Genomic DNA, 72089 nt, shown 5'->3' with positions numbered 1-72089 from the left:
TGCTAGCTATCACATTTGCACTAGCATTTTTGATTTACTACCTATGCTATTGAGTAAAGTTGTGATTTCTATAAGCATGTCTCTGAAAAAAGTTTTGCTTCTGCTCTGTATGAATTAAAAAAACTTTCCTTTTTTCCTAACACACAATAACAATTTAAAACACTTCATCGTAACTGATTGAGTACGACATTGATTTCACATAGTGTCTACCAATGACAAGCATATGAAGATAAAACGATGGGTGAGAAGACGAGATGCCACTTACTTTGAGTTCCAGCCTTCTTTCCTTTGCCTTGTCAGACACCTCATCATGGTTTTCGCTGTACATAATGCCAGCCCTAGTGAACAATCCAGGTAGAGATTCTCTTGCTGTAGAAAAGAGGCTGTGCAGGTAGTGGGCAGTCGGGTTGTTTTCATGCTGGTCCACATCTGCAAGAGTTTTTTTGTAAATACATACTTCAACAGGGAATTAAGTGAAACTCAGTAGACACCACTATAATGTATACTTCCTATAACATAAATTCCACATGACGAAAAAAATTTATCTTAAGTTATTACTTCACACAACGTAAAGAACTCCAGTTAACGTAATGCGACAAGTCGATGCATTAAATTAAAATTTAAATTTTAGATTTAAATTAAATCTAAAATTAAATTTGAATATCTAAATCTTGTTGTTGGTCTTAAAAATATCACTTTCTTTCTTGCTGCACCTGAGAGAAAACAATGTATATCTGTATTACATGCATATATATATATATATATATATACATATATATACATGTATATGTACCCTGGCAGTCTAGTCCATCGTGAGAGATCGTCAGCTGTGTTATAAAGTATCAGTAGCCGGGATATTATTCAGAAATAATTAAAAGATGATCAATTGATGCAGGTAGTTAGGTGTTGGTCTGCCAATCTCAATGTTACAAGTTGGAGTACTAAAAGTTTTATCCTAATCTTGAACCCTGGAGACAAATACATGGAAGGAAAGATCGACACATCGCTCCTAATATAGCAAAAATTTATTTTTGTTTTGTTTTATTGTAGACGTTTAAAATCTTTGAATTATTTTTCTTTGCAGAATAGACCTTGCTGTCGAGAAAAACATGAACTAATCATTGTAAATTGACGTTGGAAGTGTGCGTCCGCTTAATTTATTGTACAATTACTGCAATCATGGACCATAAACCAAGTGAAAGTAATAAGAGAAAAGAGAAAAGTTGTTGAGACATGCCCAATAATACAACCGTTACAGAACGGCCAATAAATTAAAAGCTGAGTCTAAGTTTTTTTATCTTTTCAAGGGCCAAAGTGGTGAGTTTGGAAAGATCTTGGAACGGATTAGGCATTTACATGTATTTTACTGTTCGTATAATAAAAACTCCCTATAAAGTAAACATTCCTGGAATGGATTATTTACATTGTAGAAGCGTTTACTGGGTGTCGGGGTGGCCTAGTGGTAGCATCTTTGACTATTTTCTATATTTCATGTCTATTTAAAATGCCCAATATTTAAGATGCAATAAGCTGGTTTTTCATGATTGCCAAGGTTTCATTAAAGAACAACTAACTGATTCAAAACAATTTTTTCTTGTAGATACAATAAAAACTAATATGGTATAATATAACATTATAATATAATTTGATATCATCTAGTGTTATATAATACAGCGTATTTTGATATAGAATAATAAAATATAACATAACAAAATATAATATATTATTATGTAGCATAAAATTATAAATTATAACATAACATTATGCAATCGTTGAACTCCTGTCATAATAACCAATTATCAAGACTACTGGGTGTCAGGGTGGCCTAGTAGTAGCATTGTCTATCAACCATGAAGCTGGTGGTTTGAGTCCAGCTTAATGCTGATCTGACAAAAAGCTCTCAGCAAGATTTCAACCCTAAATTGTTGGGTCTTTCGGATCTAGACCATAACTTGGAGGCCCTGTGTACCATACTGACATCACGGGCAAGTTAAAGAACCACCTCTGTCCTTCACACATTGTGCAAGTGAAATGGTTACCTAGCTCTGTCAGACTGGACGTGTTGCGAAATGCATCCCTTAAGGTTAATCTGACAGTTCCAGAAGTGGTAGATACTGATAACTCTACTCGACCATATTGCTTGGCCAAAGCATGCATCGCTAAGATGCAAACCATTGTCGATTTCGAAGGACAGCCAGAAAAAAAGGAGCGTCTACTGTACATGTAAAACTGGCTCCAATGGCAATGCGTTATGAGCTTGAAAGAAACCAAGTACAACCATAATTACGCAAACCATTATGTACTAATGAATACACTATGTTTAACGAACATTTTCTAGAACCTTCTTAGGATGCTTTGTTAATTTTGTAAATGCAAATCGAGCGTACAGCTAGTGAAAAAGAAGTGCTAGGTTGTTTAGATTTTAAAGATTCTCGCTGTTTATATTCTAAAATTGTTTTGTTGACGACTGCATAACATTTCCTATTTGTACGATCACTGCTTAATTGTATTAAAAAATGAGCTAAGGCATATTAGCCTAGGTTTTCTCAATTGGCCCACAAGCGACTTGCATTAATAGCAACTGTTATATAATGGGCATAGTCAAGGTTCATAGCAAATATAACTACTGTATTTATTCATGTATAATGTGCATCCTTAATTTTTGAATGAAAATTGTTATAACAACACCCTGTTAACTTTTTCTCATTTTGTCTACATTCGGATTGTATATTAAAATGTGAAACGGTATTTCGGTTAACATTAAAACATCTATAACAATATAATAATAACTTAATTATTATGAATAACAGACAATTGTGCACGTTTCCAAACTTTTATAAATACTGTCAGAACAAAAAAAATTTATGAACGAAAAATACATTTTCTAATAGAGTAATCCACAAACTTTTTACTAATCAGGAAAACATTTATTAACCCCCAGCCTTTAGTGAACATTTTAGAATGCTATTGTGTCGTTAGAAAAATTTATGTTTTGTTCCCAACTGAAGAAGTTGCATAGCAGTCATTTATGAAACAGTGCTTTTGAGAAATCTGTTTTATCACAACGACTTCGACTACGTAATTTCTCAAAGTCTGTACAAAATCATCAGATAATGCGTAAGCGAGCCATCGTCAGTAAGTCGGGCATCAGAGCACTATACAGTAACCGTATTAGATCACATAATGCGTGACTACCCGTATTAGATCACATAATGCGTGACTACCCGTATTAGATCACATAATGCGTGACTACCCGCTTTAGATCACAGAATGCGTGACTACCCGCATTAGATCACATAATGCGCTCCCAATCTTTGATTAAAAACGTAGACAAAATTTCACGAGATATACTTAAATAGATATTATACGTTGCAATCTATCCTGATAATGAAGTTGCAATGACTTGATATAATTAGAAATAGTAGCTAACCTCGTCTAGATCTCCTTGGTATATTTGGCATGTTCGGTATATTCCCCATATTTGGCATGTTTTGCTTATTCAGCTGTTGCCTGTTACTCTGGTCACCAATCTCTAGAAACAAAAATAACTACATGGAACCTCACTTGACTATATCTCAGAATATTCAAGAGTGACAGTACCTGATGGATAGAAAACTACCAATGCGATTAACAAAAGTTACGATAATAATAATCTATATATAAATATAAAAATCAGTGTTGGTCTTTATTCTATCTGTCTGTCCTCATGTCGGGTTTGTGCAATGAAGTTTTAGGAATGAAAAAATCCAATGCGCACTGGATTTGAACTCAAAACCTTCATTTCTGCAAACAGGCATTTATTCAATACACTACGCTGTCCAAGTTATTGCTGATCTCTAGATATAAATCTCAGTCTATCGTTCAATCTTAATTATAGCTATTAAAATCTAGGAATGAAAGACCTGCATCGCGCAGGATTTGACCTCGGAACCTCCCGTTCACCAGGCAATAAAATAACCCATTAAGCTACGCAAGGTGCAATTGATTCATTGAGCGATATGAGTCATTATTTAGGTTAAAATGCACATAGCACTCTGTGTTACGGCGCAATGTCACTAAAGCTTGCTCACATGGCTCTTATTAGTAGGTTTAGCAAAACGGATATTATGTGTAGCATACGCAATTTAGTCATTGGCAATGTGCCAGGCTAACGGCAAGTAGTGGGCAACTACATTACCTGCCACTGTTTATAGGCTGTTGGTTCATACCTGTGCAACGCCAAGCATTCCCGGCTAGTATATACATATTAGCTGAATGCCCGCAGCGGGCATTTTGCTAGTATGTATATACTAGCAACAACTGAACTTTATGTCAAATAACCTTAACGAAGGTCATTTTTTATCAGAAGTAATAAAAGCACTGATAATTAGAAGGCAAAAGTAATTGAAACAAAACAAATAGCACGTGTTTAACATTAACTAGTTTAATAAATAAACCTTTTTGTCTTGAATGAGCGTACTGAAACTACTCGCTTGGAAAACAAAACAGAGAACAGGATTTACTGGAGTAATTATTAACATTCTGGCAATGTAAACTTTGATTAGTTGCTAAGCTGCTCTTACGCACTCAGAATAAATGGTGGTTTCCACTATATCACCGTTGTCCTTTCATCGCCGTTCATCGTCGCCTATGTGCACCATAAACTGGTGGCATTGACAAAACAATGTGGATACATCGGGAATGTTTGCAGCTGTCAAAATTTCCTAACAATTCGCCAAGCATTAACGAAAGCCTGTATAATGTGCACTATTTCGGCGACTATGGTTTGCTGTCACAGATGACCATCTATATATAGTGAAACTCGAATAACTCACCCACGGATAGCTCGAACACATTGTTAATTCGAGTGGATTTGTTCGGTTCGTTCTCAAACAGGGATAATTTGTTTTAGATAACTCAAACTTAGCATCATTAACTCGAACAGTTTTTGCCCAACGGCTACCGAGACAGTTATTAGCACTTTAGAATATCATTTCATTTCTAGTCATAGAGATAAACATCCACTTTTAGTAGTTTTTAGGTGTCATTATTACCATCATCGGTAAAATGTTTTCATTAATGACTTTTTTAAAGGTTTACAAGCGGTCAAATTTTACCAAACAGTCGCTTTGCGATGGCCCATCAAAAGCAAAAAAAGCGAAGAAACCTCCGGATAAACATCAAGTAAAATCGGCAAAATTGATCTTGATTAAAATGCTCAAAAGAAAAAGATGTCTTTTTTTCTGAGCGTTTTAACCGCGATCAAGTTTTGCCAACTTTAATCTGAAAACATCTTGGCAGTCACATCACCTAAAACAACAAACAAGTCTCAAGTGATAGAAAAATATCTGTATTTTCTGATAAAAAATTTTAAAACTACATGAGAGGCCCTTCAACTTGCAACAAGCAATCAATGCTTTTGATTTATATATAGTTTGTATATGTAAATGTATCTATTGATAAATACATGCACTTGTGACAGTGCTCTTATAACTTGAACGTTCTCATAACTCGAACACTTTCCCTCGGTCCAGTGAAGTCTGAGTTATCCATGTTTACCTCTATTTCCATTTGTGATAGTCGCTGAGAGACTAGTATTTGATACGAGCACGCGGCAAAAGAGAGGTTCCTTCAAAAAATTTAAAAAAAAGAAAACGGAAGCAAACAACGGCATGTGTTTATAAGAGTGTGAACATTGTTATCGTCAACAATCACCGATGTATTGTGGCATCAACGCCAAGTCACGTCGATATAGGTTGAAGCAGCCTTTAGATACCACTACATTTCCTGCTTTTATGTGAGATTACTACTCATGTCGTTAATACAGAAAGTCTTGCTTCTTACAGAGACGGGCACCAAAATCATGAGAGACATGAATATTTGTTTTTCTACATGCAAGTGTAAACACAGTTTGGTATTATAATTCAGTATTTATCACCGCAGTACCTTTGACATCATACTTTTGGGCTAAATAATAAACAGACAGCTTTTTTCAAACTGAATGTACATATATATTTACAATACGTTGCAAGTATGCTAATTTGTATTATTGCCTTTGGTAAATGGCAGTACGCTATCATGAAAATTCATATACAGTCAAACATGGATAACTCGTCCACGGATAGCTCGAACACATGGTTAATTCGAACATTTCCTTTGGTCCGTTCCCACGTAATGATAAATTGCTATAGATAACTCGAACTCAACACTGTTAATTCGAACTGTTTTTTTGCCCAACAGCCACCGAAACGGTTGTTTTCGCTTTAGAAAATCACTTTATTCAAAGCCATAAAGGTAAACTTCATCTTTTCGTAATTCATAAGCGTCGTTATTACCACCATCGGCCAAATATTTTTGTCAACGACTTTTCTAAAAGTTTGGTGAAATTTGATTTATACTGCTATACGATGAATAGCACGGGCTAGCCGGGTCACACGCGCAAGGACTTTCGCCACGCACATACAAAACAAAAATCGCATGTTGTTTTGTATGTGCGTGGCGAAAATCCTTGAGTGCGTGACTCGGCTAGCCCGTGATGAATAGTTTTCCGACGTTGATTCCGTGTTGAATCAACGTCGGAATGTTGAATGTTTAAAACGTCTTAAAAAATGTTGTAATTAAAAGTATACGTTGTCTGAGCTACAAAAAACTATTCATCGTTTGACCTAAACACAGAATACGTGTGTACATTCAATAAGTATATATTAAAAAAGCGTGAGTGATATAGAATGTACCGTAAAACCTCGTAAGACTTCTAATTGAACTGCCTCGGAGTGTTGCTCTTAACGAATCCCAGGTAAAGTAAGGTAATCTGCATAAACTTCAAGAAAAAACGGCAAAATTGATCGTGGGTAAAACCCCAAAAGAAAAAAATGTCTTTTCTTTTGAGCATTTCAACAACGATCAAATTTTGCCAATGTCAATCTGAAAAACGTCCTGGCAATAACATCACCTCAAACAACAAACCAATCTCAAGTGATAGAAAAATCTCTATACTTTTTCATGAAAACGTTTTAAACTTTACATTAGAAGCATTTAATTTGAAACAAGCCATTTGTGCTTTTGATTTATATTATAGTTTGTATATGTACATGTATCTACTAATAAATAAGTAAATATATGGACTTGTGACAGTGCTCTGATAACTTGAATGCTCTGATAATTCGAACACTTTTGCTCGGTCCCTTGAAGTTCGAGTTATCCATGTTTGACTGTATCATGTTCACTAGAACGAATAACATTTTCATAAATGTTATATATTATGCTATTATTGAATTTATAATCAATAATATAAATTGCTGACCAACTAAAATCTCAAAATAACCCGTTTAGAAAGTAATTACTGATGAATGTTACACAGCATGCAATTATCTAGCAGAATATTATTACCAGGGGCTTCAACATCTCTAGGGTGATCATCCGGTTTCGCATCTCCCGGTCTATCATTGGCTTCATGATGGTTCATTTCTCGATCATCTAGAAAAATAATATTGTGCAAAATTATAATTTCATGTTACAGACCTTTTCATATTCACTAGAACGAATAACATTTTCATAAATGGCATATATTATGCTATTATTGAATTTATAATCAATAATATAAATTATTGATCAACTAAAATCTCAAAATAACTCCTTTAAAAAGTAATCCCTGATAAATGTTACACAGCGTGCAATTATCTAGCAGAATATTACCAGGGACTTCAACATCTCTAGGGTGATCATCCGGTTTAGCATCTCCTGGTCTATCGCTGGCTTTGTCATGGTTCATTTCTTGGTCATCTAGAAAATTAATTTTGTGCAAAATTATAATTTTATGTTTCAGACTTTCTTTTATCAAAGCAACCAAGCTTGTCAGAGTCAAACTTAGATTCGCTGACTGCATATGAAATCATATTGCAATGGTTGGCTCTTGCACAACAAACAATACAACACAGAGGAGTCACAAGCGATAGGTAAATGGGGTGGGATGTAAAAGTGGTATTCGATTATTCTCGACTAAACTATTTTCTGTCAGTAACATATATATACAGTAGACGCTCATATAACATAAATAATTCGTTACAGGAACATTTATGCTCTAGGGAATTTATGTTATAAGAACAGCAAAATATATGTAAATTGCCTAATCCATTCCAAGACCCTTTCAAACTCACCACTTTGGCCATGCGAAAAGGAAAAGCTTTACTCGACTCTTTTAATTTGTCGGCTGTACCGTACCTTCAGAATTATTGGTTTGCATCGACAACTTTTCTTCTTTGTATGATCAATCTCACTTGTTTTATAGACCATGATTGTGGTAAATTTACAACAGGTTGATAGGGACTGCACTTTTTCGACATTCATTTACACCGATTTGTTTATTTCTCTAAACAGCAAAGTCTATTCTGCAAAGTAAAGCTAATAATAAATCTTTGGTACGTCTACAATAAGGCAAAACAACGACATATTTGTATTATAAAAAGCAGTTCTACCTGTTCGTCATCTCCCACTATCCAGGGGTCAAGGTTAGGATAAAGATAACTTTTGACGATACTCCAACTCGTGACATTAAGACTGGCAGACCGACGCTGTAACACCTGCACCAATCAATCCCCGCCGTATTTATGAACAATTGCACAGCTATGCTATTCGTCTTTTAGTCGACACATTTAACGATTTATTACAACAAACTATAATGCCGCAAACGTTATATATAATAAATATAACGCTAAACGCATGGCATTTGTTCTTCCGCAAGTGCTACCAAATAAACTAACATTCAAATTGATTTTGAAAATTCACTCGACTTGACAATTTACATTATATGGAATTTTTTACGTAGTAGGAAGCAAAGACTTCACATAATTTTTTTACGTTATCTGGAATTTACGTTATGAGAGCGTCTACTGTATATATATATATATGTAAACATATATATATATATGTAAGGGCATCTATAAAAGTGTTTGGTTAGCAGTAAACAATTGTAAAAAGGTGCGCATTTAAACTAGAAAATAATACATCTTGGTAACCAAAGTCAGGAAACAAGGAATAGATCAGTATTTGGTGCCAGTTCTTTGGCACCAACTTTTCGACGCCATCTATTTGGCTTCAAATGATTTCAGCTCTAAATTGCTCAGCTCTCCCATGATTTGGCACCACTTATTATAAGTATTATTATTAAAACTAGTCGAATATACTCATTGCCAAAATGACTTTCAGAATTCTTTAGTTTGAACTATAAGCTTACTGATTTTTTTCAGTCATCGGTAAATATGGAAGAAACGATATTGATCAATTACACAGTATTTTATTCTAGAGTATGTGTGAGCTGAAAAAAGATTTTAAACCTCCTCAAAATACAGGTTTCAATACTTTTTAGTTCAACTAAATCCATACATTGCAATAATTTATAATAATATTTATATTAAATATAATATCTATTTTTCATTCTACACCAAAATGAGTTTTTCATTTCGGCATGATGCTAAGCCGTATGAAGACAAAAGCTTAGCGTTGCAAAAAATAAAACCCAAACATCGGCACCAAAAAGTAGAAGACCACGCAAAACACATCTGCAGATTAACAGCCGAGAAAAAGCTAACTGAACAATTCTACTTTATGTTTACATCTTTGACTTACGGTGCATCATTGCGTCACCCATTCCAAGTTTCTGCAACAGCCAGCGAACATTGTCATCTTTAAGCAAACTCTCAAGGTCTCCCGTCACCACCGAAAGGAAGAGCTGTTTAGGAAATGGCTTGAAACAACTGGTCGGAACTACAAGTAAAATATTTCCATTTGGTTCAAGGTGATTAAAACATCTGGGCTGCCCATGAAATTGAATTCTCTGGCAGCGTTAGGTCAAATAGTATGACACACTGCTTTGTTTGATACGCTTTTGTTATCTACATCTTTGTCAGTGTTTGTTAGTTTATCATTGCTTGTGCTAGTTTTTGATCTTTTTGTCAATTATGATCAGATTTATTTTTTATTAATGAGCCAGTTACCACTCTATTTATTTAATCTAATGGAAATTCCCTATAAATATAGAAGCGCAAGTTGGGTGTTGACCGTGTTGAATGAAAATGTGTAGAGCCAAGTACCTGTATTTTCAAACCGCATTTGGATAAAACTATTAAATAAGGACAAACAACAGGAAAGACTTTTTTCCCAAAATTCGATATCCCCACCAGAATGTATGACCTCCAAGTAGTTAACAATAGTGCATGAGTAGCTACGTATGTGAAACCCAACGCTACGTTATTTCAAGCAGAATGATTTAGCAAGGTAAAGTATTTATGAAATAGACACAAAACTTAGTTGAAAATAATTGTCATAAATGGTTGTATTGTCTTAAAGCTTCATGGTTAAAATACACGTACACTGAGCAAATGTAATAACATATAGAATTGCTAAAAAAGAAACCCTTGCTCGATGGTATTGCCAACCATCTATTTTATCAAACTGGTAGGAGATGATAAGTTGCAGCATTAGGCATGAGACATTAATTTGGAGGAGTCACCAGCCTGCAGCATAATTATTGTTAGTACACTGTACATGGAGTATTCAAAAGTGCGTCAAGCACCAGATCTCACCGTATAATGGTTTCTGTGTTCTCCTAGGTGATCAGTTTGATACACACAGCACAAACATGAACTCAATCAAATCAATTCAAATTTACGTTGTTTCGAATCGAGTCTGACAGGGAAATTTGTGTCAAGCATTGCCTAAGTTATACAAAAAATGCATTTATTTTTTAGTAACATGACTAAATCTGTTCTACGGTATTTTATGACTAATTCCAGTTTTTGATACTATTATGTACAAAAAAATTTGTATGCTTGTCTTCCAAATCTATTAAGATTTTCAGCACTACAATGTACATGTCTAGTAAAACTAGTAAAACATCATAAAGAAATATGGAAACAGCAGAAGTGAATCTTCATAGATTGCAGAGCAAACCCTTTAATAAATGTTGATACAGTACAATTGATCAAACTGAAAAAACAGAAAGTTATGCTCTCTTGACTACCATTCCAAAACTATAATTACATGTTGGGATAGAAGCACCGACATTAAACTTCAGAACAGGCAAATTTGTGTTTAAACTGTAAAAGTTCAAAAAAGTTCTCAATAAAACTGTCAACTGATATTTACTGGCAACGCCTATATAAGAGATGCATAAAGGCTTATGCAAATTACATATACAGTCGACCCTCCCCATACAATTTTAATTTATCCCAGTGTTAGCATCATAAAGGGGATGTAGAAGCCCATTGTAGTTATCTAATGCGAAAATCCCCTAGTAAAAAGCATTGAAATTTTATATACGTACTGTACATACTAAAAATTAGTAACAAAATAATGTGTTAACCTTAGAAACTATAGTTACCTGCAGTAACCTTAGTGCATTTAGTGTACTTAGTGATTATGGTCACCTTTGAGACAGATGTGACCTTTTTAACATAAATGTTGAACTTAACTTACATGAATTTAGTTAACTAAACACACACATTAAGCTTAGGTTTTAGTATGTATTTCACTAAACTCTAACTTTGTCATCGTCTAAAGTGTTATCAATTATTTGTTTCCGATTTCACTTTCATTATTTAAACTTATAATGAGTAACGCTGAAATGAGAGAGAGCAAGCATTGTATCTCTTTCCGGGGTTGTGAGAAGGATTTCGGCAAATAGCATATCGGCATCTTCATTATTTCGACATAATCTGTACACCGACTGCCAAATTTTAATTTTGAAAGAAATATTCATTAATACAGTGTACCCTCGAGATACGATTACCCTGATATACGATTTTTTTCACCTTACGAAGTCAAACATTGTGAGATCTTCACCTCGCTATACGAATTTTATTTCACCATACGATTGTGAGAAAAGTTTCGCCCAAGTTAAAATTGGGCGGTCGGTGTGGTCATATCGCACGTCGAAATAAAAAAAGACACCAAAACATAGTGTGCCGAAAACATTTTCAGAACGTTTAGAAGAGACACGATGATCAACTTCTCTCATGTCAGAATTCCGTGTGGAAAATTTTGTGTAAAATACTCAAGGCAGAGGAAATATTCATTTGTAGCGTTATAATATCTTTTACTATAAACTTTTAGTCAGCATACGTATATAACTACGAGTATCTACATTTAATTCATTAGCTATGGAATCTGAGACCAATACAAAACGAAGGAAAAATGATTTCTATGTCAACAAAGTTGGATGTCATAAATAAGAAGAAGGCACCCGTATTATTAACATTGCCAAGGAATATGATTACAACCAATCAGCATTTGCAATTATTATTAAAACAAGAACTCCATTAAAGCAAGCACAAGAAGAAGCTTACGACCGAAGATTTGAAGGAGTTAGAAAGCCATGCACGCGATCAGCATTCAAAAGGAGCAACCAATTAGTAAGGGCAAGGAGGTAGAAGATCTATACAGAAAACCCCAACATTGGCAGAAATGTTTCAAGTGTTTAATTTACTGATGTGGAATGGTACATTGAAACAATACATTTATAATATATATTATTTATCTTTTGTGTGGCACGTTTTTCATATTTTATTCATTTTATTTGTTTTCTTTTGATTTTGTTTCATTTTCTTGTTTAACCATGTCTTTGCAGATGAGCTTGTTATCTCCTATGTGAATACAATTCATCGTATGTATGTAACTCATATAACTAGCTACTCAAGATAGTTGATGCATTCACATTACTTTCTGAAACTTGTTAAAGCCTTGTCCTCTAGTGTATAAATACGTACAAACTTTGTACGTATGGTTACATTGATTCTTGTGCATGTTTCATACAAGAAAAACTACTGTAGCACCTTCTCTGGATCCTTCTACAAGCGTTAGCTAGCTAGCAGTTTTCTGCATTGCACCAGCATTTTTTCTTTTAAATCAGAAGAAAAATTGGACAGGACTAGACAACTTTCTTTCGCCTGCTAAAAATTCCATTTTATTACGTAATAAATTAACCTTCAAGTGTACAGCAACATAATTAACATTGATACGTTTTTACTTCCTCTCTGCTTTATTCGCTACATGTACCAGCTAAAGTCACGTAACTCCAAAGGTATGTACGTCCTGTATAATAGTAAATAAAATTTCATTTTATTCTTTGGTAGCCATTAAATGGTCAGGTGTGTGAGAGGCCGCTTTCGATAATTGCATCGCTCGGCCTTTCTTATGGAATTCTGGTTGAAAAAAGTTTCAACCAGACACGCTAAATTTTATAATGAAAGTGAAGACAGAAACTTATGAAGGATAAAATTTCGTGATAATAAGTTGAAATTCAGTAAACTAATTCAAAATACATGCTAAAACATAAATTAACATACTATTTTATTACTAATTTTCAATATGTACCGCATTTTTATAAAATTTTGGACGATTTTTACCTTGCATTTTTCCATTGTATAATTACAATGGTTTCTTTACCCCGACATACGATCTTATCACCATACGATGCCAGCCTTGGAATGGATTAACATCGTATCTCGAGGGTACACTGTATCGTATAACGAAAAAAATGTCATAAGACGACAAAGGAAAAAAGGCATGTTGCACATTGTCAGGCAAAGAAATCAGATAACAGGGACATCATAACCCAGAGCACACTGCATATCATCATAACCCAGAGCACACTGTATATAAAAATAAAGCTCATTTGAAACAGAATTAAAAATCCAAAAAACTCTAGAAGCTCATAAGTTTTTTGGAATTCGGGAAATTCATGAGCTTTTCATTAATAGTAATAACTAGCTGTGCTTCCCGGCGTTGCCCGGGTATTAAAAACCAGCTTATAAACAAAGAGAAGTAATGAAAGCTGCCTGCCACTTGCTATTAGCCGGGCACATTGCCAATGGAAAATTTCAGTAGGCTTACTAATAAGAACTATGGCTTTTAATGACCGTATGGTATGCCATGACTTCGCGTCATCGTATTTGCTCACATATACCGACATATATGGCCTAGTGGGTCTATCAATCTCTGTGGCCGAATCGGTAAGGCAGCTGCACTGGTGTACGGAAGGGTCCGAGATCAAATCTTCCTCAATACGGATTCTTTATTCCAAGATTCTAATAGCTATAGCTGGACATATACAATGACGGATGACCAACATTGAGAAATTTATATATAGATAGAAGATAGATAATAGTAATTGGAAGCTATATTACTAATATCTATTATTACTATTACAATAAACTTTCAGAAGGAGCCTATGACTTGCAGCAATACCTAGTTGGTGAATTGACCAGCCAAACCATGACCGTCATAAGTAAAGAATCACTTCAGCAATGTATGGCTATCAGTAATTGGAACCCAAATCTTAACTGGATGAATAAGAAATTAATAAATACTTACAACGGTTGGCAAGTCGGCCATATAGAACTTCAAGTCCTTCAGGAAAGCATGGAGTGGTGAGCATGAGAAACTGATCAATCGTACAGGCCTCTTGAGAAGATGTGGGCTTTCCAAAATTTTGGGACATAACTATAAGAACAACATGTGTGAATTACTGCACAAATTAACTGTTATTAACCTACGTAAAACATAACTGATGTATGACTAATGCTGAGACAACATCTGGCGCTTTTGGACCCTTAACACTTTCAAGGCCAACCTTGTATACACAAGCAAGCTGTATTAATTAATTAACTAAACTGTATTAGTTAATTTCAATCTACTGTAAAAGTACTTAAAATGACACAATTCCTTTTGAACTGAGCCTCATATTGAAGTTCCGAACCTGTAGAACTAAAAACAGAAATTAAATATAGCAAATAGTTCTTTATAATCTTACAAAGATGTGATGATTCAGAGGCAACTGAGATAACGCGGTTGAAGTAAACCGAGCCTGATAGAGTGTATATTTTATTAATAGAAAAAGAAATAGTTTTAATGTCAAGATGGTGTAGCTGAAGAGAAGAAGCTTTTTAGTTTGCTATTAGTTAGTTTGTCTGTTTGTTATCTTCACAACTTCATTACTAAGAATCTCAACTGGTATATCCTGAGAAACTAATGCTCTGACGGCAGCAATTTATCTTTTCTCCTTGGTTAGAAGTGCCCGAGGTATTTTGACAATTACTCCAGAACATTATATACCCCTTAGAGCAATCAAAGTTTGGTGATGCTACATGAACTGGAAGTACAGCAAACTAATGTTCTGTCGGCAGTGATTTTTCTTTTTTTGGTCTGTTAAAAGTGTTCTCTTTATTTTGACAACATCTCAAGAAATAATACTTTAGTCCAACCAATTTGAAACATGTGAATCACACTGAAACCATATACAGTGTAACCTTGATTCTCGAACACTTTGATTCTCGACTAATTCGGTTTTTGACTAAAAAAATTGAGATTTGCTCGTCTCGGATCACGAACATAAATTCAGTTTTTGACCAAACTGGAGCATGCGCATTAGAATTAAACGTTTGCAACAGCTCCAGAAACAGCATGGAAACATTCCTTAACACAGGGAGAAGCAAGTTACGCTTCATAAATTCTTTACAAAAGGAAGAAACTGTCTGGAATGACGTGCCTATACCGAAGTGATTTGCTAAGGAAACAACTCTTCCAGTCTAGTCACCCTAAATTGTTTTGGAGTAGCCTATTCTCCTTCAAAGATGTAGAGTAAATGTGCCATTGCTGTTTGTATTTTCTTTTTCCCACAACTTCTCATGTAACTGATCTGTTGCATTTTTGCTGTTTCATTATCAATTTCTGCAATTTTTGGTATTGTATCTTAACCTAGAAGGTTTTCGTTGTTTTAAAGAGCAAAACATACGAAATTTTTACTTTTTGTTTTTTTTTCATCATCATAGATAATCTTTTATTAAAATTAAACACGATCTATATCTACATCTTCTAAGATAAGATAAGATCTTCTTGTATGTATCTTCTATCTATATATCTACACCTACCCAATTTTATTTATAGTATGCAGTATACAGTACAGTTTATAGTATAAAATGTTAAAAAATACTTTACCAAAGTGGTTTTCTCGGCTTGGAACGGATTAAAATTTACATACATTAATTTTAATGGGAATAATTGTTTCGGATCTTGACCAACTCAGTTTTCAAACAATATTCTGGAATGGATTATGTTCGAAAACCGATGTTCAACTACACTGCGCAGAGCCATTAAAATTTCATAACTTTACATAAGCCAGGAGTCTCGAATCGCAAACAAAACTTGTAATTTATTGCTCAAACTTAAGTGTTGTCACTATTTTTGCTATATCTAAAAAACTAATAATCTAATCGACTTGAAACATTGGGATTAGAAGAGAGAGCAATACCACACAAAGCTCTCAAAGCTCTGCTCTCAAACTCTCTCACAAACCCAAAGTACGTAAAAACAAAACGAAACTACAAATTCAAGTTTACTAGTCCGTAGGATCAGGTGAAAAAACTTATGTCCGAGCTATGGCGGCCCCGGCTTCAAAGGGTTAACGCTTAGGTAGGTACGAGCATGAAATAAACCCCATTTATATTCTATTGAACCCAGGGGCAGCCTACCAACTACTGTATATCTCGGCATATAAGACTCTCGCACATAAGCCAACCTTAGAAAAACTCACCTGAAATCAGGTAATTCATAAAAACTCGCGCCGGGGATGCCGGCTGGTCATTGGTACCAACATGACCTAATGTTAACAAAAAATTTTTGTCGTGGCTTAGGTTTCATTATAAATCTAATTTACTTTCATTTTCGATGTTTTGAATTTCATTTTAAAACATATTGACAGACAATCGGCAGGCCAATCAGACAAATTCTCTAAAGTTCAGTAAGTGTCAGCGACACCATCAGTGCCTGTGAACAAACTCAGTGTTTTTCCAGCAAGCTTCAAGCTTTACTTCATGGACAAAACTATTACAGTATAATTGCATTAACTATTTCAAATATCGTAACATAACTAAACATAGAGTAATAAGTGTTATCTTTAATTGAATAATATATTTTATTTTGATCAGAACCGAAATTCTCATGAAGACAAGTCCCATGGTTGGCACCATTTCTAGCACTCTGCATATCCCCTTCTAATGCTCCTCGCCATACCATTTGCATAAACATCGAAATCACCGTTGCTGTTTTTGCAGCAACTTCTGTGGCTTTGCATCAGTTAGATTGGCATTGTAGTTAGAAATTTAATGAGAAGCTCAAGTTGGTAAAAACTTGTAAGTTTTTGTAAAAATGTTTTGGTTTAGATAATTGATGCAAGAGTGCTCAAAGCAGTTGCTGGTTGTGGTACAGGAAGCTGCTTTCTTGTAGTCATCGTCTGCCGCAAAGCTTTCGACATGCTGGTTTCCATGAAACATTCTTTCTTTATGACGTCGATGTATTCTTGTATTTTAGTTAACTTTAACAGCTTCATAGCTAACATATGCAATTTTCGTATGCAATGCTTGCTTTGACATGTGTGAGAGGAACTGCACATGATAAGGTCATAACATAGGTTATCATGTGGCGTGACTAACTCAGATCTGGTAGGCATACTGCATGTCTCATCCGTAGGTTAGGAAAGTTTAGTGACAAGCTAAAATCCGATTATACAAGAACTTTCAGCGAGATTTTTTGAATTCAGCATTTGTTTTTGTAAGCAACTCACTGAGAAAGTTGTCTGCTCGTAAGAAAACTTATCCATATCAACCGCGCGGGAATAATATTAATGAGTTGATAACTCCTTGATGCTCAAATTCCACCATTATTGTATGCATCAATAATATGCTTGAAATATGCAATAAGATATGCAATAAGCTGCTAAAGAATGCAAGAAAATAGTAAATTTAAATAATAACAGCAGTCATCGTTGAACTAAATCAGGACTACGAACAACTGTAACATTGTATGCTAAGTCTCAGTGTGCTAGATACGAAATTAAGTATTATTTGTATTGAATTGTATATGAAACGCGACAAACTTACGTCTGCCATTGACTCCTATCTCCACTTGCGCAAATACTAACAAGAGTACAGTCAAGAGAGGCGATATGCTTAATTCTGTGTAGCTCTTGGCTTCCCTCATGCTTGTGCAGAGTTAATACAGAACTCTTCGTTGCGTGATGTATGTATTATTTAGTGTTCTATCTTACACGTTTGTTTTTTATTAGCAAATAAAAAAATGCCGAAATGAGTGGTGAAGAACGGAGAAGGTGAACAAAAGCCTTCTTCGTTACTGCACTCAGTAACAATGCATGCCCAACGTTAGGGAACACGTTACGTCAAATTACTACAGAAAGAAAATGTGACCTAAGCCCGCTTACGCTATCAATGTAAAAGTATGGTGTACATTGTTTTTGTTTCAGTCGGTATGGCTATAGATTAACAGGTGGCCAAAAAATGATGTGGAAGATTTAGATGTCGCGACGATTGCCATTTCATTGATTTGTTAGTTGACAAATGAATCTTGTCATTCTGACTAAGCTGACAAAATAATCATGGGACTGGGACTGTGAATGGGACTAGAAATGGGACTGTATTCATAGGCTGCAGTGAAAAGCACTACTATTACTGAGGGATCAATAATTCAATATTTCTGTAGTGATAGCGTTTAATTGTGGAGTGGATGTCTAACTGATACCAAAAAGTGAGTGCTATGCTATAACATAAAATTTGACTATATTTGATCGGCCATTATACTAAATGAAATTTCAGCTGGCTTACAGAGAACACATTACGATGTTTAATCAATGGGGTAGGTCAAAAATCAACTAAAAATGAAAATGAAATGGTATAGGATTATGTGATTTTTACCTAAAAGGCTACCTAATAGTGGAAATCATGGTATCAACATCTGAGTGTCGAAAGTTAAAAAACAATGAGGAACAACAGGGGATTGCAAATGAGACAGATAACATATTTGCTAACTACTGAAAACGTTCTTGTGTTCCTCAGATTGTCCATTTCAAGCGGTAACATAGTTGCTGTGAGAGGTAGACAGCAGAGAAGGAAAGAGAACTACAGCAAAGTTGAAGCTGACAAGTGCAAGTATAGCGTACAAGTACATTGTGCAAATAACTCACACAAGTACATCGTTCAAGTACATCATACAAGTATATCTTACAAGTATATCATACAAGTACATGTATATCTTACAAGTGCATTGTACAAGTCCATCGCAAATTACAAGTAGTTGTGGAGAGAAAGGAAGTCTGGCAAGATAGTAGATATCTAGACAGATTACTGAGTCAGACAAGCTACTCACTCAGATACTACACATTGAATTATCTGATGTATGGCGATGCATTCTGAGTTAGCTGGTCATGAATATAACACCACATAAGACATCAGCATTCACTTTTAAAAGAAAAAATCCTTCACGGGCAATACTTTGTACATGAGTGAATCAGGGTTCACTCTCTGATTAGTTAAGAGCCCATTGATAAACTTGATATGATCACTGTGATGTAGATTTGGAGTTGTGCACTCATGTAGTTACCGTGAAATAAGTGTTTCAATGGACATTTGAATGTTGAGGATTAACGTGGGAGCTTTGTTAAAAAAGACATTGATTTCTATGTCAGATGTCATAGCAGCACATTGGAAACTGCTCGAATCGAAGTAAGAAAGATTGAAATGTGATAATTGTTTAAAATGGAATAGCTTGCGTAGCATCTACTTGAACCCGAGCAAAGGCTATTTCCATCATTCACGAGCACGAAACATTCAGTAAGAAATTTGTGAGTAACAAAACTAGACTTGCAGATTTATGCTGTTTCCATTGCAGCCACCTTGTGAATCAACCACATCATGAAAACATAGTGCGTGAGAAATCAGTGTAGTAATAAGTTAATGCGACCTTTCTTCATATCAGTAAAGGAAGCAGAAAATTCTCTTGCATTCAGCGATTTATTTACAGTCCAAACTTGTGTGATCAGCATGCTATGGAACATTCCATCTATGTACAGAGTTGTTTATAAACATAAACTACCAATTAAATGTGATGAATGCACTACTTATTGGGTGTCCTACTACCTACATCTAGTAATGCACACAAGATAAGAGTTCTACATGTGAGATCGTCCGTTGTCGACATCTCTGAAGCATCACGGAGCTATCGTAGTTTACCGCTGTCTCGCGACTTTTTGGACTTTTTGCTAGAAGACCCTTCCAGCTTCTTTTGTTTCTTAAGCTTATTTTTAGATGAGCTGGATGGAGGGGAGGCATGAGCCCTTTTGTTTGAGCCCTTGGAACGTATCGTTGTAGGTATGGGACTGTCCATTGAGTTCTCCTCTCCTTCTACAATAGAGACACCCACAGGGTATAGCCATAAAAATACTTCATTACAGTAAAATTTATAAAAAATTAACGGTAATTTTTTATCATTTTCAATTATTTGTGGTGTTTGAGGTGGTCGGACTGCCAGAATGTTTTAAGACTAACGTCCACAAAACTTGATTATGGATACAACGCTCAGATCAAGCGAAACATCCTACACAGCTACAAACATCACCAAACATCCTACACAGCTACAAACATCACCAAACATCCTACACAGCTACAAACATCACCAAACATCCTACACAACTACAAACATCACCAAACATCCTACACAGCTACAAACATCACCAAACATCCTACACAGCTACAAACATCACTAAACATCCTACACAGCTACAAACATCACCAAACATCCTACACAGCTACAAACATCACCAAACATCCTACACAGCTACAAACATCACCAAACATCCTACACAGCTACAAACATCACCAAAAGTGGGTGAGAATGTAGCGGTGAGTGGTTGGAGTTGCAGAATTGTTCTTCAATGTCGATTTTTTATCTTCTGTTAAAATTTTTTTTCATGCAATAAGCATCTCTAGTTTACAGCAGTGTACTTAATAGCTACAATTGCTCACACCTGGTGTACCGGTAGCAAATGTAAGAAAGGAATGACCACAATATCATGTGAGTCGTTTTATGAAAAATGCTAGTAGACTGCAATAATTATGGCTGAGATAGATAAGGATGGTAGTGATGATAACTCCCATGTATTAGGTGAGATAGATAAGGATGGTAGTGATGATAACTCCCATGTATTAGGTGAGATAGATAAGGATGGTAGTGATGATAACTCACATGAATTAGGTGAGACAGATAAGGATGGTCGCGATGATAACTCCCATTTATTAGGCGAGACAGATAAGGATGGTCGTGATGATAACTCCCATTTCTTAGCAGAGACAGATAAAGATGGTAGTGATGATAACTCCTATGTATTAGGTGAGATATATAAGGATGGTAGTGATGATAACTCCCATGTATTAGGTGAGATAGATAAGGATGGTAGTGATGATAACTCACATGAATTAGGTGAGACAGATAAGGATGGTAGTGATGATAACTCCCATGTATTAGGTGAGATAGATAAGGATGGTAGTGATGATAACTCACATGAATTAGGTGAGACAGATAAGGATGGTAGTGATGATAACTCCCATGTATTAGGCGAGACAGATAAGGATGGTCGTGATGATAACTCCCATTTCTTAGCAGAGACAGATAAAGATGGTAGTGATGATAACTCCCATGTATTAAGTGAGATAGATGAGGATGGTAGTGATGATAACTCCCATGTATTAGGTGAGACCGACAAGGATGGTATTGATGATAACTCCCATGTATTAGGTGAGACAGATAAGGATGGTAGTGATGATAACTCCCATCTATTAGCAGAGACAGATAAGGAGGTGATAATAACTTACGTGCATTAGGTGAGACAGATATGGTAGATTCAGCAGTCTTGGATCTTGATGCTTCGTATGGCTCAAGGTAACCTTGTACTGCCTGTCAGATAGAGAATATAGTTCTCTAGGTTGTAACGGCAATCATGGCTACTGAAGCTCCATGAATGATATCACATCCACTAGCCCGTTTTACACCCATATACCCTATATTAAACTACTGTAAGTGAAATAAAGGTCCTCCTTACCTTTAAGCGTCATAGGCACTTGAAACTCATTATATAATAGTTAGCAATTGTTACAAGAGAACAATGTGTAATTGCAGTTTCCGTGACCCAATTTGATGTTCAACAAAAAACACCTGTAAAAAGTTCAATTTAAATTGAGAATTTAAAGATTTAAACTAAGCAAGAGCAACATCTCTTGTCCGTTAACCTTTGATTAAAATGCAGATGAATTGCTTCAATGAAGTCTTCAGACGCAATAAAAAGGTATAGCTAGCATTCTGCCGGTTCTCCAGTCTATGAGAACTATATTAGCTGAAACCTAACTACCGATATTGACGGAGGAATAAAGCTTGGTTTGTCATTAGACAGGTAACAAGATTGTTCAGTCCAAGAATCTATTTCCTAGAAAAAAAAAACAATTTCCTAAGTTTTTGTAACTCATATGCCAAGATACTAGTTGTTTGAAGAGAAATGCTAGCTTGTTAGGTTTAAACGTTAAATGATAGCATTTTAAAACTACTTAAATTTATACCAATATAATAATGATATGTGACTTTGCAGCAATTATTTTGATGTTAGAAGAACATAAAATCAGTTTCAGAAACAAAGCATGTGCAATGCAAGCGGCAAGCTATGACATAAGGTGATCAAATATTCACCAAAACATTGACTAATGAATTACAATGTTGACGCCAATGAGTGAACATGAGACAAAAGCACTAACAAAATTGGCAACATTCTCGTGCACTATCTAGTCAACATGCTATGTTGTTATGGTGACCCAACATGGCAGAGAATTATAGCTATAACTATTATGGTAGAGAATCGAAAGCTGAAAACAGACTCCACAAACACTGAAAAAGTCTGCACCATGTTTACACGTCATGCATGAACTTTTGAGCTGCGGTTATCAAATTACGCTAAACTGCTTGTTGTACATGCAGGCATCTCTCACACGCCCGACTATGCTGTAGGAACTTGGGCTAGAGACGCATTGATGCACGCTTAGGGAGGCCACACTTTAAACCGAGCCTATAGGATTATGTAGACTTCTCAACTTATGGATGCCCAAGTATATATACATACTGGGGTGTAAAGAAGAGCTTCCTTTAGCTAGTGAAGACCGTGGTGAGTGCTAATATAACACCACTAGCAAGAAATTCTTCTTTTGCATGAATAGAAAAGTTAAAAATGTCGTTTTAAAATGGACTATGGATAGCTTTATGAACACTTATCCCAGGTTTGTACCGACTTTCAAAGCATCATGGTTAAAATCCAAAGATTAAAAGGTTGATTGGATTTCTTTTTGTACGCTGCCACTGAACCTGACCTATCACAAATAAAGATCATTTGGTTACTTGTGAACTCACCGCTGCCGATGTCACAGATGACTTTGAAAAGAGACGATCTGCTTCTTTAAACTTTCTATTTCGTTTGTCCGCTTTACTAGTAGCTGGTGTATTTCTGAAAAAAGGTGTAAACACTGGGTTTGACTTTATTCTACAAACTATCAGTCATGGAGGAAATAGTGTGTGTCTGAAGGCACGGCCAAAGGTTGGGGTGAATTATTGCTTCATACAGGGCTCAAACCTGTAACATTCGGTTTAGTAGCCCGACACTTCCACTTGCGCTAACTATTCACTTCCAACATAGTAAAATAGTTATGTAAATACATGACCTCTCTGCTTTATCAGCACACCTGACGATCTCTTCCGACTAGACTGCGAAGGGATTAATAAATGCAAAAGGAAGACATATACCATAAAGAAATGCGATTCCAAAGAGGACATGTACCCTTTCAAAAGTATAACTTGTTCATAAACATGGAGCCCTTGAGGCTATCTTAAGCATACAACTGCATCATTCACACCTGGTCTCTACAGGAACACAAAAGGAGTGTACTGGTGCACCCCGTAAGGCAACACCAGCAATGTGACATGTTTGCCAAGAAGCATATGAGTCATTAGAATGAGCAAATCGCTAGACTTAGCTCATTGTGTGATGTGGTTCGCAAAGTTCAATTGATTGAATTTTCTCAGTGAGGACTGAGCCACACGTGAGTGAAGGGGTGCACGAAAATCATCCAAAACGATTATTAGCACATGACGATTATCTTCCGCATTCACAATAAACCGAAAGTTTTTTAAAAGCTAGTTTTTTTTAAAGTAGCTTTTAAAACTTCAAAAAAATAACGAAAAATGTGTTACAATGGACACCCGCCATATGATTTAAATTATTTTTAATGTTGGCATCGTAAGGTGAAAATGTCATATAGAGGGGTATAGAAACCCCGGTAATTATTGAATGAAAACACTCCCTGGTAAAAATCATCAAAATTTTATTTGCGTAATGTACATATTAAAAATTAGTAACAAAATAATATTTTAGCCTTAGTAATTATAGTTAGTTACCTACAGTAACTTCAGTGTATTTACGGGTTATGATCTGAAAACAAAATGTAACATTACAAATTCTTACCTTCAAGACAGACGTAAAATATAAACGACAAGACATGTAAAATATAAACGTGGAATTTAACTTAAACGAATTTAGCTTACTGAATACATATTAAAAGCTAAGTTTTAGTATGTATTTTACTAAACTAAACTGCAACTTTGTCATTGGCTAAAATTTATATCGACTAACTTTGGTGTAAAATTGGCTTTTAGAAGATCATTAAACTATTTATAAATAGAGAAGAATAAACCTTTTCGTAACTCATGATCATTAATATCACAAACTAACACTGTTTGGATAACATTTCAGATAATTTCTTTGAGAATTAAGAATGTTCAAACTCCTTTTTCCTACAATATAATCTGTCATGTAAGTGAGTATCATCTGTTTTCAGCAAAAACAAAAATGCAAATAGTTTTACAAATTCCATTGCTGCCACAAATCTTTTACGATCTATTATAGAAAACAAATATCTTATCGACGCTTAAATGAATGAACGTACGCATTGGACCATCCGGCAAGGACGCCACGGGCTTCACAAACCAGAGACGAACTATCATTGGTCAACCTACTTTGGTGACATGACGTATTGTTTAGTAGCATCGATGGATGCAGCCACAGCAAATGTCTGTACATGCATCAGCTATGCTTTTAGTCATGGCACATAGCCAGCCATACCTATACACTAACAATTTTTATCCAGGGTTGGAACAACCCTGATTTTTTCAACTTAAATTGATGTAGGCTATATGATTTTTTGATATATTTAATGTTTTTGCTGATGCATATTGTGTGCGTATTGCATTGTACATCAGAATGAACTTACTTTTCATCATTAGTGACTGGTCTACTTTAATTTTACAAATTCTTTTTATTTTTGCGATCAACAGCCATACAGAGCCTAAAATTATAACATGTGCAAACTACATCTAACTTAGTGGAGTAGAGCTACTAGCAGTTTCAGCACAAAGTTTGAATAAGTCAAAGACTAAAAAGACACAATCCTCCTTGGACCGATTGATCATGCGAAATATAAATACCAGCTTGCTGGTGTTTCAGCGCCTAGCCGATCTCTTTTTTAATGAATAAAGCTAAAGGTGGAGAATATACTTTTAATGTTTGCACATGAGCTGATTGCAGTAAAGAGCTTGATGTCATGATGTTGTGTACTAAAGAGAACAGTGAAGGAAAACCAGTTACAGTTGCTACCTCACAATTAATACTGCTTTAACATTTACTAAATTAACTCACACTTGGTAACTTCAAAGATCCTTCTGTAGCATTGCACTACACATGCAGTCAAGTATCTCTATAACACTTGCTAACTCATGTCATGACAAAAGAGTGTTCACAGATTTGTTACACACATCAAAACTAGATTGTTTGTCAAGAAACGCTAAATTTGCAAAATTATGGAAAAAATTGTGAGCTTTTCGTAAAAAAAATCATGATTTAAATCCCTTGATTTTTTTCACGCTAACCCCTTTTGTATCAACTAAATATTGAATTCTTGTTAGGGCCGACTCACTTGTTGACTGATAAGAAACGATCCCATCCCTTTATGATGTTTCCATACAGCTGAGTATCTTCTAAATAACTGCCTTCAAATTTGTAAATTTGTCTTTCCAAGTTCGCCAATGAATCCTTTATTAAAATAACAAAATAATACATATGCTGTCATAAAATTGGCAAAGAAAGAGTGATGTGATATAGCATATGCTATTGACAAATTTTTGCATGTATTCATAGGTTTAATACTGTACGTATAGTTTCAATAAAAAGGGGTGTATGTAGGTCTATAAGTTGGCTTTAGACTATGGCTAAAACTGGTGATGGTTATTAATTTAATACTAAATATATAGGCCTAATCGCATTAGACTAGCTAAAACTTTTAATACAGAAATTGTCAGATGCTAGTAAAATACCAAACTGATTTTTACTATGTACTGGCAAAAAATGAAATACCAAAACAAAATCCACAAGCCGTACCACCACTTATTTATTCCAAGTTTGATTGAAACTCCATTGACAAGTGCCGACAAAACAGGCTAAATCATTATAACATCTTGAGATTCTAGTGTTCAAACGCTAACTGCAATCAATGTTTGTTTATAAATTAACAAATTTAAACCTGTACACTACTATATCAACATCAATGTGTGTGAGCAATGAGCATCTACGGCCAGACAACAAATCGACAGTTAGTTTCATCTTAGAACCAATTAATGCTAAGAAAGTTACTTACAGCGAGCTCGTTTTTACGTTTAACTAAATCAACTAAATCTTGTCGACTATCTGTTAGTACTGACTTAGACATACAGGCTTTTGTTTAAGCAAGCACTCTGAAGATCATAAAAACACAAACTAGAGAAGTTCGATTCGGACGGTTTAACAATTTTAGAAAACGGAAACCGTAGTTATACTGTACTCGGTTCCTAAACCAAAGCACCAAGTTTCATAGAGTGCATAGACATGAAATTATCGAATTATGGACGGTTGGGCGACAGTCAATAGGGCGACAGACACTTAGGCGACACTTTTGGTTTGAAAGGCGACAACTTCAGACGGAAAGGCGACACAGCGGACAAACAGGCGACAATTCTGGACATTGAGGCGACAATTCTGAGGACAGGATTAATTGAAAATATTAAGTCCTGTTATGGCTTGTTATGTTGTTGTGAATTAGTAGTGAAAACTAACAAAACACCAACTTTATTGATGCCCAGATCGGAAATCTTGCATTAGTATATTTTTTACGCATTGCTCCACCTTATTTCCTTAGCATCTATTACCTGCTTATATCCTCATTAATCTGATTACATTATTCTTTTACACACAGTAGAATTTCATATTGTATTAATGAATGTACCAAATATTTATTTAATTGAGATAGTTATTATTTAAAAAAACTGCTGAGATTAATCTGCCTTTAATCGCCCAACTATTCTTCTGTTCATCTTTTTCCACAAATTTAACTTTAGAATCTGTCAACACGCTCAGACGTCATTTAGCCAGTCACTATTTTTTTTCCACTTTCTTTCTTGAATGCTTGGAAAAACTGGCAAGTTGCTTATCAGTGTGGCAAGAGTCTGAGATTCCTTACCGCCTAATTTATGACATCATAGATGTACCAACTTTTTCAACCCCTTTGAAGCGATGCATTCTTGAGTCACTAGCATACCGCTGTTGATGAGTCATTATACTACCTTTGGCTCATGTATCATGTATTAGGACCCTCAGTAGTAGATCTCAAATTAATGTATATTCTTGTTCTGATTGCAGTATGAAAATAAATACATACATATGAGTTCAGCTTTATACATTTTAATAAATTTGCTTTTCGGTACATTTATACAAATATTAAAGCTGATTTTTATCATATATAACTTTTAAAAATACGTATATCAATAGTTTGCAGCATTAATTTTTTTTACAATGACTTTATTCTGATTGATACTATGTAGATATACCCATCTAGCAATAGAACTTCTCTTTCCTATCTAGAATGACGAGATCAGGTTCACGGTTATAAACTGGCAACTGAATATTACTTTCTACTAATTCTAAAACTTACATGAAAAGATAATTTGAATTACAGAAGTATAATTGTACACAGTGACTCGCAGGTGCTCGAATGCACTTGCACTTCCAATCATACACAAAAATAATTGCAGGAAATTCCCTACACCACTATTTAATAAAGTTGATATTAAAGTTCAAGCCGATGGCTGCCTATGTAATATCTTCCCATCTTTTCTGAAGTCTGTCCTTTGCTAAAACAGTCGTGTATAAAAAAGATGCCATGATGTGGCACATGGCAGCATTAACCTGCAACTGAGTATATATCACAAAGGTCTTTGAGGTGTTGATCACTCCTCATTGTCTCAAACTACAGGTTGTGTGTGCCATCGGGATCTGTGACAAGGGTAATTCGGTCAAATATCCCAAGTGACTTTAGGGTAACATGGCATCAGGACCGGTTGATTTCTATGCTTTGGAATGGACCATTTCTCCATAAGCTTTCTGTGATGCTGTTTAGTCTTCTTGCAACAAGCTGCAGAAGTTAGTAAAATATGGATATATCTTAGACACCTATGTCAGAAAAAGCCTTCATTCTTCATACTCAAATAAAATCTCAACAAATATAGATCAGTGTGAACCGCAATTTAGCCTATTGAGTCTGCATTATAATGACATTGAATAATTATTATAATTGTAAAGAAACAAGGATAAGGAAATCATTATTTCCGCAAGTAAATGAGAAAACACAATAATAGGGAATTGTCTTTTCATCTCACACAAAGAGCAAACTCTTCTCCAGGTTACTGTTAATTTCGACGATCGAAACCATAAAACTATTTTTTCTTGAAGTAAGATAACTCTAAAGTTTCAACAATCCGAGACAAGATAACTCTAAAGTTTCAATAATCAGAGACAAGATTGTCCACAATTCAGCCGAGAATGTGACTTTTCGAACAGTTTTGAACAAACATGCTGATACAAAAGCAAGTTTTGATGTTTTAATTGAATAAGCTAAATGCATGTTTAGAAAAAAAAACCTTATTATTCTGTTAACTGTCTGGGCTAGCATAATCAGAGAAATCTCAATCCCACCAATGGCGTTTAAAAATACATGTTGCAATTTCGATTTATAAAAAATTCTGTAAAAAAACATTAACACTGTCAAGGCTACGTTTCAAAAATATACGTAAGCATTGCACACAACGACAGCATCTTATAGTTTGTCAGTACATTACCTTGCCTTCAACCAAACAGCAAACCAATTTGTCGCCTTTTAGTCTAGAATTGTCGCCGGTTTGTCTGCCGTGTCGCCTTTCCGTCTGAAGTTGTCGCCTTTCGAACCGAAAGTGTCGCCTAAGTGTCTGTCGTCCTAGTGACTGTCGCCCAAAAGTCCAGTTACCGAAATTATCTAGGAAAATCAAACTTTGGAAAATCACGTGGATGATCACATGACTATTCAATATGGCAGCTTTCTACATGTACTTTGTTTTCTTTGCTTCCATTGTGCTTTGTAATGGATTTGCTTTTCGTAATGGACGATACCGTGGTGGTTTTCTTCAACCTCCACGACATGAGCACAAAGGTTCTTTACCTCCTGATCAGTGGTTTCAGCAGCAGCTTGACCACTTCAACCCTCAAGAAACAAGGACATGGCAGCAGGTTTGCAGTCGATTAGATGTTGGTTTGATTGTTTGTATTATATTTGGTTTTGTGAGCGTGCGTACGTGCTCCAAACATTGAACGAGAAACTTTTGCAACTGTCACAGCATAAAATAGAAAGTGATGGTTAAATATTGTAAGTGCATGGTTCATTTAAGCTAGGTTTAAAAAATATAATTCCAGGACATAGTTTTTAGGGTTAAAATAAACTGCGAGGAAAAATCACGCTCATACGACTAGATCTATACACTCTTTTATGTCCTTCCTTTACCAGTCTACAACTATCATATGGTTGCATAAAGAAAAAAACCTAGGAGAGTGTTAGGTGATGCGATAAGTTAAAGATGTTTGTGGAAGGGCAGACCGTGAGCAAGCCAGCGGGTTGCTTGTAGACGATTCCCATATGTAAGGGGCAAGGCCTTCTGTGTTTTTTATTCTGCTACAAAATGTAAAAAATCTAAGTAGAGTTGAAGCCAATCAGCGCAGCATCTATTTATTCTTGTTGATCTGTAGCCAGCAGTAGCAGTGATTATGGCACCTTTGCTGATCCATTGTCTAATGAAATTCTAATCAACTTGTTGATTTGCTAGTATGCAACACTTTTTTATTGCTCTTCTATTTCTAACATTGAGTTGCTCTGGGTATTTCACCTATCAACATACACAGTCTGTCTTTATTATCATATTTTGCTCTGTCATGCTTAGTCTACAAATGGCAGTGGAAAAGAGAGTAATAAATGGGTTTGCCATGTCAATTTGCGACACAATGAATTTGAGCCTATGAAAGATAAAGTATACTTTGCCAAAATTTAATGAGTTGATAATTAATAGTCAATGTAAAATGTTCATGTGACAGACAACAATTTTGTCAGCTTTTATTCCGCAATGACCGTCTAATTTAGGTCAAAATTAATTAAAATTTACATTTCTATTCATTTTAGAGTAGACATCTACTCATAAACTGACTCACTTCTGTTTCTCAGGTGTAAATCAATTGATAAAAAAAACTATTTTTACAAAATCATTGATAGATTTTACTAGTAACAGCTCTCAGCGGCTTTGCAACTGGTCAGGAAATATATTATATCAATAGAAGTATGTCTTTTTAGTATATTTAGCAAGTTGGTTCAAAAGATGTGGTGTGAGCCATAGGATATGTGAATTGAATCAATAAACTCAATATTGAATAACTGAGTCAAACAGTCTCTTAGCCAGTTAAGTCTTTATTATAAGCTATAACTGTTAAATATTGTTTTACTAATGTGGAATTTTAGTTCTGGATTCAACTAGTCTGCAGGGCATTCATTCTGGGCTGATTTTGGTTGGCTTGTGTGTAAAAGTTATAGGTTTATCTTTTTTTTAAATGATCAAAACTCACAAAAAATAGGGAGTTATCCAAATTCAACAAAAATGCAAAAATAAAGTTTCTGTAGGTTAACAGTTGACGTATATTTCTGATTAGTCATTAAGCACTCCACCTTTCTCATCTTTGCACATCGATGAGAAAAGAAACACCTAGATTTCACTAAAAATTGAAAGCAAGGGAAGATGGGCCTAAAAAGTACGTATAATGTTTTCATTTCCTACATTTGATGCATCAAAACTTAAGCAAATATGATAATTTTGTAGAGATATTTTACGAATGGTACCTTCTACAAGCCAGGTGGACCAATTTTTCTACAAATTGGTGGAGAAGGAACAGCGGATCCAATATGGATGGTAACAGGTGCTTGGACAACATACGCTCAGGAGTACAACGCTCTCATGTTCCAAGTGGAGCACCGTTACTATGGCAAGAGCCATCCTGTAAGGTATGCCTAGCTGGTTCATCATTGATCCAGTGCCACCGAGTGGTTGTTGACGTGCTTAGCAGTTATACATGAGCAATCTTTAGCTGACTGTTTGTTAGTAACAGCCAAACATCTAGTTTGCTGCTTCAACCCATTAAATATATATAATGCTAGCTTTGTTGCCTTGATCTTTAGTGCAGCTGTAGTCTAGAACATTCTAGAACTTCTAGCTATACATGTAGGTTTAGAATGCTTGACCTGCTAACAACAGGTTGGGATTCAATTCCCAAAAAGGCCGCCGGTTGTGACAGACATGACATACCATGTTAAATTGCTCTTTGCAACTGGGGCACATCTCCAGTCGTCCAGGTTCCTTTGCCACTGGACTCCAACATATCCAGGCAAGATCATAGAGACATTGTACAACAATGCTTTTGAAGACATACAGAGCCTCTGCTATGCATACATCATACTCAATCTTCTAGGGGTGCTCAGTCAGTATTGCAACAGAACACACAGGGGTACTGTAACAGCAGATTGGATTACACTACACGGGATAAACATCCGTCTCAAATGCTTCTGTTGTGGGTTGGCCATTTAGTGTGTGCCAGAACTGGCTTACCATTAGTGCTCATTTAATTGTAGGAAAGTTTTATCAATGACCAACCGCCATTTTTTGTTCATAGTAACATGAAAAATAACCCTATTTCTAGAAGCTGAAAAAACCATATAGATAGTGATACATAGTATTAAAAGGACGATGTAAACAGACTTTAAGGTCTGATGATGTGAATGCGTTGATTTCCAGTAAAAATATATCTATGTTATTCACACAGCTAAGATATGTAGGCGTGTACTTTGCTGGAATACGTATGACATCTAAAGGCTGGTTCACACTTTATAGCTGTATGTCAGGGTGTCCTTTGTTCGTCGACTATATCGATGGATGACATCATCTAGGCAACATAGATATGACGAGAAACATTGCAGCTGTCAATCTTTCTTGATATTTCACTGAGCATCCAACACAGTTGATGTAATAGGCAGTACTCCAGCGACGGTGATCGGTTGTCGGTGATCGGTGATTATTGGTAGTTGCTGCTGGACTTGTATTTAATCGTTTGCACAACCACATTGTATAATAAGAACGGTATGCCACAGACAATTTGCTGATGTAAACGTAGGTGGGTTTGTGATATTGTGTACAATGCTGTCCCAAACGATCACCGATGCAGTGTCTGACTAACGCCAACATACTGCGATATAATGTGAACCAGCATTGAAAGTACTCTTTGTGGCGCCATCAAAGATGAGTTTGATGCTCCACTGAGCTCTTCTCGGTAATAGTGAACCGATAAAGCCAACTACCGAGCAGACAAGCACATACCCTCAAGATTTAATATTAAGAATTAATTTATTATTTTAATAATTATTAATATAAATAATTATTATTCTGAATTATTCAATTTAGAATTGAATAATTAATTCCGAATTAATATATTGTTTTCTTTATCTGATAGCAGCTGGTGTCACTAAAGTGTTTAATGCTTTGGGACTTGAAGGTCTAGGTATCACTCATGTATGATATTGTTGTCTGCAATGTCCATGATCATATTAAGACATGGTGAGGGAACTTTGTATTTCAGTGACCTCTCCACTCCCAATATGAAATATCTAACTAGCGAACAAGCGTTAGAGGACTTGGCCAACTTCATCACCACCACTAGTGCTAAAATGAACTTGACTGGGTCAAAATGGATTACCTTTGGCGGATCCTATCCTGGTATGTATAGTTATCATTCAGAGTCGTGTCATTCCTGAGCTTTAATCTGGAGACTATCTCGTTGAAGATAAGTTTTGAAATTAAAAGATTCTTTGCAAGTACAATATTGACATATGGTTGTCTTATGAAAAATTGTTCTACAACATTTTCACTGAAATGAGGGCAGGGCAGATAAGTCTGAAAATTATTTTTTTATCTGGTATTTAGGATGCAGCAAAAACGTAAATAAACGAGATAATTTTGTAGAAATATTGAAATCTCATTTTCGGTATGGTTTCCACCTTCCATAATTTTGAGTTTTTTATACGTAACCAATTTAAATACTTGCTGGAATTTAAATAATGCTGGCTCACATTTGAAAATCTTTGTGTTTTTACAGTACTTCTCTTAGCCGCAGATCACTTTCAATTCGAATCACTTTGATCACTCAGAATCACAATCCTGCAATTGAAAAAGAAGTAAATAAATTTGTGAGAACATTATTTTAGATTATCAACCAATTAGCAAGCCTGAGCCATTTGACGCCAAAGAGATCAGCTCTTGTCTATTTACATAGATAGGTGTGTTTCATGTCTGTACTTCCAAATAGAACCAGATAACCAGAAACAAGCTGTTCATAATACTGCAACTCACTTATTTTGCTGTATCTTGGTTGCTTTTTCAGCTTTCCTTGTCAAAAATATTACAACTCGAAAACAGAAGACATTCTTTGATCAATAATTTGACATTTGGTAGCAGATTTTCTCATATTTGTGTTCTGGTATTTACTGCTAGGGCTGTTTGAGAATTATTGAAAAGTCTTTGGTCATTAGAAGCAATAATAGTTCTTTTTTCACTCCAAGAAGAAGATGCTTTTTTGATTAACAACTAACTACCTGTTGTATGTTGTCAGCTATGATTTATTTTTCCTGTCTGCTGATACCTATTGTGCCAACTGTCATGCTATGAGGTCAAGACAACTTGTCTTCTCTCATTATTAACCATATGATCTTTGTAAAGGGTCACTCGCTACCTGGATGAGAATGAAGTATCCACACCTAATTCATGCTGCAGTGGCTTCTAGTGCCCCCTTGGTTGCTGTAGCTGATTTCTCTGGTGAGTCTATCTCTGAAGTTTCCATTCAAGTTACATTTTGCAGTGATTTCAATACTTGTGTCCTTTTATAATTCTTTTTGCCGTCAATCCCTTTAGCAACTTCTGCTTAAAAACATGTTTTGATTTCCTCACCCAGTCATCTGATCAGATCCAAAAGGTTTAACAATGTTTTGGCTATCTATATTCTTTTTGACCATTATTTTGGCTTCGTTTGGTTTAAAGTTTTTGATTCAAATTATGCAAAGAAATGAACATTCAGCTAAAAAAAAATAGCAAGCAGACATGCCTCTTCCATTCACAGCAATAGCATCTATGAATTTTCCATCTAGACCAGACATACAGTCATGCACAAAATAAACTGGACCACACCTTTGCTCATCAAACAAATTTCTCAAACTTATTTCTAATTTGTTGTTCCCGTCTTTTTTACGAGTAAAACATAAATTATATACTAGATACTAGATTCAAAATCTTTCCAAGATTCGGCATATTCCATCAAAGAATCTTACTAACCAAATTGGAATAGATGCAGTTTCTTGAGCCAATGCTAGATCAAAGGCTGCTCAACCAAGTATTGACTAAGATTTTACCTTCATATTACCATAGTCGTCTTTTGCAGTGCCACTTATTGCTGGTCAAAGAATTATTCAAACCATATAACTTCAAATAAGCTAATAGAATGTATGTGGTGTAATCATATGTGTACAGATTGTTATCTTCAACCATTAACAAATGAAATTTTCAGAATTTAGCCTAAATAACCTTTCATAAACATGATTGTTATAGCTGTTTAGTTTACATAATTAAAAGCAGAACAAAATTATAATTAATCGAATATATAATTTATGGCTATTGACTAAATACACAATGAGTAACTATGTTTTAAATAAGAGTTTTAGTTTTCCAACAACAGGGTTTATTTTGCACTCCAGACATATTATTATTATGAAACTGGAGATTTGAAAGGCCATTATACATTGTTTACTTTTTAACAGTCTTTGCGTTAGTCTCTGTAAATGCAAAGGATGCAAGCAAATTGTTTTGCTGGTGCATCAGTATGGTGTCAAAAGGTCCTGCATGAATAAGCTGCCAAAGGTCGTATACAGAGGCCAGTCAAAAGGTCATCAACTACTCTGGTAAACACAAGGGGTAGTTTGATGTTTAACAATTGAAGTATTTACTTTACGAAGTTTTATAATAGGATGCAGTACTGTTGTGATGGCTGTACGCTGCTGGGATTGCATGGATGTCGTTTTGAGGGCAGTTTTTCTCAGCTTGTGATTTCATCAAAATATTTATTGAGAGTTAACCGAATTTTAACGGGGATTTTAGCTTTAGTGTGGGGAGATAATTCTACTGGTGACGTTCAAACAGCTATTTCACAAATCACAAAAACAGCCAAAAAAATAGCTACTTGATGCATCCTTAGTGTAGTTCGGAGAGTTGGTTGTTGGTTGGTGTTATTACGGGGGAGATAATTCCTGGAGGCATACAAATGTTAGCTCAAGGATCATACACCGTGGCTAGTCAAACTCTGGTATGAGGTTGATAAAGTGGACGCTTGCTGTAATATTCTCAAACAAGCTTACAGTGATTGCCTTTGTGTAGTATTCAGTGTGTAGCCATGTCTTTACAATGTACTTGTCTACAGACTATCTGAGAGTGGTGAAAGAGTCGCTAGACACCACGGGGCCCATGTGTGTGCCAAGTATACAGAAGGCTACGGATGCTCTCACCAACCTGCTAGACACTGATACTGGCAGACAACAGCTGAAGTCCACGTTTAAGTAGGCAATAAAGTATTTTGGTAGTAGTTCTATGTTCAACTGGGACACATGGGGTCAGGGTGAGGGACTGTGGTGGAATGTAGATAACACAGAGATATTGCTCTCAGATATGTGAAACTTCTACGCAGGGACCTAATGCTATGTTGTGGCTGCCAAAATGCTTTTCAAAATATATTTGATTTTCAAGTATCTTGCACCTCTTTTTTCCTTTGCATGTTTTATTGTTATATATATTTTTTATTAGTTTATTTATCTAACATGCATTTCAAATTGATTAGGCATGACAAGAGACATAAAGCTAAGGGTAGGTGTTTTGTGATATTGATGGCAAATCATATCCTACAATATTCATGCAGTTCTGGTCCTGCTCACAAACACCAAATCAAGATTTATCCTCTCTCGCAAGTAATAGCAGTAGCTCTAATAGCGTTATAGATGTAACCTATTTTTGATGTTGCAACAGCCCGAAGTCAATAGTTAAACTTTTACCTGACCTCAACATTTCTCAGCGTCGGATGAGCAATTCTAGCAAATATTTATCCCTACACTCGGTGTAGTTGGCAATATGTGACTTGTCACATAGACCAAAGATAAGTTCCTGGCCACATAAGCTAAACCTAAGCAAACAAAAAATTTTAATTTATGCAAATCTCAGTTTTTGTCTGCGTTCATCTGTCCAGTAATAGTGATAAGGTTTTAGCAACGAAAAATCACCTACATACTGGATTTGAACTTGCGACAATCAAATCGCAAGTCTAGTAAAAAGCATGTAACCACAAGGCTAAGCCGTTCTTATCATTCCCATTGCACTTACCATATGCTGTATACTCTTCTCTCGAGTTCACACGCCAAATGTGCACGTTTTATTATTAATTAATATTATGTTTTGTGTTTGTTATTTTTTTGAAATTTTTCAAAGTTTTCTTTACCATTACACATTACCTATTTTTTATTTGTAATTTTCAAATTTGCTGTTTCAATTGCAAATGTGCCATTAACCTCCTATTTCCAGTTTTTCGTAAAGTTCGATCGTTAAATCTGTAAAGGCGAAATACTTTTCACGCGGGCGATTGTATTAATTGGAGTAGGAATTGTCTCTACATTCTCTCTCCGTTCAGTCAGACAAAGCATCAGACAAAGACAGTTTGGTATCTCATTTTTACGTTTGTGCCAGTATTGAGAGGTACCAGTATCATCGTATTCAAAGTTCTGATAGATAGCTTTTGCTGCAACAGTAACCTATTTTATACACACTTATGTGTACTCGTTGTAATTATTAATTGAACATATTCATAATTTTTATTGTGTTGTCTCAGCTTGTATTAATTGTATCATAACCAAATCATTTTTCATTGTAATCATTGTAGCAAACAGGCTATCGAGCATATAGCTTGCATATTATTTCACATTTTTTTGTCTTGAATTTATACATTTATTCATAAAATTATTTATATTTGTATTTAACAAACTGCAGATGTCATCCTTACAACTGCTCGTTATGTACAAGCCAGACTCTGTATGTGGTTGGTTGTAAGACTGATCAGCTTATGAGGAATATATTTTGATTTAGTCTTTTCTATGTGACCAGGCTATGCGATGACATCGATCCCCGTAACAAAAATGACATCGCCAACTTGGTCAGCTCTCTAGCTGGGAACTTTGAAGGGGTTGTACAGTACAACAGGGATAACAGAGCGTTTGAGGTAGGTAAGATATAAACAGAGCATTTGCGATGGAGAGAATCATAAACGGTATTTTAACAACTATTTTATTACTGTTTAGCCATGGTCAAAGAGTTACTTTTCCTTGCTGCAAGTGTTCAAGTGATGGCTGTCATAAGAATGAATAGTGCTGATCACTGGGTAACATATCTTCACCAATCTTAGACTTCACATAATTAATCCACAATAATCTTACAACTTGCATACATTCATTTCTGCAAACACTGTTCTGTTATATTTGGTAACAACTTGACAACCCTTGCACCGTTTTAATGTTTTAGAAAAACACAATAACAGGTCACTATAAGAATCTGACATTGTTAGATACTTTGATCAACACTAAAGCTGTTGGGACGGTTTATGTTAACGCTACTCGAGGTGTTCCATATTAGCACCTAAACAACGGCAGCGTAAAATTAACTTTTAGCACAAGTTGTTTGACATGAATCAATATAGTTTCAATTTTGGTAAGTTATTTACTTACCTCAATCAGAAAGCAGCATTAAATAGTCGAAGTGAACAGGGAATTTAGGTTGCTGTTCAATTTGTGGTAATTTCTATATATCCTCTCTCCGTGTTAAAGGTCCTCTGTTCATGTGAAACAATCTGTTACACCGTATCGTTATGTAGAGTCTTTTGTCTAGAATCATCAAACGTCAAGTCATTTCACTCCTAAGTAGTCGTGTAGCTGTCTATAATGTGTGTGCATATTCTGTCATGGCTCAAAAACCATCTGCAGTTTTGAACCATTATTCAAATTGCACGCTATTGTTTAGGACAGCTGGCCTATGAATTAACGGAGTTCGAACCTGACAAAAAAACGATTGTGCAAAAACTAGCAACTGAATTTCTCCGCTATCCTATTGAATGAAACTAAATCATTGTAGAAGCAGATAAAATATTATCTTCACTTGCAACCCCTTTGATTATTTCTATTATTATTACCTATTCAATGAGTTTATAAACTTGTAAAAAATAGAATGTTCTAGCGATGTGGGGGCAGAGTATGTTGTTCAAGGTCAAATCTCGCACTAGTTTCACTGAACGTTATTGGTGCCTGCACGACTATACTATTGAAATGTTCTGCGTCTACTGCTGTCAAAAGATCTTTACTTTAGAAATACATCTGAATTGATTGAAACATTTAGGCACTCGGATGAGATTTTTGTGAACAATAACATGCAGCTCTTTTTGTAGATGGTCATATCGAGAATGTAATCATTTTTTGAGCTGGGGCCTATTATGTGTAACCCTTTTAGCCAGTTATGAGAGCACTGAGGCTTCAGATGACCTGAAGTTTGGTGATTCTACATGAAAACATAAAAAAGACTCTGCTTAGCCACACAGTGTTAACACATGTTAACACAGTGTCAATATATGTTAACACTGTTTGAACATATGTTAACACGATGTTAACAGATCGTTCACCTGAATAGATGACCTTTAAAACAAACAACACCATGTTAACAAGTGGTTTTACCTGAAAAAGGCCAAGGAGGTTCGTTAGAAGAGCAATGAAATAGCTTGGTTTTAGCTAGCCGTAACAGAGCCTGTAGAGAACAGATTCATAAGCTCCCATGCAGCGCAAATGTGAGTTGTTTGATATGGATTTGATGCTAGGACCTGCTCTGCAGATTGAAATTATTCCAAGTTCTCTGTGGAAATCAAAATATACCTGTATACTGTTGCCAACTCCCTTTCCACTTTCATGGGAAACAATTTAATGTTATTTTTTAGTATTATTATTCGAGGTTTGATCGCCGGGAACACCGATGAAATGAGTGGGTGTAATTTACTAGTTTGCTGGTTTGGTGAGCATTTATACTACTTTAGCTACCGACATCAAATCCATTTTTTACCTCTGATATTTAGGGAGGAGTCGGAGCCAATATAACAGTAGATACACTTTGCGCTTTTATGAATGATTCAAGCAAGACTCCTTTAGAGAACTACGCCCGTGTCAGTTCCTTTATGCTTGAAACCTATAGCCAAAAGTGTCTCGATTACAAGTTCTCTAACGTAATAGATGGTGAGTACTCTGGCTGTGTACCCTGTCAATAGTCTTTCTATTTAATTTATTGAGTTACAGCGAGCTCCCATTTATCATAGTTAAAGATTAACTCAATAGAAATTGAATTTATCACGTATTTCTATTGAGTTGCTTTTCCCAATTAGCTCATTTAACATTTTGAGCAGGCTTCGAACAGATTTTACAGCTATCCAAAAATTTGTGCAAGATGAACTTAAAACAATATTTTAGTAAATTTTATTATGAAGTATTGGTACTTTTCTATCATTTACGATTGTTTTTGATGTTTAAGGTGATCTGATTGCCAGGATGTTTCAAATGTATTGCTAAAATGGTTGCAGATCTTTCCAATACAAGTTGGGCAGGCTCTGCTGCGGAAGGAGGCAGGCAGTGGACATACCAAACTTGTACCGAATTTGGATACTATCAAACCTCAGCTTATGACCAGCAACCATTTGGTGATTTCTTTCCACTTTTGTAAGTTTTCTCCAAGGACGTATAATACTTGTATGCTTATGGCTAATATTACAGATAAACTTCTATGCTTGTAGGTAATATTACTGATTATTTTGTCAAAAATATCCAATTGACTCTCAATGCTCACACTGAGAAACCTGTAAATTTCAAGAATTACATATTCAGATTATGACTAGCTGATTAGCCGAAACAAAACTGTAAACTAGCGAGCGTCTATATTTAGTAAGGGCTCTTCAGTAAAACCCGAAGTGTTTGTCATAGACTAGTTCTACCAGAAGTTTTATATTGAGCTTTTTATTGGCCTTTCAAATTACGTGAGAACATCACGTGACAAAACAATAACCAAATACAATGACTACGCCAGAAAAATAAACTAATTCCGATCTACGGCGGTTTCATGATGGCTGCGATTAACTGTTCGTTTTTGAGCTTTTAAGAGCTTGTAATCACATTTCCACATATTTAGCATCTACAACACAACAGAGTAAGACATGGTGGATCTTTTGATATCAAATAATTGTAATGTGAATTTTGTTGCGAGTAAACCTTTAAAGATATTTATGATGAATATTTCAGGTTTTGGACCCAACAGTGCTATGAGGCATTTGGACTGTCTATAGATGACAATGTTCTCAATAATGGCATAAGGTTCACCAATGCCAACTACGGTGGTTTAGGGGTCAAGGTTTCTAGGATTATATGGCCTAATGGCTCCATAGATCCTTGGCATGCCCTCTCCATCACCAAAGACATATCAGAAGATGCAACAGCCATTTTTATTAATGGTAATTTTACTAATTTAATAATTTAATTTATTGATGGTAATTAAAGCATTCTACGGTCTTCAGCTAGTATTGACAGCTTTGCTGGGCTAATCATTTCCTAGTCCAATTTTTCACGTTCATCGGATTTTAAGATTTTAGGTCACAGAAGAGTTTGAAAGGGCTTTGCTATCAAGGCCGCTATAGTTTTGTGATAAGCTGTCATCTGAACTGACAAATGTAGGGACTCATCTAGTAGCAAAAAAGTGGGAAATGGCATTCACCTATAATTCAATCAAAAATCTTTGCAACTTTTAATCAACTCAAACTGAACTCAAATCTTTGCAACTCTAAATCAACTCAAATCTTTGCAAATCTTTTTTAAAAGGTTTACAGCAGTTTGACCTTTTTGTGTACTCGGCGAATAAACAACATTCGTGAAGAAATAATTGTGAATTGGGAAATTCCTGATAGATAAAAAGAAAGTTTATCGTCCTATAAAAAACAAGGATTAGTTACGCAAATTTAGTCTGGCTGACGCTACTCGGTGTCAAACTTTTCAACATAAACTGCATCTTTATAACAATATGCGCTGACTTGGAGAACATGGATTCAAGCAAAATGTGGCCGTGCTGAACATGTCATTATTTGCTGCACTATTGGCGTACTGCATACTTGCTGGTTATTGGGAGAGCGTGTGTGGGTGTTGGTCAATAGCCTCAGGCTGTCAATACCCTGAGGCTATTGACAGCCTGAGGCGTTTCAGACTGTCAATAGCCTCAGGCTATTAACAGTCTGGTTTTCAATAGCCTGAGGCTATTGACAACCTGGAGCAAAGTTAGAAGTCTTGTAAACTTGGTCAGCCTCCTTATCACAAAAATGTCTTTATTGTTCAGGCTATGGAGCTATTTCTTGCGCCCTTTCAATTTTAGTAATTTGTGTATTTCATGTTGCGTTAGCCCTCTGTTACAGGCAATAGCGGGTAACACCGGATGCAAAAAATAATTTTATGTAATTCATTAGCATTTGATGTTCAGTTTTCATATTAAATTGAGTTAGACCTGTTGTTCAACTCAACTGTCACTATCAATGCTGAATGCTTTTACAGGAACTGCTCATTGCGCCAACATGTATCCAGAGAGTGATGATGACTTACCAGCCCTAAAGCAAGCAAGACTTGTCATCAGAGAGAAGATTGGTTTGTGGTTGAACCAATAGGCTTGTGACATATTTAAGTGCGGAATAATGTCGTTGGATTTTGAAGTACCACACTGTACATAGGCCTTATTCATCTTTGTTTAATTTTCACAATTCAAATTGTTATGTAATAGTTATGTGAAGCCGTTTGATTTATTACAGTTTGATTTACTACAGGCGTGGTTTAGACGCGTAAGATTTTGCTCACAAATGGCTGAAATTTTGCAATGAAAATTGTCGCTCATACCTGATTGTCAATGATACACAACAGTGTGATGTGAATTCTGAAATATAACACTCGAGCGCATTCATCATGGGCTCTGGAATTTATCTCAAATATGTTTACACTCATTGTACCACAAAGTTGGCATCACGCAAGAATTTTTTATTTAGCTAATCTGCTTTTAGTTCTGGAATCAATATATTTGGTTTGTTCTGTTTTTTAACAAGTCTTGTATATTTGTTACACATCATCCTTAAAATTGTTTCAAAACTTTATTTCATAATACCAGGCTTTCTACTTACCAACATCATGTTTCTTATCTCATTTGGCACATCACCCCTTTCTATATTGATACGTGGGAGTATTTAAGCTGGCTTTAAAATCGTTCATAAGTACAATCAATAGCAAGTGTAAAGTAAAGCAAGTTATGGTTGGGCAATTTAGGTTAGTGTCAATTGTGTTCCTCTTTAGACTCAAGTTATCATGCTTGAAATATATTTCTGAATACGTAATGTGAAAAGATAAAAAACTTAGGAGTTGTTTTACTAAAGTTAGCAAGAGTAGGCAAATCTTGATTTTGGTGTTACTAGTTTGCTAAGAATGTTATGTACACGTACTTTTAGAAGTAGAGCCGATAAGTAAATCAACAGTAACAAAGTTCTTGGTTAAGTGTGCAACTGCTGATTTGGATAACGCACAGATTAAAATGTCACCATGGTGACATTGACACCATAACTCGGCCAAAAAAATTAGCTTGCTTCGTTTTTGACGCTTTTCGTCTACAACATAACACATTGGTACTGTGTGTTGCGGAAGGCGTTGCCTCATATACTGTGTTACGCTACATACAGCGAGTACTTCTACAGAGAGCTACGAGAGCAATGTTTTAGAAAAATAATAACATTAAGCGTTACAATTAGCCCTAGCAATGTTTTGTATGAGGGTTACCGGGAAGCTTGTGAAGAGATAGAGATGACCGTCCAGTAAATTGTGGGCTATTTCCTTCTACACGAACGATTTTGCAACGTGATGACTTACCTTTTGCATTCAATTTTTCTACAATTTCTCTGTGCTCACCATGTGGTCGTAGCTTAGTGTAATTTTTTTTAAATAATGTAATTCAAAAGTTGAAACTAATGCTTTGTGATGATAATCGTGAGAGTTTAAACTTCCTAATAAAGAGTTTGTGATAATAATAGAATTCAAGTTGTTACCAATTGATAACGAAAAACTATTTTAAAAAGTTAAAATAACCATCATCGGATTTGTTTGTAGCAATCGCACTGTGCTGCACTGTGTACAGTTTGTATTAAGAGCAAATGTTTAGTTATATGCTATCGTTCGTTGTCGTAATCAGGATTATAAACTTGCATTAATTGCCGGTTTATAGTCCGAACCTCGACTGGTTTGAAACTCGACGAGTTTGTATATCGACAACGGTTGGTCCAATCTCGACAGCAGTTTTACTATTTTACCATCTACTATTTTCATAGTAAATGAGTGATTTATATGTAAAAGATTTATTTGCGCAAAAATATATTGTTATCCATTTGATGCAGCACTCCCCAGCTTATGTAGGCCTAACAATATTTTGCCCAACCTAAATATAGAACGAATGCTAAAACAAGTAACAATCATAAATATGGTTGACTGTTATGCTAGCAAAATGTTTTATTTGAAGACTAAACTTCAGTGAGTAGCTTTGGTTTTTATTTTTTGAAGTGAGGATAGAGCTGCAAAAAGACATTTATTATTTGTTGAAGATTAAATTATTGTAAAACTGCATCAGCCTTTGTCGATGTTCGGACCAACCTTTGTCTAGATTCGGACCAACCTCTGTCGAGATTGGGACTTGTCTAGGTTCGGACTTGTCGATGTTGGGACTGTTTCCCTAATTGCCTAATGTCTGGGCAGTCAGGAATTGTTTCTTGTGAAAGAGGATTAATAGGATTCCACAATGATAATGAATAGGCTATAATGAATAATATTTACAATGTGCAATACTATATACAACATAATTAATGGGGATTGTTATCAAAGAAATATAGTATTGTCTTCATACAAAATATTGAAAGGTGGTGCATGTCTTCGGGCATGTTAAACTTGTTGCTATTTTTACAAACAACTGTCAAAAAACAATTGCTTATGCCAGTTTCATCGGTGGAATATTCTTTATGTAGCTGACATCGTATTATGGTTACATATTATATTCTCTAATTGTTTTTCAAATTCTGATATACTCTTTGGATATGTATGATAGATGTGGAGCTTGGCCTTTACTTATAACACTCCTTCATGAAAACTTTTTGCCTGTATCACATTTCAGCTGGCAAAATCTTTAACTATTAATTGAACGTAGACTGGCTATGACAGTTTTGTTTTAAAGCAGAGCCATCACTGGCATAACAATTTTTGCTTTCTATAACTTCTTTTAATTATTATTAATTTGTGTTGTTATTTTTAAAGTTTGGAATGTTTAGTTCATTTTGAATGTAAGAACAAGAGTTGATAATTGGTCTCAAAGCTGAAAGTATACACATTCCTCCAGTCATATATGTAAACCGCCAAAAGGTTAAGCATAAAGTTTACTATGAACAAAGATGATGGGATTTATTACAAATTTAATCAAACTCATATTTAAATTTTGATCTGTGACTCATCAAGTTGATTGCCTAACACTAACTTAACCAAGAAATATCACCATGTAGGCCTACACAAAACCAAGAACAAAGTTTTGCAATATCTCAATAAACAATTTTCTAACAACTTTTCTGCTAGAAAGTATGCTTTCAAAGAATATTGAGATGTAACAAATAGCTAGTTTTATGTGTGAGATTTGTATTTAAAGCAGTGGTTCCCAACTGGTGATCCATGGACCCATATGGGTCCACAGGAGGCTTTAAGGGGGTCCACAGGCTGGTGCCAGTATTGGTTTTTCTAGCTAGATATTTACAGCTATTTCTGTCATAGTGGTTGGATCAATGATATAAAACCTTAAAAGGATAGGCGACGGCTATCATATGGGCGGAGTTTAATGATTGAAGTCTGTTGGGATTGTGCTAGCCTTGGTTTCGGGGCTAATGCAATTCCCGCGGGGTGGTCGCATTGTCTTGTTAGGCTTCTGTGTCTAGACTTTTATCACCTATGTGCGTCAATCGCTGGATAGTACCCGATTTTCGGTTAGTAGTACAAAACAACACAACCTGTAACCGGCAAACACGTAATTTTCTCTGTCCCTCTTAAATTTCAGCGATATACTAAGATCCATGGAAAATAAGACATTTCAGCTTACTTATTTTTACCAATTTTTTTATTTTCTTCAGGGGTCTTAGTATATGCTTAAATTTAAATATAATTTACCCGAAATCACCCGAACAACGGCCTTTTTTTTCTAGTTTTTAATTAATATTTTTCCACCTATAATATAAAATGGCAGTCTTTTGTCATTGTCACATTGTTTGACCTGGCCAATAGGATGGGACAGCGGTAAAGCTGTGCAGTGTAGTTTTCATACTCAAAATCCAAATGTAAAGCCAAATTTGGGTCATTTCACAATGTTGACTATTAATATCATGAATGCTTGTTAATGGCAGCTGACTGATCATAATTGTCACATTATTTAGCAACTATATTTATTTGAAAACAAAATGAAACCAGCAGATCGGTAAAATAACCAAAGATGTTTATGAAGATAAAACCATTGAAGAATTTTGGCTTTCTATGATTCATTCATATCCACAGGCAGCCAAATACGCCCTTCAAACTCTGCTCCCATTTGTGTCTACATACTTATGCGAGTCTGCTTTCTCCTCCATGGTTGTTCTCAAATTGAAACAACGAAACCGACTGGGACTTGAAGGCAACATGCGATGCGCTTTGTCAACCATTTCCCCTAAGATTGAGAATTTGGTGAAAAATAAAAAGTACAATCCATCCAACTAACAAACTGACTACTGAAAATTAACAGTCAAAGCAATTTAGTATAGCATTGCTTCATATAAGTAAATAAATAGAAACATCTCAAATCTATTAACTCTTATATTATTCTAATTTATAATGCACGCCAATTTACAATGCATTGTTATAAACACCATATATTATGATGTTTATAAAGGGGTCCATGACTTTTAAATAAAGAGCTCTGGGGGTCCGTAGCTCCAAGGTAGTTGGGAACCACTGATTTAGAGGTTACTTGGTGGGTAGTGGCTAAAACCTAGAGAGAATATGCAGTCATTAAAGCAAAAAGCAAATGATAGCCACAAGAGTTATGTATCCTTAGAATGCTTACTAGGTTATCAGTCTAATGCTACATCTGAATACCCCTTTTCTACTAACATTTAACTACCGAAATATGCTGTAAATGCATGTAAAATGTTGTCACTGCCTTACAGTTATCATTACACTCCTCTCTTGACATACAAGCTCAATGCTTTGGGGGCTGAGCTCGTTTGTCTAACCTCTCGTATTTCAAATCAAATTTTTATATATAAAATAACTAAATACAAATTAATCTATTCCCATTCTCTAACAAACAACTAAAAACAAGATATTGCAGTAAAAAAAGTATTTTTATTTGTTCTAAATCGTCAACTATCCTTACAAAGTAACAAATAACTATCTACTGGTTGATCTGCAATAAAATGGCACATTATTATGTACAATACTGTATGGAGTTCTTACCTTTGAGACGGACAGTAGCGACTAATAGTGGTGTGAGAGCCACTTGATGGCAACAGGTATAGTACTACAGCGCACCCTCGAGATACGATGTGGTCTGTTCCAAGGTTGGCATCGTATGGCGAAAAAATCGTATGTCCGGGTATAGAAACCATTGTAATTATACAATGAAAAAAAAGGTAAAAATCGTCCAAAATTTTTTAAAAATGCTGTACATAATAGTATGTTAACTTTAGTAACTATAGTTACCTACAGTAGCTGCATTGTATTAAGTGCACTTAGTGATTATAATCTGCAATACTGTAATATTGTAATCTGTGTACCAAATGCAGATCGTACGGTAAGAAGTTCTTACCTTCAAAAGGTACGCATAACAAACTTTAAATTCACTTTAAATAAGTTTAGCTTACAAAACACACACACATTAGAAGCTAGGTTTTAGTATGTATTTGTAACTATTTTACTGAATTTCAACTTTTTATCACTAAAATTTTATCACCTATCGGTTTCTGTCTTCACTTTCATTATAAAATTTAGCGTGTCTGGTTGAAACCTTTTTCAATAAGAAAGGCTGAGCGATGCAGTTATCGAAAGCAGCCTCTCACACACCTGACCATTTAATGGCTACCGAAAAGAAAAATGAAACTTTATTTACTATTATACAGGACATACATACCTTTGGAGTAACGTGACTTTAGCTGGTACATGTAGCAAATAAAGCAGAAGAGGAGGCAAAAACGTATCAATGCTAATTATGTTGCTGTACACTTGAAGATTAATTTAATACGTAATGAAATGGAAGTTTTAGCAGGCTAAAGAAAGTTGTCTAGTCTTGTCCAATTTTTCTTCTGGTTTAAAAGAAAAAAATGCTGGTGAAATGCAGAAAACTGTTAGCTAGCTAACGCTTGTAGAAGGATCCAGAGAAGGTGCTACAGTAGTTTTTCTTGTATGAAATGTGCACAAGAATCAATGTAACTATACATACAAAGTTTGCACGTATTTATACCCTAGAGGTCAGGGCTTTAACAAGTTTCAGAAACTAATGTGAATGCGTCAACTATCTTGAGTAGCTAGTTATACGAGTTACATACATACGGTGAATTGTATTCACGTAGGAGATAACAAACCCACCTGCAAAGACATGGTTAAACAAGAAAAGAAAACATAAAATCAAAAGGAAGCAAATAAAATGAATAAAATATGAAAAACCTGCCACACAAGAAATAAATAATATATATTATACATGCATTGTTTTAATGTACCAGTCCACATCAGTAAATTACACTTGAAATATTTCTGCCAATGTGGGGTTTTCTGTATCTTCTACTTTCTTGCCCTTACTAAATGGTTGCTACTTTTGAATGCTGATCGCGTGCATGGCCTTCTAACTCCTTCAAATCTTCAGTCGTAAGCTCTTTCTTGTGCTTGCTTTAATGGAGTTCTTGTTTTAATAATAATTGCAAATGCTGATTGGTTGCGATCATATTCCTTGACAATGTTAATAATACGGGTGCCTTCTTAGTTACGACATCCAACATTGTTGACATAGAAATCATTTTTCTTTCGTTTTTTAACATTTGTATCGGTCTCAGATTCCATAGCTAACGAATTAAATGTAGATACTTGTAGTTATATACGTATGCTGAAAGTTTTTAGTAAAATATATTATAACGCTACAAATGAATATTTGCTCTCGCTTGTGTATTTTACACGAGTTTTTCCACGCGGAATGCTGACATGAAAAAAGTCGATCATCATGTCGTGTCTCCTCTAAAAGTTCTGAAAATGTTTTCGGCAAACTATATTTTGGTGTTTTTTTTTATTTCGACATGCGTTATAAGCACACTGGCTGCCAAATTTTAACTCGGGCGATACTTTTTTAAAATCGTATGGTGAAATAAAATTCGTATAGCGAGGTGAAGATCTCACAATGTTTGACTTCATAAGGTGAAAAAATCGTATATCAGGGTAATCGTATTTCGAGGGTGCACTGTATACACTTTTGTGACACAAAGTAACATAATATATTTTAAATTTAACTTAAATGAATTTGGCTCACTACACACACTCACTCAAACGCACACTCACACATTTAAAAATCAGTTGCAACCTTACACAAAGCTTTAATTCTAATTTGGTTCTCATTTTCAGTTTTATGTTTTTTCCAGTTTTGGTTTTTTTACTGCGCTTTTTGACTTGAATTCACTTTTATCCAACCTTTTTTAAAAATATTTTAACCCTATCCAACCAGACAAAACAAGCCACGCTGTCTCATATTCTCATATCTCAAGTTATTCTCATATCTCAAGGCTAAAATTTGCTCGGAATTTTCCTCGTATCTCAAATTTTTAGTATGTTGGGACACTCATATGTTGATGTATGACTGTAGTTGTAACCCAGAAGACCAACCAGCTATAATTTGGGCATATTTTTCCATTGTAGCACCTCAGAACATGAGATTATTACAACGATCTACCTGGTAGAGATGGATGTACACATTAAATAAAAATAGATACCTTAGTTTTGAATAATGCATTAATAACAAAAAATATTTTAGCACTCCTATGTAGATGTTGTTATAATATAATTAAATGAATGCCCGGCATTGCATGGTGATATAATAAGTACCCCATGAATTTGAGTAACTTTGAGGTTAGTTGCTACTATAGTAAGAGCTCCGCCAGAATCTACCTTCATAAACATTACGTTACGCGTAATGATCAAGCGTGCTAGTTAGTAACCCCAAGCACTTTACACTTGGGTAAGCACTTTACAGCTAGTCTACAATGCATCATTCTCAAACCTTTTAAATCAGAGTTGCCCTATTTTTGTACAGAGAACTGATAATGAAATTGACATTGCTAGGCAAATTGAAGTTCTTCAAACTGGCAGTATTGAAAAGTTTTTGCATCCTTTAAGAAATTCTACAAAGTATTTTGCTATCGCCAGCGTTTATTGAATGGAGACTTCTACATGCTTAAAACACTAATCATGGCTCACTAGTTCTTCGTCTATAGCCTGTGTTTTGACATGGTATATACAAACAGTGCAAAAGTAGTGTAGTTGTGTTGATACAATTTATATGTATAACAGCACAGACAGTGATATCAAGGCAGACACAGCATTAGCACTTAACAATAAAACAACGCCAACATGATAGGCTTTTTCTGAGATACAATGACGAAAACGAATGCATGAAAATATAAACTATATATGCTGCAAAATATGTTAGAAAATGCTGCATGTGGATATTATTTAGGTATAGCAGAACATGAAGAACATAGCATGACATAACATTAACATAATGTTAACTCCATGCAAGCATGACATAACAATAACACAATGTTAATTCAATGCAACACTTGCGGATTGTTATGTTCCTGTATGAATAATAGCACAAGATGTGGTTTATTCACTCTCATAGTATGTATTGCATTAACATGTAGAGACAACAAGGAAAGTATAACAGTAATAAATGTTACCTGTATGAATAATAGCACAAGATGTGGTTTATTCACTCTCATAGTATGCATTGCACTGTTGCCTTACAGACCTAGTTTATATAAGCCTGAGCTATGGCTATGTAGTAAATAGCTAAGCAAAAGCATCACTTGTATTAGAATATTTAGCTATATTAGAATAGATAGCACAAAGTTAACTTGACTTAAGCTTTATGATGGCAATCTAACACGGATAAACAAAATGTTTTATTTTTCTGTCGGGTGTATGAACAGTTTTCGGCTTGTGCCTACTTTTAAGGAGGCAACGTACAGCTGACCATGGCTAAAGCGGGGTGACAGTAAGTTGATACCAGCTGCTCTCTTTCTTCTCACCGTCGCCTATCGCAACACTTGGAGTACCGGTGCAAATTTTGTAGTAGCTGTAATACTCGCACCTGGAAAAAATAAAAGTAACTCCACTGTGGAAGAAAATGAACACGTTTACTATCACTAACAGTGGCAAATGCAACGTTTTTAAATAGTAGAAATGTGGCAATTCATAGACAATACAACATTGAATGAGAAGTACTTACCTTTTTGAAATAGAAATTTATTAAGTAAAACGCAGTAGCAATACCCGTGCAAGTTCTGTAGTAGCTATAGTACTCGTATCTGGAAAAAAAATACAAGTATCTCAGCCGCGGAAGAAAATGATCATGTTTACGATCACCAACAGTGGCAAATGCAACGTTTTTAAGTAGTTGAGATGTGACAATTCATAGACAATACAACATTGAATGAGAAGTACTTACCTTTTTGAAGTAGAAATTTAGTAGGTTAGTTTTGAAGCAAAGACAAATGTCTCGGTGGCTGAAAAAGACAATACCTTCCACCCGCAGTAAATATTAATTTACTAATTGAATTTTATAATTAAATTTACCACTTATTAATGTATTTAATGAGTAGTAAATTTTATTGATTTACTTACTACTCATATTAATTCACCTTTTTATAGGTCGCAGAACTCAGGACTGCTATTTACTACGGCATGAACTTTGCTGTTTAAAACGAAACAGTGCCGTTAGGTACTGTTTCGTATTAACCGATGTTTTTTAACCTAATGCCTAACGGAACAGTACCGTTAGGCATTGTTTCATTTTTCTTTCACTGCTAGAGGCGCACTAACCAGTGATTCCGGTTATTTTTCCCCTAGTGGTGAAAGAAAAAACCACCAAAAAGTCGCACCCTCATATAAGCCGCATGGCTCAAATCATCAGAAAAAAGTAGCGTCTAATAGTCCGAAAAGTACGGTACTCATATTAATTCAATTCGCTTCATACGACCGAATTAAAAAAGGAAAAACCGCTCTGTAAGGTGAACTAACACACGTATACACAAATATATAGACAGATTTTTTGCCCCTCATATAGTAGATGTATATATATAAATCTCAAAGTTTGTGTGTGTATATGTGTCTGTGTGCGCGTAATGCAGTTTGTCCAGCTATAGCTATTAAAATATTGGCATAAAGAATCCGTATCGCAGAAGATTTGATATCGGAACCTCCCGTTTCCCAGACGATATGCTTTATCATTGAACTGCACGAGATTGATAGATCATGCAGATAGATTGATGTCATTATGTGGATGAAAATGTGCATACCGCTCTGCGCAACGGTGCAACATTTTTAGTAGTAAGCTCGTAAGTAACGTTCTTCTTAGTAAGTTTAGCTTACACAAATTGGCCATTGGTAATGTGCCAGGCTAATGGCAAGTGGCAGGCAACTACATTACCAGTCACTGCTAATAAGCTGATTTTTAATAACCTTGCAATGCCGGGCATTCCGCTAATCTATTCATACTTTTGTGAATTCAACGGGTGAATTTAACAGGGTAAACATGCCGAAGAAAAAGACTGGAGCAAGGAAAAAGGCAGAGAAGCAGAAGGACAGACAAAAACAAATTAAAGTGGCTTTCAGTCGACGAAACTTGGTGGAATTTCCATGCAACTACTCTATGGTTAGTTTTATGTTTGTAGTTCTGTACCATTACGTCAACTATGTTTCATTGTGAATCATTTAGTCAGTGATCTCAGCGAATCAGTAGTGGCCATTGACTTTTTAGCATTTTGTTTTAACGTATGTATAGCGACCATTGCATAATCTAATATCTCTGGCTAATTGTGTCGCGATCTTGCTAAGTTGGGTCAAGTCGCACGTGCGTAATAGCGATAGCAAGTTAGTAAACTCAATGCCACATGCGTTTGTAGTATTTTTAAAGTTACCTTTATTTAGGCCAGTCAAGGCTCTTTCAAAATCTGAACTCTGATTAACTAATAGAAGTTTAAAATGACCCAAATTTGCCTAGTGAAGCCGTTGCTATGCAAACTGGAAACAATAAAACATGGCGTCGCATAAGTTAAACGATCGTTTTTTTCATTGTCACGATTGAAACTAAAGATATAGATGATACTTTTGAAGTATACTTTGGCAATTTAATCGATGCAAAATTATCTGATAAAGAAGAAAGTTTTGATGTAGATGATTTTTTCATGTTTAACCGATGCTGAAGATGATTATGAAAAAATAATTGCAAAGTTAGAAGAACAAGAAGCCGTTAGATATGGATCATTATTGAATATGAAGCCGTTAGTTATGGACTAATATGGATCGTTATTAATGGAAAGGTTTTAATTTAACCATTTAGATTTAGAATTAAATTTCATTGTATTGTCTGTAATGTGAAAGGTATTTTTATGTTACAAGTTACTGTATCCTTGTGCAGAACCAAATCAATTTTTTCCAATCAATAAAAGTTGATCATCAACTTGTAACTAATGTTATAGATCTATAAACATAAAATAATTAGAACTTTGTAATTTAAATATTCGGATTCAGCATAAAATTCTGTCATAGAACTCGTGTATTTGTGGAATTACGACTAAATTTAATAGTGGTTGCTAAGGTGATTCTCACTGTAAACAAATAGTTACGTGACTCGAAACTTTAACGCGATGTTCTTGGATTCATGTTTCAACCATTTTGAAAAAATACATGTGGGTTTTTGACTATAAAATCAGTTCTAACCAACGTAGAAACAAAATTTGTTCTGCAGTGCAATTTGTAAATTTTCCTTTAAGCTGAGCAACTATCTAAATTTTGATAATTTCCAATTTAACCCCACTTTCTGAGATCATGACTCAATTATAGTTTTTTGTGTGACATTCTCTTCATTTATGGATATCAGATTCGCTTTTTACCGTTTTTATACTATCAACAATTTTGTAAAAATTCCTTTTTCAATTATCTGTATTTGTTTCATCATATCCACCATGTATTTCTGTTAGTTGTGGGTAAGTTCAAGCTATCATTTATTACAATGATAAATTGCTCAATTTCTCTGCATATATTTGTTTCTTAGGAGTGTGATCAATGTCAAAGAAGGCAGAAGAATCGAGCTTTTTGCTACTTTTGTTCCTCAGTTCAAAAACTGCCAGTTTGTGGTGCCTGTGGTGAGTCATTCTTATGTACTTCTCACTTTTCTACGTTTTTATGCTCCTTAAAATTTTTCCTGGTTAAAGGTTGACTTGCAACAATATTCACCTTACAGTTATTTGATATCAAAATATTCACCATGTCTTACTCTGATGTGATGTAGGTTCAAAATATGTGGAAGTGTGATTACAAGCTCTTAAAAACTCAAAAACGAACAGTTAATCGCCGCCATCACGAAACTATTGTAGATTAGAATATTTTTCCAAAACGGCTCAAAGGGACGTAATTGAACAAGATGGCTTCTGTTTACACTTTCATGCAACCTCATTCGCCGAAATATTTTCACAAATATCAATAAAGCCATGTCTATTGTCCTTACACGTCTATTTCATCACCATTGTAACGCTGTCGCTTTGAGCACTAATATATCAAAACCTACTGTAAAAATTTTAATTTTTTAACCTTAGCTCGAAGGAGTGCAAATCATCCTCTGGTAAACATGACGAGCCTGTTGGTCACCTGTGATGGTCGAAAAATGCTGCAGAAATTGTTTGATGCTGTTTGGCAGGAAGTATGGGTCACATGATCAGATTACGACTAGTTGATTAGACCATGCCGAAACAAAACTGTAATGTAGCGAGCATCTATATTTGGAAAGGGCTCTTTGGTAAAACCTGAAGAGTTTGTCATAAACCGATGCTATGAGAAGTTTTATAGTGAGCCTTTCATTAGCCTTTCAATTCACTTGAGGACATCATGTGTCAAAAGAATAAACAAATGGATTTACTATGTCAGAGAAATAAACTGTTTCCAATCTACGGCGGTTTCGTGATTGCGGCGATTAACTGTTCGTTTTTGGGCTTTTAAAAGCTTGTAATCACATTTCCACATATTTTGTCGTATACATAGTCATGTCGTTACATCTCATCCTCTTTCCACCTATACTAGTTCTATTTGTTGTATCTACTTGCTTTCTATTAAAAATTGGCTATTCAATATGTTTATATTGTCAGCTGTTTTGTTCTCAGGCAAGCAGAAATGCATGCAGAAAGGAGGTGATTGTCTTGTGAAGCATCCTGGTGTTCATACTACAGGCATGGCTATGGTGGTATGTACATCTACCTGTATATGCTAGGACAGATTAACGTGTAGTCTCTCTCATTACCATTATATTAAAGGCTTGTAGTTTCAAAGGCTTGCCAAGTCATGCTTGTATTGTGGTTTCATATATTTCAGCTAATCAGAGTTCCATATATGGGATAAATAATATCTTATCATATTGTCATGTTCAATCATTGTCATACCTAGCTTTTTGTTTATACAGGATCTTGGCATCATAAAATTTATTGCAAGATCTTTTACTATGTTTGTAGGGTGCCATATGTGATTTTTGTGAGGCTTTCATTTGTCACGGGAGAAAATGCATATCAACACACGCGTGTGAGTGTCCCCTTGCAGATGCTCTCTGTGTGGAGTGCAATCGAGATACGTGGGGTCAAGGTGAGGGACAGTGTTGGAATGTATGTAGATAACTATGAGATATTGGTTTCAGATAAGTATAACATGCACATGGATACCTAATGCTATGTTACGGCTGCCCAGAAGCTTTTCAAAATATATTTTAATGTATTTTAGATTTCTTTTGTCCTTCACATGTCTCATCTTTATTTGTTATTTTGTAAGCAAATTTTTTTAACAAGTATTTCAATCTGATCCGGCATGAGAGGAGGCATGCAGGGGTTCTGTCATATTGATGGCAAGTCATATTCTGCGGTATTCACGTAGTTCTGGTTTTTATTACAAACACCAAATCAAGATTTATCCTCTCTTACAGGTGCAAATACTTTTATGAGGATTAAGCATTGTTCAATGTAATTACAACACGGTGTTTAGTAAAACTTGGATGCCAAGTTGATGTTAATTAAAGTACTATTCAGTGATGTCTAGGAACTTACGGCAGTAGTAAGACTTGATAGAAATTCTCTTTGAAAGAACAATACTTTAGGGTCGAAAATGTTTGTTGTAAACCTCTATTAATATTGGATCAAAATATGTGGTGGGGAAAATTGTAGAATGTTTTAGTTGTCTTAAATAAAAGCAATACAAACCACATTTGCATAAATTGTTGCGTAATCAAGTTTTTTTAATAGTTTTAATATGTAAAAAATACCGTGTCTATTTATCTATCTCAAGAAATTTGCTTGTATTTGAACCCAATATTTTGGTCAGAGTAATTATTGTATCAGTAAAAACTTGGTCAAGGTGAATAAGAAATATGGTGAGCTTCTAGAGACCAGAATTACATTCATTTATTATTATTTACTCGTACCATTTCTGTTGAACCTACAGAACCTACAGGTTTGCTTTACACCCGTCTGCTGCTGATGGCCAGTGATTTTGTAAGAAGCAATCGGTTTGTAAAATTCTCCATCGGTGTATTATGTTTTTTAATTTATGATTTTGATGTATAAAGATTTTGGTATATTGAAGCAGCACAATTCACAAGGAAGTCGTTTTTCAAGTGGGGTTCATATTTTGAACCGCTACATGATTAGAGTTTTAGACACCTCGTTGTAGTTTGGAATGTCAATTCAAGGTTTGTTTTATTCTAGCAGTTGTCCTTTGTAATTAAAAACAACATCGTATTCATATTACTACATGTACATATTACTAGAGGCGTCGGCCCCTGATGTCATACCTAAACAGTTGTTACTAATTGAATCCTAAATTAAATCCATATTTAATCCCTAATAAATCTAAATTAAAGTCTATATTAAATTCAATGCTGAAGGTTGCTCTGAATATTTTCTGTAGATATTGTGGCATGGCTGTCTCATATTGACCACATGTTGCAGGTGGCAGGGTCTTTTCTTGCTCCTTTTGCTCAGGATTTCTCTGTGAAGATGATCAATTTGAACACCAGGCCATGTGTCAGAAGCTTGATGCAGAGACTAACAAATGCATGTTTGTACTTCTATATATCGACAAACCTTTGCTAATTTTGGTCCTTTTTGAATTTTTAGTTTTGCACTGCATGCGGTTTCCCGTATAAGGTTTTTATATGTTCTTATACAATGAGATTGATCAATTGTACACTAGTTTACCTGCCATCGAGTCTCCGATATTTGGGTTAGTTGAAAATTTGTATATAGGAGTTGCGTTTCCTTCACCTTGGGGTAACCATTTCTGTCTACAGAGTCTACGCTAACTGCTTTGTTACTCATTTCAATAAGTTTCAAAATAGAGGTTTCATCTCTAACAATATGTGCAAGGTAAACAAATCATTCAGCTTCTGAAAGCTAGATATTTTTTAATCTTTCCTTTATAAAATCGGCATACTCGTACTATGTTTGTGCATAGAGTAAGAGAATGATCCTTGTGTGAGGGGATTATGTGGGTCGGGATTCGGTTTATTCAGCCATTGGTGTTTCTAATTAGGGCGGCTAGCATATCTGCTAGATGGTATAAGGTTGATGTCTAACTCAGCTGATGACTGCATACATTTACACTGTATATCTGTACAGTGTGCATATATATACAGTGGACACCGTGTATATATACAGTGTACACTGTAGGCCTATATATATACAATGTACACTGTATATATACAGTGTACATTGTATATATGTACACTGTATATATGTACACTGCTTGCCAGTATCAACAGTCAGTGTACTTAATCATTTTCTGTTACCTCACTTGCTTTGGTCTAGCGGTTGTTCCTTGAAACAAAACATATCGCTCATAAACCATTCAATTCATTCCACTTTCATAGCAGTTCAGCAGCACTCACGGGTTTTATATATCATTATTATAATGTAAATCATATTATAATTAAAATGCAAATCTTTTTATATATCATTATTAGAATACACGTATAAATGTTTTTTAGGTTCCTCCTGCAACAAAGTTGGCCAGCAGATGTGCCTCAAGTGCAAGGTGAGATATACATTTTGGTCCCAACTCCTTTTCTCACCATATTTCCACGACACGGTTAATCTACGTGTCTGTGTCATTCACAACATGGTAACAGTCAAAATAGCGAGTAAAAGTTTGTTTATCACAAATGTTTATCGCATGTTTCGTGTTTGTGAATGATGGCAATGGCACCTACGCCTGATGTGCAAGAAACGCCGCGTGAGTTATTCCGTCATATACCATTTCCACTTCAATCATTCAGGAGTGCACCACTATAACATTTGTTGTAGAATTCCTTATCTATTTGAAAAAAGCACCCGGGTTAATCTGCAACGGGTCTATTGAAACACTGCACAGTAACTCAACTTGCACACAGTTCTAAATTCCCACCATTGAAACATAGTGTATATAGGTCATTCTCTGACCTGTTTCCACTTCTTTGCTGCTTGTTGTAAAGCTTCTACTGCCTAGTTCAAAAGAGAACAAATTATTGATACGACTGAGGACGAAACCTTATAAGGAATGACTGGTCTGCCTTGATGTTGATCAAGCAATGTATAAGGTTTCATGCAATCGCACATGGGAAGGATCGATATGATTGGATAGTTCTACCGTGTGTCGCCTTCCTATTGTATGAAACTAGCTCAGTGCTATTCACCAATTGTTCACAAAATTGGAAGTGGTGTTCAGGAGCATGTAGAATATAGCTGGCGTTATCACATGCCGAATATACTCTGTACACGAGTCAGCAGTAGCAGTATATACTCTCTACACTAGTCAGTAGTAGGAATATAAACTGTACACTAGTCAGTAGTAGGAGTATACACTCTGTACACTAGTCAGTAGTAGGACTATATACTCTGTACACTACGCACTAGTAGGAGTATATACTCTGTACACTAGTCAGTTGTAGGAGTATATACTTCATACACTAGTCAATGGTAGGCGTATGCACTTTGTACACTAACATGTGGTAGAGGTTTATTGCTCTGTACACTATACTTAGTAATCAGTACATAAAATCGCTTTGCTTTCAAAATTTTTCAAGTCAAACAGTTTTTGTTGCTATTGTTTCAATAGTGCACTAAACCATGAGATACAATCTAATGGCTGGTTTTATGCTGACGTATACACATACTTTATGATTTATTGGCTGTTATTGCGCTGACGTATGAACGTACTTTGTTTTATTGGCTGGTATTACGCTGATGTTTGAACGTACTTTGTTTTATTGGCTGGTATTGCGCTGACGTATGAACGTACTGTGTTTTAATGGCTGTTATTGCGCTGACGTATGAACGTACTTTGTTTTATTGGCTGGTATTACGCTGATGTTTGAACGTACTTTCTTTTATTGGCTGGTATTACGCTGACGTATGAATGTACTGTGTTTTATTGGCTATTATTGCGCTGACGTATGAACGTACTTTGTTTTATTGGCTGGTATTACGCTGGCGTATGAACGTACTTGGTTTTTGGCTGGTATTACGCTGACGTATGAAATAGTTTATGTTTTATTTCTACTTCTCTGTCTATATTTATTTTGTTAGAATAGATTGTTGTTTCCTGCTGCTTATCTCAGTCCTCTCTACCGGTCTAATAAATGTGTAGGTCGCATTCTGTGATGAGCACAGCAAGAGAAAAGGTTTCAAATATGGCAAAGGAGCTAACTTTCCATGCCCCAAGTGTGGTTATGATCTTCAGTCAGCCATCGATCTCAGCATGTCCAGTAAGCAAAACCTTGCTTCAGATGCATTTTCATTAGCTTTGTTTGCTCATTCTATCATCATTGTTATTCTATCATCATTCTTATTCTATTATCATTGTTATTCTATCATCATTCTTATTCTATCATCATTCTTATTCTATCATGTAATTGTTATTCTATCATGTAATTGTTATTCTATCATCATTCTTATTCTATCATCATTCTTATTCTATCATCATTCTTATTCTATCATCATTCTTATTCTATCATGTAATTCTTATTCTATCATGTAATTCTTATTCTATCATGTAATTGTTATTCTATCATCATTCTTATTCTATCATCATTCTTATTCTATCATCATTCTTATTCTATCATCATTCTTATTCTATCATGTAATTCTTATTCTATCATGTAATTCTTATTCTATCATGTAATTGTTATTCTATCATCATTCTTATTCTATTATCATTGTTATTCTATCATCATTCTTATTCTATCATCATTCTTATTCTATCATGTAATTGTTATTCTATCATGTAATTGTTATTCTATCATCATTCTTATTCTATCATCATTCTTATTCTATCATCATTCTTATTCTATCATCATTCTTATTCTATCATGTAATTCTTATTCTATTATCATTCTTATTCTATCATGTAATTGTTATTCTATCATCATTCTTATTCTATCATGTAATTGTTATTCTATCATCATTGTTACAATATCATCATTGTTATTCTATCATCATTCTTATTCTATCATCATTGTCATTCTATCATCTCACCTGATCTATACACACTTTATTTAATGTTTCTCATTGGCAATCTTCTTTTCTGATTAGCAGTACTACCTCTTCACCAGAGTGAAATACAGTCATACCTTGACATACAAGTGCCCCATTATACATCTTGCTGCCTTTTGATACGAGAAAACTTTGAGATATGAGTCGGATTCTGATGCCCATATATGCAAAAGGCCTTCTTTTGAGAACTGCATCGCTCGGTCTTTCTGGTCAAATCAGTTTAAAAAAGTTTAATAAAGGTCGGCTTAATGTTGCAGTGAAACTGAGGCTATAAGCACCAAGCCGGAAACAGATAATTAAAACATTAAGATGACCAAATTAAAGTTAAGTTTTGTAAAAGATTAAACTTAGCTTTAAATGTTTGTTTAGTAAGCTAAACTCATTTGTGTTAAATGCAAAGTTTGTTATGTGATGTCAGAAAAGTCTAGAGTCTCCCTCACGCCACCATCAGCCACTTCATCTGTTTTCAAGGTAACAACTATACAGTTATGTACATCTTAATGTTTTATTTTATTGTGGATCAAAACCACTAAATATGTAATATTGTTTCCCTTTATGGGCTTAGATGCTGAATTACACAATTAAAAGCACACTTTTCCATCGTAATATCCAATTTTTAGGTGGTTATTCATAGTATGGGAACGGATGAGTTTGTGTTTAATTATTTTATATATGAAATATTGGATTGAGATACATGAACATTGAGATATGGTCTCAGTCCCTGAGCGCAGTAAACTCACACGTTAAGGTATGACTGTCCAACAGAATCCACTGCATGTTTCTATGCTACATGTATAAAGGACAGACCAATCACTATATAGATTTATATTTGTAGGTCAGTTGGCCTTCTGTTTCACCATTTCTTATAAAACTGTATCTTACAAACTCACATTATACCATATTTTTCCATTATCTCCATAATTTAGGCTTGGGTCCTTCATTTCAGCTACTAGATACAAATATGGCAGGCAAGGTAATGCTGTGGCTGATGAGGATGATGGAGGAGGGCAGGCTAGCTTTACATTTGGCGGAGTAACAGTATCCAATGTTGGTTAGTATGCACTGTAGTTTCGTAGCATTTTCTTCAAACTTATGGAGTTTTCTACTCATGTCTGTCATTAGTCCTGTCTTTTTAACATTTAAGACTATCTAGAGTTATTCAAAATTTACCTGTAAGAAAGCTATGTCATATAGCTAGAAAAATCTTTTTACCATTGTTATCACATTTGAAGAATGTACATAAACTTGTTTTCTGAAGACTAAATTTGTGCTACAATTTGTTCTAACATTACGGAGTATCCATGGATGTATGATATTGTCAAAAAGAACTGTGAGAAATCAGATTTCAGAGTATTTATTAGTTTTTTTATCTAGATAATTCTGCACATAAGTTTAAAAACTGAGTTTCAGTTCTCAGTTTCAGTTAGGAACTCAGGAGTCTGAACAATACAAGCATATTGCGATATCGCAGTTTGAAATACCATCATCTTCTAGAGCGTATTTAAAATACTGCTAGTTTTTTGGTGAGGCTTAAGTAAAATACAATCACTTTTAATAAACATTTTAACCTTTTAACTGCCAGCCATTTTACTGAAAATTGCCGATTCCGCTGCATGATAGTATACAATTGTTTTCAATTTCAAACCCTATCTAGAACATTTTTGTTATATATTTTATGCTGCCAGCATGTTAGCAAACAGAGCTATGCAAATAATTCAACATATCTATAATATTATGTACATTGCTAAATCTTTGTAAAGATACGATCGCTACCAAGCTAAAACAATCCACAATGTGCCTTACTCTTACAAAACTATTGCTTTCACCACCGTCAGAGTCAGTGCTGTCACTTTCATTGTTTAAGTATTTAATTATATCTGAATCGGCTATAATGTCATGAGTGAAAGCTATTTTGTTTCTAGCACGCGAGGTAGTTGCGGAAGCCATGTTACAACTAAAAAGTTCGTTTGTCAAAAAAAAGTTTGTGTTTGACATCGAGTTTACTGATCAAATATTATAATTTGTTTCACGAATCCAGACCAATTTTTCAGAAAACTATTTGGACATCACTCTAAAGATCGCTGGTTATGTTATCATGAATCATTATTATTTAGTTACTACGCAACCAAAGTAAATTTCGCAAAAATGTGTCTGCGCCAGGCGATCATAGAATTCGATAAACTTGCGTACGGAGCGAAAGGGTTAAACATATTAATCGACTATCTTATGGTCTTCATCAAGTCACAGATAGTAGTGGTCAAACTGTAAAACAGAAGTACATTTGTCCTATTGGGCTGTGAGTAATGTGACTGCTGCTGGGCCTATGATAGAACGATGCATTGGTTGTACTGTCATAGTTGTGTGCTTAAATTCAGAAAGAGCCCCGAGAGGCAGCGATGAGGAAGAAGATATGATGGGCGCCTACGCAGGGTATTACGGAGAGCATGAACAGTATGGGGCTGAGTATTATGATGATGACGATTACAGTTCTGAAGAAGACAGCGAGGAAGGTAACAGGCTGTCATTACTGTATGTTCACATTCTTTTCGCTGTCTGTGTATTATACACCATGCCTTTTGTAGTGTACTGTATCGTCATACACTGAGTGTGTTGTTGTAGTTATTTGCTTATCGACGTTTGAAATTTATTGTTGTTGGCGTACTTTCAGGCACATACCAAAAGCGGCAAATTGTACTCTTAAAATGCTCAACTATCCATTTTTCTGTAGCTGTTTCAAGTATGTTAAAATCTCATGCTACGCTGTAGCCTTGGTTTTTAAAGTAATTTAATCCATATTCACATTGCTGAAGCTTAGCATATTTCATTAGTGTTGGAGGCATAACTCCGACTCCAGCTGCCACTCCTTTAGTTTGACAGGTAGTGGCAGTTGAGGCTTGGAGATAGATAGCATAATGTATGGTAATTACTCACCTCACCATATTAGCTATTCCTCTAGTGTCTTTGTTTTGCAAGTAGTTGATAATTCACGCAAGGGAACCATTATTTGCATACCTGTTCTCTTGAGACTCTAAGGTCAGCGTGAATCAATAGCACTTTCAACCTAGTTGCTTGAAAGCATGTTTTCTATCCAGTTAAATTGACAGACCGGGAGTCTCTCAGGAGTTTGCTACATCTATTGTAGGCTCAGATGAGGACCTTGAAGAGGAACTCAAGGCACTCAAATTGGATGCATTAAAACCTGTGCAACGCTGACATCTGTGGACATGTTCCAATCGTATTCATTGCAACACTGACATCTGCGGAGATGTTCCATTTGTGTTCAGTGCAACACTGACATCTGTGGACATGTTCTAATTATATTCATTGCAACACTGACATCTGTGGACATGTTCTAATTATATTCATTGCAACACTGACATCTGTAGACATGTTCTAATTATATTCATTGCAACACTGGCAGCTGTGGACATGTTTTAATTATATTAATTGCAACACTGACATCTGTGGACATGTTCTAATTATATTCATTGCAACACTGACATCTGTAGACATGTTCCAATTATATTCAGTACAACACTGACATCTGTAGACATGTTCCAATTATATTCAGTACAACACTGACATCTGCGGACATGTTCTAATTATATTCAGTACAACACTGACATCTGTAGACATGTTCTAATTATATTCATTGCAACACTGACATCTGCGGAGATGTTCCATTTGTGTTCAGTGCAACACTGACATCTGTGGACATGTTCTAATTATATTCATTGCAACGCTGACATCTGTGGGCATGTTCTAATTATATTCATTGCAACACTGACATCTGTAGACATGTTCTAATTATATTCATTGCAACACTGACATCTGTGGACGTGTTCTAATTATATTCAGTACAACACTGACATCTGTGGACATGTTCCGATTATATTCAGTACAACACTGACATCTGTGGGCATGTCCTAATTATATTCACTGCAACACTGACAGCTGTGGACATGTTCCAATTATATTCAGTACAACACTGACATCTGTGGACATATTCTAATTATTTTCAGTACAACACTGACATCTGTGGACATATTCTAATTATATTCATTGCAACACTGACAGATGTGGACATGTTCTAATTATATTCAGTACAACACTGACATCTGTGGACATGTTCCGATTATATTCAGTACAACACTGACATCTGTGGGCATGTCCTAATTATATTCACTGCAACACTGGCAGCTGTGGACATGTTCCAATTATATTCAGTACAACACTGACATCTGTGGACATATTCTAATTATATTCAGTGCAACACTGACATCTGTGGACATATTCTAATTATATTCATTGCAACACTGACAGATGTGGACATGTTCTAATTATATTCAGTACAACACTGACATCTGTGGACATGTTCCGATTATATTCAGTACAACACTGACATCTGTGGGCATGTCCTAATTATATTCATTGCAACACTGACAGCTGTGGACATGTTCCAATTATATTCAGTGCAACACTGACATGTGACAACAGGTCTCTATTAAAACTATCACAACTATGGCATGTACCAGCAGTTCACTATTAAACTCCCTAAAAGCTACTCATGCCATAAACTCACAAAGTTAGGCGATTGAAGGACTGATATGAGCCAGCGTTGTAAAACTCCTATGAGTCAAAAAACTCCTCAAGTCCTATGTGACACTATAGTGTGACATTATCGTGTGACGCTATTTCGTGACATTATCGTGTGACGCTATTTCGTGACATCGTGTGACGCTATTTCGTGACACTAGTGTGAAGCAATACTTTGACATGGTTGTGTCACGTTGCAGTGTGACATTATTGTCTGACACTGTAGCGTGACAATATTGTATGTCACTATTGTGTAACACTATTATACGATGCTATTTTGTGACACACTTGTGTGACGCTCTTATGTATAGCTACGAATTGTGTGGCGCTCTGGAGCATCCGCAGACTATCTTGATCAGTTTGTCGTCAGCAGATGTTATGAGATTACACCAATCGATTCAAATGCTTCAGGAAAATTGAAGATGACATTTTGGCATGAGACACAATTTGTAGTAATGGAGTGCAAAGCCTATTTATTGTTCGCAGGGTTGCAGACGTTTATTGATTCAGTCAAAGCTTTCAGCACGATATGCTAGCCTAGGGGATGTTTGTCTTGTATCTAGTGGGGCGCGTTCAAACACTCTTCAGCCTCTTGTCATCAACATGGCTATGTTATGAAGATAATAGCAGGGATAAGTATTTTTCATGTTATTACCGTAATTGGTTTACTAGGGTCAATGCACGCAGGTAGCTCTAGAGCGCAGGTAGAACTGTCTAAAGCCCAATAAGATATTGAGTAACATAATAGGCTTCTCGCACAGTTCATTGTCACAGCAGATGTTATGTTAGGGTCAGGAGACCGGTGAGAATAGTTGGCATTCTCTGCTACAGAAGAGAATGCTGGTCTCTCAATGAATCGCACATGTTTATGAGTAATTTACTTTAAATGAAACTTTCAACCATTACTCAGCTTATATACTAGTAAAAATTAACTTTGTGTTTCCATTTTGTTTCAAGTGAAGTTTACAATTTTATTGTCTTTTCAAGCGGTCATTAAATTAATTCTGAGGACTGAGTAATATTACATTTGGACAACATTTACAAGTTGAATATGTATCATCGCTGAACTTGGAATGGTTCCTCTTGACTTATGTTAGTTCCATGTAACATAAAACAGACTTATCTTTACAATTGTACGAGGCTTCCGCACACCCGTCTTCAGAAGTTGCATAAAAACAACTGGTCATATTGCGTAGTAGTTTCATTTGAAAACAACTTGGTATCATCAAATAAATTTTGTTCGATTGAAAAATCTGTGCGCTGCTTAGACATTGACAGCATAAAGAGAAACTAGCTTACCTACATGTAAGGTTATATTACCCCAAGTTATAGTTCTTTTTTACATGTTAAGTAACTTTCTCCTGATATTTGTTATATGAGATATTGTTCAAGTCTTAATAGTGCTTTTTCATAGTGAATAACAATTATTTCACATTACTATATTATGTTATGGTATCGTAATAGATTACTGAGCATTTTATGTTGGTCTTGATTATTTGTGTGCTAAAATTTGTTTTGCTTCTTTTGATAAGTTAAATATTTGCTCAGGATAATATTAATTTGTATAAAATACTGGTTTCTAACACCTAAAACTTTATGTCCACATCGAAACCCATTCCTTAAGGTATTTCAAAATATCGTTGCATATCTAAATATTCCTTTACACGCTGGAAAGTGTGGAATAGCTTTGATCCCAGTTATCAAATACATCTATATAATTTTTTAGAGTAGGGTCACTTGCATATTTCCCTGTCAGTGTTTTTAATGCGAGCGAGTGAATGTTAACAACATCACTTCACATGAGATATTTATGAATAGACATACTAGGTAGAGGCAATAGAGAGACTAGGTGGAGTTAGATCTTAGTTTTGGAGTATTGTAATGAAGACATTTCTGGCCACAGATAATGTTTTAGTACAGGTTGAAGTTGCTTCCCTATTAGCATATTATCTTTAGTGGTACTTTTAATACATGGAGGTTATAACCATCATTGTGAATTTCTTTACCTTGTCACCTCTGGGTGGATATCTATTAATGCACAATTTGCTAATGGAGAATATCGATCTATGAATACACTGGCCTATGGGTTCTCTGTTCGATTCCTGTCTTATGGGAGTTTGCGCGTAACTATATGTACAGTGAAACTCGGATAACTCAAACTTCAAGGGACCGAGCAAAAGTGTTCGAATTATCAGAGTGTTCAAGTTATCAGAGCACTGTCACAAGTCCATGTATTTACTTATTTATTAGTAGATACATGAACATATACAAACTATAATATAAATCAAAAGCACAAATGGCTTGTTTCAAATTAAATGCTTCTAATGTAAAGTTTAAAACGTTTTTATCAAAAAGTATAGAGATTTTTCTATAACTTGAGATTGGTTTGTTGTTTGAAGTGACGTTATTGCCAGGACGTTTTTTAGATTGACATTGGCAAAACTTATCGTTGCTGAAATGCTCAAAAGAAAAGACATCTTTTTCTTTTGAGCGTTTTACCCACGATCAATTTTGCCGATTTTTCTTGAAGTTTATGCAAAGGTTAACTTACTTTACCTGGCATTCGTTGAGAGCAACACTCCGAGGCAGTTCAATTAAAAGTTTTACGAGGTTTTACGGTACATTGTATATCACTAACGTTTTTTGAATGGATACTTATTGAATGTACACACGTATTCTGTGTTTAGGTCAAACGATGAATAGTTTTTTTTAGCTAAGACAACGCATACGTTTAATTACAAAAATTTTTAAGACGTTTTAAACATTCAACATTCCGACGTTGATTCAACACGGAATCCACGTCGGAAAACTATTCATCACCGGCTAGCCGGGTCACGCACTCAAGGATTTTTGCCATGCAAATACAAAACAAAAACAGCATGCTGTTTTTGTTTTGTATGTGCGTGGCAAAAATCCTTGCGCCTGTGACCCGGCTAGCCCGTGCTAATCATCGTATATCAGTATAAATCAAATTTCACCAAACCTTTAGAACAGTCGTTGACAAAAATATTTTGCCGATGGAGGTAGTAACGACGCTTATGAATTACGAAAAGTTGAGATTTACCTCTATGGCTTGGAATAAAGTGATTTTCTAAAGCGATAGCAACCGTTTCGGTAGCCGTTGGGCAAAAAACAGTTCGAATTAACACTGTTGAGTTCGAGTTATATAGAGCCATTTATCATTGCGTGGGAACGGACCAAGCAAATCCAGTCGAGTTAACCATGTGTTCGCTATATCCGAGGGTGAGTTATCCATGTTTCACTGTATATTGTTACATATGTATTACATGTCTATGCATGAATTGCTTGGTGTGTTGGGTGATTATTTATTGCCAATATGCTCAATAAACCTTTTTCACCCCAATTACCCCAATTGTGTCACTGTGTGCTGGATGTAAGGTTGTGGACAATCATGAAGCAATTGTAATATATATTATATTTTTATCAATTTTACTATAGTGAGAGCAAAGTTTGTCCTAGGCCACTCTAAGAGCATTAGGGAAAAAGATTACATTACCCGTGAATTGAACCTGATTGTTTAAGGGCAAGTGTACGGAGACCGCACTACTTGACCACCTTTCCTAAGAATAATTGTGCACATAGTTATTACATACATTGATCTCTCATTGAACACATATATATATATATATATATATATATATATATATATAAAACTATGTGTACTAAAAAAACTACAAGTTTAATTAAAACATTTTATTACTTAAAGTTTCGTGCGGTAGGCTTGCACTCTTCAGATAAAATGGTTATGATAAAATGATTTTATCTGAAGAGTGCAAGCCTACCGCACGAAACTTTAAGTAATAAAATGTTTTAATTAAACTTGTAGTTTTTTTAGTACACATAGTTTTATATCAGCTCTGTTTTTACTCTAAGCATTGAGCACTCTTTTTACTAATGTGTATCAATATAACTTTTATATATATATATATATATATTAATATAATTCTATATATATATATCTTTCTACTATATATAATTTAACATACCATTATTGAGGTTTTCGTACATATATGTGATAGCCAAAATCTTAGAATTTTTCAATCTCATATAAAAACACCCACAGTAAAAATTGACCAATCAAAGGGACAAGCAGATAACTGAAAGATTTCCTACTGCATGTTTAGTGATTGAAGGTCAATCTTGTGGTTTTGTGACTTTTCTGTTCAACCATAAACATCTGTTACATAGTTTGAGAAATGTAAATAATTTTAATAGCTTGTATGAAGCATTTTAATAAGCTGAAAAAATTATCAATTGTAATTTGTATTCAGTAACTTTTATCTAACTTTTTGTTACTCTTATAACGCTGCAATTCTAGATTCTCTACTTGCGTGTCAAAGGTCAAAGATAGTGCCCTTGTTGCATCCAGCACCTTTGCGAGTATTCCCAAAACTCTGGGTGATGTACCACATTTTTATAAAATCATTTATGATGTTTACGGCTGACTAAGGACTACTCGACCTTCCGGCATAAAAATTTAAAAACAGACAGGCTATTACGTATTCAGCAACTAGCATCTTCCTCAGCAATAGACCAAAGGTCAATAGGTCATATTCCCAATAGTTGGTCAGCAATGCATGATATTTGTGAATATGGATGAGAGTGTTTTGTCTGATCTGCGTGTTGCTAGTGTCAAACAACGATTCCATTTGTTGTTCTTTTATAATCAGCTGTAACAAATATTATCTTTTACCGAAGTTTGAAGCGATACCTATTCGATATCTCTGGGTGACTCATACATATCAGGCTAGGTTTGGTTATTTGGTTCATTCATAAATAGAAAATTATGCGTATTTAGATGAACACCTACTCGAATATCTCACAGAGCAAATTCAACAGAATTTTTACATTTTCCGGTACAAGTATTATTGTTTAACTTGCAATTATTTAGCCGAACTCTTTCTAAAAAACAACATTCATTGTTGCACTAAACACTTGTGCACAGTCTGTATTTTTAGGAAAACGTTTTGTAGATGTGTAGTAACCTTCTTTTAAAAAATTAACCTTTCAAGCTATCTGCCAAGAAATACATGTATATAAAACATAATATAAACATGTATAAAACATAATTATGACTAGAATTAAGACTGGTTTTGCCCAAACATTTTTCATATTTAATCAGAGAGCCTGCAGCGTGTAGATTTTCCATGCAAATTATTTCACGGTTTTCATAACAACGATCCATGAGCATGTTCATTGAGAGCAATTGTCCTTAATGCATGTGAACTAGTATTCATGAGTATCTACTCAGATAGATTATAGTACATTTATACAGAAAATGAAAGTTCTAAAATTGCCCATTGAGCCCGGCATTGCTCAGAGTGGAGATAATTTAATATTTAATGATATTATATATAAATATATGATAGATAATAACATTTAATCTGGTTTAATTAAATAATAAGCGCTTAAGAGGCTGGTGTTCGGAAATATTATGCTTCAAACGAAGATTTGAAACGAAATATTTTTTGCGATTTAACGGATGGCCTCCAGCATATGCGTGTGAACTTTGAGAAAATCGACCAAATTGCAAATATAAAAACTATAAATGACAAATGTGGAAGCTCATAGCGTTTACGCGGACAAACAGACACATGTGCCACCAAGTGGGTCATATTAATATAGATGTTCATAGCTATGATTTCTCGCACTCACTGCCCTGGTGATCTAGCCGTGAACTTTAGGTCAATAATCCAACTCAAACATTAAACACTTAGTCTAAGCGTGTCTAAGTATGGCACTAAGAGGAATTTCAAAGCAGGTGTCATGTTTATGATATTAAATATTGAATATTAATCTACACACTTGGCAAGTTTCCACTTCAATTAACACATGATGGGCTCTGTGTAATAAGCAAGCTAGCTACATGTAGCTGTTTGATTACATTTTATTGACCTGTTTTCAAGGTCTAATGAAAGCAATCGGTGAAGAACTTTCACACGCTGTGGCCATATTTAGAAGTCAAGGTTACACGGACTGTTATAACAATGCGGACTGTTATAACAATGCGGACTGTTATAACAATGCGATATTTGTCGAAATTCTTGTCTTATCCCAACAACCACTTTGTTAGAACTGAACACACATAATATAGGTATGATAACAGCAATAGGATATGGGTACATATCTAGCCTCAATAATAACTGGTAAAGTGATTAGCTAGAGTCAGTACAGGCAGTAGATAATAAACGAGACAAAAGAGCATATTTGTAGACAGGGTATGAGTAATATTGTAAAGGATCTGACTCCGGTAGCTGAGTCAGCTTTACGTCCTAACAAGGGAGTCGCAACCTGGGCTACTGGCTGACCTTGTCCGAGGCCTGATTGACCTGCCTGTGGCGGTCAAGTCAGTCCAAGACAAGAATCTAGTAGTCAGGCTTGCTCTGAAACCAAACCCCCGGCCTGCCTCTGGATCTCTATCCCAGGCTAGTCTGGATCCACTAATGGCTGGTCTTAAGACTGGATCTCTAGTGCCATGGCACACCCGATCGAGTCTAGACAAGGCCGTGGATCGCCTCCTAGCCTTCTTAGAGTCACCCTGGCAGTTCCGTCTGTTGGTTGCACTGAGTCTGCTTATACAATCGGTGAGCCAACCAGGCAGGCGTCAATAGAAACGGTTCGTATGAGTATATAGCAGTTTATTATCGATATCTTTAATACAAGTATGCACAAGTATGAGTGGAATCAAGCACACTCTGCCTGTCTACCGCGCTGGCTTATATAGCCAGCGCCTATCGTTTAACTCCGCCTACTGATCTATTTATATCACAAAGGATATGCCAGATATAACAGGATGGTTATGTAACAAAAAGGCAGTTCAGTGATACAGTTATATAATAAAAAGGCAGTTCAGTAATACAAGGGCAGTTCAGTGATACAGTTATATAATAATAAAAAGGCAGTTCAGTAATACAAGGGCAGTTCAGTAATACAGTTATATAATAATAAAAAGGCAGTTCAGTATGCAATAAGGGAAGTTCGAGAGGTTCGGTTAAATGATAGTGCGGATATATATATAAGTGCAGTAAATAGT

The 72089-nt window shown here is 35.3% G+C and overlaps 3 protein-coding genes across 3 annotated transcripts; 2 read left to right on the top strand and 1 right to left on the bottom strand.

The window, feature by feature from the left end:
- Positions 1-19821: 19821 nt before the first annotated feature.
- On the bottom strand, positions 19822-26774 carry LOC137406214 (chromatin modification-related protein MEAF6-like). Its single transcript, XM_068092748.1, has 5 exons — positions 26598-26774; positions 25881-25996; positions 23266-23359; positions 21690-21771; positions 19822-20222 (listed from the first exon to the last, which is right to left on the bottom strand). Exons 1-5 carry the CDS (start codon positions 26667-26669, stop codon positions 20038-20040), a joined length of 549 nt encoding a protein of 182 aa, XP_067948849.1. The 5' UTR covers positions 26670-26774; the 3' UTR covers positions 19822-20037.
- A 2549-nt stretch (positions 26775-29323) lies between these two features.
- On the top strand, positions 29324-42612 carry LOC137405834 (putative serine protease K12H4.7). Its single transcript, XM_068092251.1, has 10 exons — positions 29324-29533; positions 31162-31343; positions 32969-33105; positions 34105-34200; positions 35852-35987; positions 37576-37690; positions 39581-39737; positions 40079-40214; positions 40791-40999; positions 42084-42612. Exons 1-10 carry the CDS (start codon positions 29336-29338, stop codon positions 42191-42193), a joined length of 1476 nt encoding a protein of 491 aa, XP_067948352.1. The 5' UTR covers positions 29324-29335; the 3' UTR covers positions 42194-42612.
- A 9795-nt stretch (positions 42613-52407) lies between these two features.
- LOC137405813 (zinc finger protein 330-like) lies at positions 52408-63856 on the top strand. Its single transcript, XM_068092227.1, has 10 exons — positions 52408-52530; positions 53932-54022; positions 55034-55113; positions 55379-55505; positions 56861-56965; positions 57898-57944; positions 59535-59652; positions 61386-61490; positions 62815-62949; positions 63582-63856. The coding sequence occupies exons 1-10, from the start codon at positions 52411-52413 to the stop codon at positions 63650-63652; spliced, it is 999 nt and encodes a 332-aa protein (XP_067948328.1). The 5' UTR covers positions 52408-52410; the 3' UTR covers positions 63653-63856.
- Positions 63857-72089: the final 8233 nt, after the last annotated feature.

This window comes from Watersipora subatra, chromosome 10, assembly GCF_963576615.1.
Source record: "Watersipora subatra chromosome 10, tzWatSuba1.1, whole genome shotgun sequence".
Taxonomy (NCBI): domain Eukaryota; kingdom Metazoa; phylum Bryozoa; class Gymnolaemata; order Cheilostomatida; family Watersiporidae; genus Watersipora; species Watersipora subatra.
This window is presented reverse-complemented; position numbering and strand designations above follow the sequence as displayed.

Coding starts and splice junctions, on each gene's coding strand:
- LOC137406214 (XM_068092748.1), bottom strand. CDS start 26,669: ATGTCTAAGTCAGTACTAACAGATAGTCGACAAGATTTAGTTGATTTA. Junction 21,772..23,265: donor CATCTGTGACATCGGCAGCG/GTGAGTTCACAA, acceptor TCTATCTGACAG/GCAGTACAAGGTTACCTTGA. Junction 20,223..21,689: donor ATCTGTCTCACCTAATGCAC/GTAAGTTATTAT, acceptor TCTCTATTGTAG/AAGGAGAGGAGAACTCAATG.
- LOC137405834 (XM_068092251.1), top strand. CDS start 29,336: ATGGCAGCTTTCTACATGTACTTTGTTTTCTTTGCTTCCATTGTGCTT. Junction 33,106..34,104: donor CTTTGGCGGATCCTATCCTG/GTATGTATAGTT, acceptor ATCTTTGTAAAG/GGTCACTCGCTACCTGGATG. Junction 35,988..37,575: donor CAGCTGAAGTCCACGTTTAA/GTAGGCAATAAA, acceptor CTATGTGACCAG/GCTATGCGATGACATCGATC.
- LOC137405813 (XM_068092227.1), top strand. CDS start 52,411: ATGCCGAAGAAAAAGACTGGAGCAAGGAAAAAGGCAGAGAAGCAGAAG. Junction 57,945..59,534: donor AGATGTGCCTCAAGTGCAAG/GTGAGATATACA, acceptor ATAAATGTGTAG/GTCGCATTCTGTGATGAGCA. Junction 61,491..62,814: donor AGTAACAGTATCCAATGTTG/GTTAGTATGCAC, acceptor GCTTAAATTCAG/AAAGAGCCCCGAGAGGCAGC.